We start from the raw sequence: 72,089 nt of genomic DNA, 5'->3' as shown, positions 1-72,089 counted from the left end.
CCTGGTACATAGCAGAGTGCTCAATTCATATTTCATGAATGAAAGAATCAATGGAAGAAATTATATTTTTGAATTTCAGTGTTTTTTTTATTACAACATTCTATCTTCCTTTAAAATTACACACAAATAGAGGTCTACGATTACTTAAAGAGAAGATATCTAATGTAATTTGTTTTTCTTCTTCCTGATGACTTAGTGTCATCATTAAGCATAGTATGGTGCTTTCATGTAATGATGCCTTTAGGGACTCTGAAGACAGGTATTACTATTTTCCTTGGCACTCAAAGGTCCCAAACAACTGAAGTTTTTTCCATTCTTGGGTCTTTTAGTTATCAGTTTCCACTTGTATGTCATTCCTTGCAGCTGTCAGCATGACTGACACTAATAACCTAGCCCTAGGAATGGGGGAGTCCTATTCTCTGGTCCCTTTCTATTTTGCTGCTTCTAATCTACTATAGACAGGGAAATAAAATGTTCAATTCTGCTAGAACTGTATAAAGAATAAAACTATATTGGCATAGTGTAAGGATGAAGACGTATTCTTCCTGTGTAAAGAGTATGAGTATTAGGGTATGTAGCAGCTGTTTTGACCACTAGTAGCCCTTTGTACAGCTTCCTTGCTTTTCAGCTATGATCCTGGCAGGACAAGTGGCCTGAAAGGCAACTCTCTAATCACCTCCATTACCTCCCTAGCTGGGAGCCCATACCCTGTTTGTTGGAGTCAGAATAGGTCTCTCAGGATTACATTTCAGGGCTGGCCAAAGTCACCTCAGACCAGACTTCCAGCCTTGCCATTTGACACTTCGGGTCCTCAACCAAGGAAGAAAGACTTGTCATTTTTATTCTGTCCCTATCAGGTACACAAGGAAAAAAATTATAGGTATTATTTGTGAATGCTGCAAATGCAAACAAATTTGAAGTTTGCACAAGTTTATGGAGTGCGGATACAAAGAAAAGGGAGGGTAGCCTTCAAAAGAATAATTTGGCAGGCATAGGCACATGAAGAATGTGTGTCAGACAGCCTCAGAAGGCAGCCTGGCATATTGATGAAAAAAGCCACTGAACAAACAGTTAACTCTGGAGAGCAGAATAGCTGTCCGGATGAAAAAGCTTAATTACGTGAGTGCATATCCTGCTGCAAACTCCAGGATCACACCTCATCTTTCCCTCAGAGGCGGCTGCTGGGCAGGGAGAGGCCTGGATGTGTTCAGAGCTTGTAAGAAGCCACCTGCCAATGCATGTACCTGAGTGTGTGATCTGTATTGCCTATGTCAGGTCTGTATATGGTGATGATGATGGTGGTGATTATATAATTATTACCTCACCTTTTCTGAATATTTTATTTTTCAGAGTACTGTCATATCCATTATTTCTTTTTCAAGAGGAAACCAAGACACAGAAAAATAAATAAGTGACTTACTCAAGATCCCACAGCCAGGGCAGAGAAGAGTTGAACTAAGACTCAGGTCTGCTGACGCTCATTTGCTTTCTATTCAATTATATCGCCTCAACGGTCATAACTTATTTAAATAAGATTATTTAACGGCCAAATGAAAGAAGGCTTTCTGGCTCCTCCAGAAAGTTGAAAATGCCTGTGGATTACTGCAAACCACAGCTCAAAGCAGAATCTCAGTTTCCAGGACAGCATCAGAGGTGAAGGAAAGAAGGAGGGTCTTTAATTCAGTAGGTTCTCTGCACCAGAGGAGACAGAACCTTCCTGAACAACCAGAGGAGCTTAGCCAGGAGTACAGACTGGAATCAGAAGAGGCATCTGGCTTGAATAAACAGGGAAGGAGGACTTTAACTTGGGTTCAAAGACAGTCATAACTGAGAGGACAGAGTAAGTCATTTTCCCGAGTTGGATGAAGCTGGGCCTAATGCCTATGTGGTTGTAGTTTGTGCCTTCCTACTATCTTTACACTTAGGTAGGTAGCCGGGGGTGACAGAAAGAGCATAGAGGTGAAAGGCAGAAGATCTAAGCCAAAAATCATGGGCACTCAGGCTTCCCTGGTGGCGCAGTGGTTGAGAGTCCGCCTGCCGATGCAGGGGACACGGGTTCGTGACCCGGTCCGGGAAGATCCCACATGCCGCGGAGCGGCTGGGCCCGTGAGCCATGGCCGCTGGGCCTGCGCGTCCGGAGCCTGTGCTCCGCAACGGGAGAGGCCACAACAGTGAGAGGCCCGCGTAACGCCAAAAAAAAAAAAAAAAAAAAAAAAAAACCATGGGCACTTAAGTCAGAAGGGACATTAGAGGTCAAATTGTCCTAATTGTGGGTCAGACAGATCACTGATATCAGTATTAAACTCACTGGGTAATTCTTTCTACCTTGAGTCAGGTGATCTTCCCAGGGAGTCTATAAACTTCTCATATTATCTTGAACAGGTACCAAAAAGTATTTCACATTGGTGGTTTGAAGACTTTAACCCATGATGGCTAAACCTCTACACAACTGAGTGTCTCCTAGCCAGGGGAATGATAACCGGCAGAAATAAGCTGGAAGGGTCTGACCCCAGTATATCGGCCTGGGAAGGCTGATGTGAAATAACTTCTATAGTTCTTCAGATAGAGCATAAATAAATTAACATGATCTGACCCCAGCCTATTTCTTTTTTTTTTTTTAAATATAGGATATTTGCTTTGAGTCTTTTTTAAAAAATAAATTTATTTATTTATTTTTGGCTGCATTGGGTCTTGGTTGATGCGTGCAGGCTTTCTCTAGTTGCAGCGAGCAGGGGCTACTCTTCGCTGCAGTGCGCAGGCCTCTCGTTGTGGTGGCTTCTCTTGTTGCAGAGCATGGGCTCTAGGCACGCGGGCTTCAGTAGTTTTGGCACACAGGCTCAGTAGTTGTGGTTTGCGGGCTCTAGAGCGTAGGCTCAGTAGCTGTGGCGCACGGGCTTACTTGCTCCCATGAGATCTTCCCAGAGCAGGGTTCAAACCCATGTCCCCTGCTTTAGCAGGCAGATTCTTATCCACTGCGTCACCAGGGAAGTCCCCCCAGCCTATTTCTCCAACCTAATCTCTCATCTCCCTCCACCTGCCCTGTGTATTCCAACCAGGCTATTATTCTTTTCAGTTCCTTGAAATATAAACCTTTTGCCTCTGGACTTGTGTGTATGCTATTTCTTCTGCCTGTAACTCTCTTCCCACCTCCACCATATCCCCTTGGCATGCTTCTACTGATCCTTCAGGCATCAATTTAAAAGTTTTTTCCTCTAAGCTTTCCCTGCCTCTACCCAAGACTGGATTAGGCACCTACCCCATACTCCTTTACACAATGACCTACCCACTATCTTATATCCCATACACTGATTGCAAGTACAGGTAACCTTTACCAGACTGGAAGCTCCATGAGGGTCTCTGTCACTGCTGTATACCTAGCGCAGTGCATGACATAAAGTATACAATAAAATTTTTAATTGAATTAATATCAACACCAATTCAGTCTCAGAAAATGTGTCGTGTCATAAAGCATTCGTGGCAGTAGGATACTAGTCCATTCTGGTAAATCATCCAGACTTTGCGTAACCCAGTTCATTCTCTTTTCCCCATCTGCTGGCTCTTTCATCATTTATATTTCTTCTTCATGCTCTTACCTCTCTTCTTATATCACTTTCTCCTCTCTACTGCGTCCCAACCTCTGGTCCCATAGCTGCTCAGAGATGCCTCTGTCATTCCTCCTGCCCTCCCCCACAATCCATGCTCTGAGACTGACCTTTACCCATTGTACTCACACTACCATCCTCCCTAATCAAAAAACAGATCCATCTTCTTCCCCAGATCTCAGATAGATTTATATTCAGCTATATACTGGAAATCAGTTCAAAGTTATAAAGTCATGCCAAGATGCTGAAGCCCAACACAACAGCTGCTCTAAGTTTTAGGATTTCCAAAGTGATTATATATAAACGGTCCCTTTCTGAAGCCCCAGTGCCATAAACCAGAGAGAGAAATCTGTGATATTGGAATTTCCGTTAGGCCTCATGTTTGTGAATGGATGCTGGTGGGGACTGGTGGGTATGTTGAAGAGGGAGTGCCATCCCAGCCACACAGTGACCTAAGCAATGACCAACATGGTCTCACTGTGATTACGGTCTTGGGCTGGGGACACCATGAAAGAGAACATTCAAGTCAACCACATTTACTTCTTTGGGAGGAGCTTAAAAACTCTGCTAAAAGTAACTTTGCAACTATTGGGTAAAGTGGATTTCTATTACCCATGTTCTTCCTGTTCCATTCAATTCAATCAGTTCTACTGTCTGCCTGTAATGTCCGTGGTACTGAGTGAGTTGATCAAGTATTTCCAAAACAACAAATGTTCATGTTTCTCTAATGGTTAACTATAGCAAAACCCCTCACTAATCAGAAATGATTTTGCGCCCCTCCCTCCTCACTTACCTCCCCCCAAAATATCCCCCATCAGTGCCTCTGGCTTCCCGTCTAGCTGTGTATCTCGCTGTGGTCACCTCCTGAATGCCCTGCTTATGGGTCAGTCCTCACTCTGCTGAACAGATTGTGTTTAATATGGAGAGTGCATCATATTTATGTCAATGGTGCTGAAGGTTAATGGTGCTTCAGATAATGAGCTTTATTTTTTTTAAAAAAATGCAGCAGCAAAAACAGGAGCATTTGAAATTAAAGGGCATTTCACAAAGTGCAATTGAACAGGGAGCAGGTGTCTATTTTTACAGTGAAATTGTGATTCAACTTCTATCTTTTGCTTGTTTATCTTCTGAATGATTACACTTAGGATGCAAATATCAGAGGCTTGCTACTTATTGGTCCTACTCTGGCATAAGTGTGAGTATAGGGCTTCCTGCATCCACGGTCAATTGGCAAACTGCTGTGTACTCCTGGAGATGACACCATAATAAGCAGGGAGTTTATCTCACAGGTGACCCCACCATTTCCCAATTCATTCCCCTCTTGCCCTTGATTTAAAAGCAGCTGTCCTCTTGGGACTCATTTCAATACAGCTAGCACCTTCCCCTGGAGACCCTCCAAGCATTTAATAGGAAGAAATAATGATGTATCTCTTGGTTTCCTTGCAGATAGGAAGGGTCACAGAATTTTGCAAAGCTGGTTCATTTCCAAGTCATGCTGTCTGGCATCGACTGGGTCTTTGCTGCCAATCTGCAAGTCTTTCATTGTTTTCCTTGACTTCCAAGTGTTTCCATCACAAAGTCTGTTTCAGAGCTTATCTCTCCTTAAGTCTCAAACTCATTTCTCTCCCACCTCCACCCTTCCCGGAACAGATAACTTTGCCTCTTCCTTGGGGGGAGAGAAAAGAATGGGAACTGAAGTTTGAGATAAAAGAACGTAGGAAGGATGGGTTGCAGAGTACACTTTGTGTGACTGTCATGTAACCTTGGTAGAGACACAGATCAGGCCTTGGGAAGGTATTTCTGCATGTTTGAGACAAGAGACCTGAGATGTGATAGGATGATTAACCATCCTGATTTGCCTGAGATGAAGGTGTTTCCTTGGACATGAACTTTCAGTGCTAAAACCAGGACAGTCCCAGGAAAACCAGGATGCTTAGTTATCCTTAGATGTGGGTAAGAGGCTGAGAGAGCCTACTGGGGAAGGCACCGTAAAAGCAACCCTGGTCTGCCTGGACCCTTAAGCTATGTGTATTATAATAAAGCTTATCCAAAGCTTTCCTTAGCAGAAGCTTCCCTTGTCTATCTCTGTGATCTCATTTCTTACCACTCTCCCCTTTGCTCATTCTGTTCCAGCCATACTGACCTTCTTTCTGTTTCTCGAACACCTCAAACTTCGCCCATGCTGGGGATGTTCTCTCTGCCTGAAAACAGTCTTTCTCCAGATCGTCACATGGCTTGTTCCTTCTCATCTTTCAGGTCTTGCCTCAATTTTTACATCATCAAAGAGACCTTCCTGGGCTTCCCTGGTGGCGCAGTGGTTGAGAGTCCGCCTGCCGATGCAGGGGACACGGGTTCGTGCCCCGGTCCGGGAGGATCCCACATGCCGCGGAGCGGCTGGGCCCGTGAGCCGTGGCCGCTGAGCCTGTGTGTCCAGAGCCTGTGCTCCACAACGGGAGAGGCCACAACAGTGAGAGGCCCACGTACCGCAAAAAAAAAAAAAAAAAAAAAAAAAAAAATAAGAGAGCTTCCTCAACCATTCACTGAAAAGTAGCTCTCTACTTCTGCCCAGTCTCTTGTATGTTATCCTCTTTTCTCTTCATCATAATGTTTAGCACTACTGCAAATGATCTTATTAATCTGTTCACTTGTCTATTGTGTGTGTCCACCACTAAATGAAGGCTCCATTGATGGCAGGAACCATGCCCTTTCTTGTTCACTTTTCTATCACCACCACCCAGAAGAGTAGCAACGGCTCACTTTCTATCTCCTGAGTGAATGAACAAATCCAAGTGCTTGTGTACTGCAAGATCCACATCTCTGCTGGGGACATTACAGAATTACTAGCTAAGCTATCATATCTCTAGTTTCAGGGTCATACATGGGTAACTTCCTAGAGGGACATTTACACAAAGGGGATCTGAATATATATGTCTTGCAAGTATTCTCTGCATCTTTGAGAGTAGGTATGGAGGATAAAAAAGGAATCTATCTATCTATCTATATATATAGATTCCTTTTATATATATAAAAGGAATCTATAGTTAAATCTGGGAAATAGAGAAAGTGAATTTAGCCTCCTTGGAGTGAATGGTTCAGCAAAAACACTGGCCCTTCGATTGGAATTGGTAGTTGCCATGAAGGAATGTAAATTCATCAGAATTAAGGATAGAACTTCCTGATATTAACCAAAATGAGAATATAATTAAAGTAGAGAGAGATCAAGAGAGAGAAATCAGGAACTTAACAAGAGTGTTAAGTACATTCAAGAGGCCAGAACTCTTATCATGGAAGATATTCCATGAGACTGCCTAGATTTAGCAGAGGAACCTCTCCTCTGGATGGAGAAGGTAGAGTGTAAAGGTTGGATTACAAGGCAGGATCAGGAGAAAGCCAAAGGCACTGTGGGGTTGCTTATAGAAGAAGACTCTTGGAGCTGCCTCTGAAGAGGGATCTATTCGATTGGGATAATAACGCAGTCCAGAGCACTCAGTAAAAAGGATAAAAAGCAAATTATAAAGTTGGGTTTTTAACTTTTTGGAGATTGAAACCAACAAGTAAACTGTAAAAGTTATCTATCTCCATGAGTAAGATGGGGGCGGGGGACAGTGAGAGAGAAAGAAGCAGGGAATGGCTAAAAACAGGGACCCTAGAGACAAGAAGAGGAGCGGGGAGACTATTAGGTGATCTTCTAAACCTATAAACTAAAACGGTTGTTAATTGTGTGTGTGTGTGTGTGTGTGTGTGTATCTGTGTTAGTGTATACCACATGTGTTATTTTTCTCCAATTGAAATAGCAGCTTATCTGGGGGAAAATTTTGTCCTTAGAGAAAGAGACAGCTATGCAATTGGGAAAATAAGCTCTCAGGCAACTTTTGGAGTCAGTTTTTGTGTGAGATTATATGTGTGTATGTGTTTAAGTGTTGTGAATATTTTCTCCCTTTGTTATGTGCCGGCTAATTCAAAGTTAATTTGATTTAGAACAACTAAAGGTTTTCTTTCTTTCCTTTTTTGTTTCTCCTCTGGAACACAGAAAGTACTCTGCCTCCCTAGGCCATAAATAACTCCAGGGACATTGGAATAAGACATACTATTATGAATTGGGTTTCGTAACTATCTTAAATGACTCATTGTGCCTATCAGATTTAAAGAAATGCTTCTTCTCCATTTTTTTTAATAAGCATAGAGTAGGAAAAATGCCACAAAATTACCAGGAGAGGAATGGAATGGGGGAACTCATCATAATATTCTTGTGAACAAAAGTCCAAAGACAAGTGTTGAAATGAATTTAGGAAAGGAAATCAAAGAAGTCAGATATATATAGTACTATAGTATGAGGATGGAGGAAGGAGGACAAAAAGTTCAAAGACCTGTCAAATGAATATAAAAAAAGAGTCAAAGTAAAAACTTAAACTGGAGATTTTATGCTCTGCAAGATTTCCTATTAGCACTATTCTGATCTAGGTCCTTTGGTTAAAAAAATCAAAAACAATGGTTGATTGGAGCAACAATGGTTGCTGTAGGGTTTCTAAAGTTTCTTCTCTATGTTTTGTTATCTTACACTTTAAACCCAAAAGAACATACCCTTTGTGTGAATCCTTATACTATGGATTTGGGTCTTGATACTGGGTCCGTAAATGCAATTTAACACTAGAGACCTGAGGCAGGGAAGGAGGACTGGGTCTGAAATTTAAGAGCATCCTTGTGTTAACAATCCACAACTTGATTAAAATGGACCTGGAAGTGGAAAGGGTGGAGTCAGTATTGAAAGAAAACAAAAGACGGAGAGAATCAGTAATAGAGCTGTATCTGCAAAAGGCTGAGCAGTGAGTAAGGGATGGGAAATATGAGAGAAGAGAGAATGAGATTCAGACAGTGAGGCTTAGACAGAAGAAGCTTATGTGTACAACTCATGTGAAAAAGGGCTAAAACAGGGTGCTTACATAAATATTTCTTTCTCGCAATCGCTATTGTGATTATTCTGCATTAACTGTGCATAAGACCCTCTGGACTTTTCCATGTTCCTGTAAGAACTTCACTCTGATTTAGTAAACTACTGCTCCCATTTGAAAAATGTGCATTAGTTCTGGTCAGGGAGAGCACGCATTGCTTGCATCAGGAAACTATGCAATGTTACGGCATCTAGGAAAGTAGCTTCAGAGAACCCAAAAACATGCTTCATTATAGAGCCTGAATTTCAAAGCCTGTCACAATGGCCAATCAGTGTTAGTCAAGAGAGAACCCTCTTTCTAACTGCATATCCTTGGGCTAGGGAGAGGGAGAACACAGGAAACTGAAGTTTCACTTTACATTGGTTAGATTTTTATTAACTAAAATAAGTCTAAATGTTCAAAATGAAGTTGTCTGTATAACTGAAAGTACCTGAAAATCTATATACTCTTCCCAAGGATCATTGTGGGGCAAGAAAGGGAAAATCTCAATAGCATAATTTAAGAAAATAAGGAGTGAAAAGATAAAGCTATTTCCTGTTCAGACCTCTTCCAGTCCTGGTAATTGTTTACTAATGAGCTGGTTAGAGAATCTAATTATCTTCATAGAAAAATAAGCTATTTCTAATATTTGACTAAAAGGTATACTTCTGTAGGTTTGATATTATTGTGGACCTACTATTTTCATTACCTAAAAATAGACATTTGTTGTTTCATCTCCGGCAGCCATACTCCATTCTTTCAGCAGTGATACACTGATTGCCCTTCAAGGAATTCACTCTTACTTGATTTTCAGTTAATATAGCTTAGGTGGGGTTGATTCCACTCCTAAAACCAGAGATGGGTACGGATTGGCCCAAACAAATCAGCAAATAGCCCCTTGGCCAAAGTGATTCATTTAAAGATGAGTACTTGACTTAATACATACGAAGTATGCAGAATGAATAGGACTAGTGTAGAAACCACTGGAAGAAATTCTGACTTCCCTCTATGTAGTACAAGAATAGTGAGAGGTCTGGAATTGCAGTAGCCGTTTTGCTACCATGAGGTAGGAGAGATTAGAGCTGCCAAGTATCTACCAAGTGGAATATGAGGATGAATCCACTCATGCAGAAATTAGAGTAGAAAGATGTAAGGACACTGGGTTGTGAGTGACATTGCTTGAGCTACTGGATTGAGCTTTGTTTACCTCTAGAGTTTTAAGTTATATGAGTCCCCTCCACATATCCCTTTACTATATAAATTACTTTGTGCTGGGTTTCAGTCACCTAAAACGTTAAGGGTTCTAATGGATAAATTAGTTTTGTTCTGGTTTCTTTCTACAAAATGGGCCAGTTGTCTTTGACCATGTTATATCTGCCATGTAAGTGTGATCAACTGTTTCAGAGATGTATCCTAGAATTGGATGAAAATGAGTTTGGATGACTCAGTGGAAACCCATTTCTATAACTACAAAGAAAAACTTAAAGCACAAGGCCCATGTTCAAGACATATGAATAGTATTGATAGTATAACACAAGATCTAATTACTTTCTATTATCTTGGGTCCCTGGACGTGAGGATCTGTTCCTGTTTAAACGCTTACCTAAGAGTCTTCCTGGTCGTTGCTGTCTGAGCACCTGAAGTTAAGTTTTATGTCAGCGTTTGAAAGGTTCTTGGCAAGCTCGTCTAGTATAAGCACCTTAATTTGCACATGGATAAACTGAAGTCCACAGAGAAGATGATTATCACACAGAATTAATAGCTGAATACCACACTCTGATTACGTAGTATGGTTTATATATCAACGTACAACCTCAATGTTGTCTGTATAGCCACATATAAGCGCCTTGCGTATATAGGCAGTTTACTAGGAAATTTGCCATCAGTGCAGCATGCTTGATGTTTTAACCTACATGCTGCCCTTGAAGCTAGGTGGCTATTGAATTGAGCAGAATGCAGATGAGGTTAAGGGCATCCTTTTTAATCCTGTATGTGCCCGTGAGGTAGGCATGCTATTTTCACTTGTCTAACATCTTTATTTGTTTTTTCTAGTTAAAGAGCGCACCTCTTCCTTTTGGCTTAATCACCCCTCCCAGGTCTAGAAATGGTCAAATAACCTGGGATTAGCCAATAAAAGGACAACATCCTCCTGGCCACAGTGATTAGCTTAGGAGTGAGTGGATATCCAAATCAGTTGAATCAGAGAAAATCTTGGGACACTTGTGGAAATTATTAGAGATGAGGAGCTTGCTGTTTTGTTTGATTTTGCTGAAGTTTTTACGCTAGTAGAATGCAAGTTTAGAGATGCTGAAGCTCTTCTTTATCACTTTGTTGGGAATAGCTTCCAGCACAAGGGAAGTAGATCTGAGAGACGATAGAGATTTCTAAAGATATCGTTTGAATTTCCTGCTGCAGTCAGCCTTACTCCTGAAACTTTCAGATACATAACCTGATGTGTTCCCCTTTCTTGATTAAACTAGTTTGAACTGTGTGTTCTGTTACCAAAAGAACCGTGACTACTGCAGACTTTTATCTTTCACACATCCACAGATAGCACATATAGTAGATGTGAGTTGTCACCTAGCCAAAGCCTCCTTCTTTGAAACTGTCCACGTAGTCTTAGTCCCTGATAAAAGGTCATGTTTTAGATTGGGGTGAACACCTGACCCAGGAGTTATCAATCCATAAGCTATGCTGAGACAATCATTTGGACACAGTGACTGAATGAATTAGCTAAGGTCATCTTGAGTTGGGTCAGAGTTGGTGCCATGGCAAGACAAAGTCACTTACAAGCCATAGTTATGGGAAAACATAGAAAATATGAATCAATAGAGAAAGCTAATCTGCAAAGATAAAATGGAAGAATAGAGCAAATACACACAAAGAAGAAACCATATGGCACAAAGAAAAAAAAAGGAAGATAGAGCTGCCTGACGATTTCCTACAAACAACATGGTGTTTTCTTCATGTCACTCCTCCTAGAACCATGCCCCACATTTATCCTTCTAATATAATGGACCTTTGTGATTTAAACTAGCCTGAGCGGGCTTCTATTCTATACAGCCAACCGGACCTTTCAATCACAGATCCCAGCACTATGCCAAAGGATGAGGAAAGTTTATTACAAAGTTTATTACCTGGACTAGAGGAATTATAGCTAAAAGCAGAAGACTATGGTTTGCTCTGGAGCATGAATTTTGAACATGAAGAAGACTGTCTGCTAGGTCTCAATTCCCTGACTCAATTTAAAGCCTGAAATCTGTGGACTGGCTTCCCTGTGCATGGAGCTAGGGAAGATCTCCCCCACAAGTGTTTATAACAATGTTTAAATTATCATCTCAATTACTCTCTGTGTACACATCAGTGAGCACTCTGCATATCAATAAATGAACTCTGTGTGTGTCCAGAAGGCTACTGTGGTAACAGCAACACGTAGATCCAGTTCTCATTTGATGGGCACCTTCCCAGCTAGTTTTAAATGGTTTAGGGGATTATACTGGAGATTTAAGGGAGAACAGATGATTCTCATTGTCCCGCATGATGTAAATTTAAACTTGAAAATGAATGCCCTAAAACATGGTATTATTCTGTTCCTAGTCTGTTCTCCAGCTGTATAGAATATAAGCAGGCCAAAATGCTCCTGGGGATTAAAAAAAAAAAAAGACCTAGAGATACCTGGCAGGATGGGATCACAAAGTTTTGGCAAAGCAGGCAGTCACCTTCTATGGAATTCTGGTTCCCCAACTAGTTCAAGGTCATCCTCCAGGCTACCACACAAGTACCCACCATACTGGGGTAGAATAATTCCACCCCAGTGCAGAAAAAAACTAAACATAATGGGGTCCTGGCTGCATCTTGCTCACTGTTTCTCTTAAATTCTTTTCTGAAGTGGCCCATGGGGCCAGTGAGAGACTGTTTGGAAATAATGAGAGGGTTTAGTGTTGTCAAAAAAAATTCAACTGAGTAAATTTTAAAGATCTTATTGCTTTTTTCAGTGATTCATGAATTGGGCAGCATCCCGTCTAGCAGACAGAAGGGACCTTCAAAGAGCTGTACAAAATGAAAGACTTTTATAGGCAGAAGGGGGCAGGACAAGGAAGTTACATTAGCAAAGAGCTGATTATTTGTGGCAGGGTCACCTTCCTTTAGGAGATGGCAGGGGTTTATCAGGCAGATTACCTCACTAGTACTGACCAGGTCATTCCAGATTGACTGGTTTAAGATTCATTCCATTCCTAGGGGAGGCTGAAACTGTAATTAAGTTAGGTATTAAGTCTTGGTCGGTGATGTGGGGCTTAGCATAAGTGACTATTTTGAGCCTGTTGTCTCTTTTTTAACAGTGTATATAAGATTCCCCAGAAGCTCAGTTCTTGGAGAAGTAGCAAGAACCTTAAAAGGGTGACTTTCTCTCCCTCTCTCTCTCTCTCTCTCTCTCTCTCTTTCCCCCTACGTACCTCCCTGCCTCTCTCTCTTCATGACTCAAAATGAGGAGAGAGAGAAAGAGAGACAGAAAGTATAGATGTCCTATATATTGGTGATATTATTTTCTAGCCTGTGATTCTAATCATTTGGGTGCAGGGTTGTCTTCTCTTCCTCACCACTCCTTCCTCCCTCCTTTCCTTTTGTTCTCTCCCTTCTTTGAGCATCCCTTCCTTTTCTTTGAGGACGGTGCTTTTCCTTTGTCATTAAGATAAGTTTGTTGTCCTTAAAAATGCCTGCTCTAACAAGGTTACATAAGGAATTAATAATTCAAAGCGCTGTTAAAAACAACTTAGAGGCAGAGAAGGAGGAAGTGAATATTTTTCCCCTCATTGTCAGAAAAATAAAACCCAACTTGATTTCCTCTTGTGAAGTCTTAGTTGTTTCCTTCTAGGTGAAGAAAAGGAATAAACCAGTTCTCAGAGACACAACGGCAGAAGCAGTAGCACCAAGAAGCATTTACATGAAATACTGCATGTGATACATTAGCATGGTTCCTGGCACACTGTGAGGACTGTTGATGAAAAATTAATCAGTTGATCTAAAAAAGAAATGGAAAATGTTATTCAAGCCAAATTTGAGGATTATAACCTGGAAGATCATCTCAGAAAGCTCTGAGAACTCTTCCTCCTGTTAGAAGTCAAGGCACAGTTATAGAAGTTTTTGGAGACAGAAGGCTGTACATTAAATGATGTATTATTGACAGTTTATATGATCCAGATCTAAGCGTCATCCTGGAGGGACATGTGACCCCTTACAAGATCAAGAAGAAACGCTATATTTTAAGGAGTTGTTTTGTTGATGCTAGGAGAATGTTGTTCTTTATGGTTAAGCAGGTATTTCTGCTAATGGGCGAGGTTTGGTCAATACATAATGCAGATACATAATGCGCAGTAGGGGGGAGAGAGGAGGCCAAGTGGCAGAGAAAAAGTTTTATGTTTAAATTTGTCTTGTCTTGCCATAAAATATGAATTTTATTTCACAACACTCGTGTCATTAGTATTGTCATTAGTCTTAAGTGCTCAAATTTTATTTCTGGACAAGATACCCTTGAAAACTGGTCATCCCAAAGAGTCAATCTCAAAGAGGCTTTAGCACAGAATCTCAGGCCCTCTTAACTTTTTAAAGTGCTTTCACATTTATTATCTCACTTTTGTTCTGACACAAGTTTGGATTTATAAATGGAAGTTTAAAACAAAAGACAGTTTTCTAGCTAGAACAGTTGCCAGAGTAAAATGCTATTGTATCCAAGTCACTCATTACCATTGCAGGAAGAAAATGCCGAGAAAAAGGTTTCCCTCCTTAAAAGCACTAAACAGCACCCATCATTTGCAATGTCAGAGAGACACAAAGATTTTCACTTTTATCAGTGAAGAAAGACAACTCTTTAAGTACCAAACAAAAATTGAGTAATAAGCAAGTGTAGAAACCAACTTTATGGGGCCCTATGTCTATTTTAATAAACACATGGCACTAATTGTGTGACAGGCATATAAAAATTGTACAACTATTAATCCATTTATCTTCAAAACAAAGCAGTGCGGTAGGTTAGGTACTATTATGCGGCCATCACCATTTTACTGTTGAGAAACTCAAGGCAAATTTGGGCTATGCAAAGAGCCCACCACGATGAAGCCACTATGTAGTAGAGTCTGGTTTCAAACCTAAGCAACCTGACTCCAGTCTAAGCTTCACAGCATAATGCTTGCTGCCTCCCCAATGCAACTGCATCCTCTTGAGAGGCCACGAGCCAAAACTTTCTCAAGTTAACTCCCCTCTCAGTACCACCTTGTCAGCATCTGTAGACTTCTGGAAAGAAAGCTTCAGGTAGCAAGCTATGTATACCTTAGTCTACTGCCCTATCTAAGAGATAAAACTGCTGGCCTAAGAGAGGTGTGGAACAATTCCACAGTTGCCCATGGTGCTGCAAAGGTAGTAGCCAGAGCAATGGGAATGAGTTTAGCTTGAACTCTAAGCCACTATCTTCTATCCCTTTAACTGATGAATTTTTTAAAAATCACCTGTCTTCCCTTTCCTGGACATCTATTCCACAACACAACAAAGTTCTCCTTGATTAGCCAGTCACTTTCTTTGCTTGAATTAAAAAAAATAGAAGGGGGGAGCTCTTTCTTTCTAAAGGCTGTAAGCTCCATTTTTAACAGGTTAAGCCACTTGATTATGAATACTGAAGCAGAAAGAGGGCATCCTTATGAAGTTAGAGAGCGGCTAGAGTAATGTCAGGCACACAGAACAGATGAAGTCACACCCCTTCTCTAGAGAAGGAAAACTACAAGTTGATATCAAAACCCATTATACATCCTTTATAGTTCATTGTATCTAAACGTTTAAACTGAATGTAATTTCTTTTTGTAAAAAAATAGTGTAGTATTTAAGCACATGGACTCTGGAGCCAGACTTCCTGTGTTCAGCTCTAATCCCTTTAATTAATCTCAGTGTTGCTACCTGTGCTTTGCTCAGCTGTTACTTTGAGCCAGTCATTCAACCATCTTATGCCTCTGTCTCCTCATTTCTAAAATGGGGACAACAATAGTACTTACTAATAGGATTGCTGTGAGGATTAAACAAGTAAATGTATTTAAAGATATTATAGAAGTGTCTGGCAGTAATAAGCATTATATATTAGCTATTGTTATCAAAAATAATAGCATTTAAAAACAACACAGGGAGTTTTTAACTGTCCTTATATTCCCAAACTCTCCACCATACTATTTATTCAGGACACTAACTTCACTTCTAATTGCCTTTACCCACTTGTTCCTTGGTTTCTGTCTGTGACCAAACAGAAAAAAGGCAACAGCTCATACAGTCAGATTCTGGCACGTGTGGAGACGGGATTTTGCCATATGGGACATTAAGACACAGTCTCTAGGAACACAGTACATTCAAATTCAGGGTCTGTCTGAAGAGGGGAAAAGTACCACTTTCTGATGGCAACACTCCAGTCATGATAGGTTTATTTTACTATGAGGAGAGATAAAGCTATGTGGTCTGTTCTTTCTCTGAGTCTTTTTGGATTGTCTGCTTGTTTGCTTGTCGATTTTTGCTTTTTGTCTTGTGGGAAAAACAGGGAAAAGGAGACTAAAGGAATAGCAGGGACCACCTAACTGATCTGGAACACTAAAGACACAAACTAAAGTCATCCCTTTCATTAATTTTAACAACCAAAGCATGATAATTATATTACTCATCAAGGAGAGAGGAAGAGAAGTCCTAACTGCTAAAGGAATCAATCACGAGTCAACCAACAAAATCCTAGCTCCTGAACTAACTGTGGAACCATGTCCAATGAGACATGGAGCATTTTAATAAAAACATAAGACTAGGACTTAACAACAACAACAAAAAACAGCTTAATATCAACTAGTGGGAGACATACCAAAGTGTCCCTACATGTTGATTGTTTGTTTATGCCTGCTCTGTAAGATTATATTTAGAATGCAGGTAAGTTATATATTGATCAAAAAGTAAACGTCTCAAAACATCTCCTGGTTCCTATCTGTATATCATATAAAGCATATGCTTTAGAATTTAGTTCATGAGACCATATGAATCAAGGAGTATGCTACAAAATTACCCTAATTACAGGAGAATAATTAGAGGAGAAAAGAGCCTTACATGCCAAACCTGTAAACTCAAAAGTACAATATCATGACAGATATTACAACCATAGTTCGCACTTGAGGAAACAGCTTGAAGATTGGCTAAGAAGCTGTCCATAAGTCCCACAGCTGCTTAGCAGCAAAGCTGAGAGTTAGACGAACCCTGTGACCCCACCACACCATTAGGGTGAAAACATCTCAAAGGAGGTCAGATTCTACGGCTTTTTATTTAGTGAGTAATGAACCACTCAGTTACATAGCACAGAATTTTACTTTCAGATCTGCCTAAATAGTCCAATTGGTCCTAGAGACAATTTCCAGTCAAAGGAATAGAAGGTCTCAGAGTTCCTGTTCCCCATCTCACCTCAACTACAGATTTGCCCAGGATTTTGTCTTGACTGTATCTAGATCTATCAGGACTATGTGGTCTGCTTTTCCCCAGGCCTAGACCTTGGAACAGTTAGGGAGTAGGTGAAGTTTGACTTCTACTCTCTTCTTGTGCATCTTCTCTTAGCCCTACCTGGTCAAATCTTTCTTATCTTTTCAAGGCTCAGTTCAAGTTGCATCTTCCTGGTGAAGAGTTCCTTGACCATTCTGGAAAGAAGTGATCTCTCCCCTCTTCCAATACCTATAGCATATAGTATCTTTGCCACCTTTTAACATTTACCGTACACCTTAACAGTGGTGATAGTGGTGGTTGGTCGTGGGAGCTAAAATTTTTTGATTGCTTCCTTGTACTAGCAGCTTTTCATGAATGATTGCACTCCTCTCTGGCACTCTATGAAGTAGGGTCTTGTCATCTGTATTTGAAGATGAAGAAACAGGCTCAGAGTTTTTAGGTAACTTGCCCATGGTCACACAGCTAGTAAATGGCAGAGCCACAATTCAAATAGGTTTTTTTCTGTCTCTGGCTTCCAGGTTCTTAACCACTATACCACGCTTTCTCAGGGTGCAGTCCATAGACAACAGGCAAAAAAATCACACAAACATAGGTTTCTGGGCTCTACCTTAAACCTTCTGAAGGACAATCTCTGAGAAGGAAGTCTGGGAACCTGAATGTTTTCTAGCCCATTGGAGGTTCAGATCCCCACTGAAGTTTGTGAGAACCACTGCACTAAAAAGTCTACTGGTAGCAACTCCCTTGAGTTTATATAGGTTTTCATGCTCACAAAGCTCCCTGATATTAATTATTACTTACTGGCTATTTCTATATATGACCCCTAATATGGGTTTACATCTTGTGTCTCCTGACTATAGTTTAAGAGACACAGTTTCACTCTGTATCACCTGCTCACTGCATACCTCAGAATTTTGTACACATTACTAGTTTTCAGTAAGCCTACTCTTCCACTGTGATTGCCAAATGGTCTCTGCTGCTTCACAGAAGACATCAATCTATGTTTCATACTAAAAGGGGTATTTTCACCCCTAAACCCCTCCACAGCAGCCACAAAGAGGGGCTCGAATTTCAAGCACTTTTATGTCATGCCCATCCCATTAAAACAGAGGACATCACAACGGTGTGACCTTTCTGTCTGCACAGGAGGAAAAGCATTTGAGTCCACTGCTAAGATTTCTCTTCCCTTCCTGGATGTCCTTCCCTCATCACTGGCTCCTTGCCACCATCTCCCTGGGAGAAATGTGCTTATAGAAGAAGTTGAAGACAGTGGTAGCCTGATACATGCTGGGCCACACAAGGAATACCATGTAAGATTACAGGTGGGAGGAGCATGCCTTTGGCCACAGTGATCAAACATTAAGATGATAACTATAGTTTTAACACTTTTGTTAGAAAATTTTGTTTAAAAATAATGTATTTTTTAAGTACAAAAATACAAAATGCTCATTATAGATTACTTGGAAAATAGAGAAAAAGGCAAAAAAACATGTATTGGTTACCCTATCATTCAAACAAAACCACGGTCGACATTTTTATATATAGCCTTTCAGTCTCTCTTCTATGAAAGCATTCATGGGTATGTGTGTGTACGTGACACATGCATTAAAAAAATATGGAATGATACTATATACAAGGTTTTAGATCATGACTTTTATAATATCAATAATATATCATGAACATTTTTCCTATTTCATTAAATATCCTTATGTAAAATATAATGTTGGAAAACTTTATAAAGTGGTTAAATTATTGTCTTGCTTTTCAAAAAAGTCTAATGACTGCCATGCCTGGGTCAAGGATTATTGAAAAATAAGACAATCAAAGAAGAACCAGAACTAGGGATCAAGTTGGACTGGTGAGTCTGTGGCCAATAGTCTGAGTAGAGGCCCGATGGGGCCTTGGTTCACACATCAAAGTAAATCATAAGGATGAAGCTGGGAATAGTATCCAAGGGATCAGAAGAAACAGAAAGAGCATAAGCAAAGTTCTAAATTACAGGATGTGGGTTGACAGGAATAATCAGAGAGATCCAGATGAGTTGGAGGCCCAGCATAGGTAAGAGTCTGGGTCAGGGATCACGCCCAGAAAACTTAACTGTAATCAGGAGAGCAGCATAGAGTCTGAGTGTACAAAGACAGGTCTGGATTGGGGATTCAAGACAGAGATGAACAAACAGTTGCGGAACAGCAGGGAACTGAACACAGGAACTCAGGATCTGGATCAGAAGCAGATCAACACAATAACGTGACAACCAGTCCTTGGAGAGGGGCTGTCCGGATATTAGTAGTCTTGGTGAGGGAAAATAAGAGCACAGTAAGAACCCTACACAGTCCAGAGTGCCCTTAGAGTTGTAGCACTGACTTCCATAGAAGCTCTACTTGTTGATTGAGGGTGAGAGGATTCAGATAATCACTGGGACCATCAGCAATCACTAGCCAGCAATGGACAGAAGAGAAGGGTAGGAGGCAGGGCTGAGAATGCAGGATACTTTTCCATGGTTACTTAAAAAAAAATGAAAATAGAAATTTCCATTTTTTGTGGCCAAAAATCATCAAACAGTGCTTTTGTACAGTTCAAATCATATAAATCCTTGGTATAAGAGGTTGGTTTCAGGGTGAGGGGAGGTGGGGTTGGTAGAGTGGTGGAATGTGGATTAATTGAGGAGTTTGGTTGTGTGGATGACAATGAAATACAGTTTTAAGGTACAAAAAAACACTAACTTTCAAGCATGGCATATTGGAGATGTTCAGTAAACATCAGTTTAAATAATTTAAGAACTGTTAAGGCCAGCATTGGGCTAATCACAGCGGAACACACGAAAGAAGAATGTGCCGTTGTTCTCTAAAAGAGCTTATCTTTTTTTTTAAGAAAAATAAAACAAGGGAGACCTTCAAGATGGCAGAGGAGTAAGACGTGGAGATCAACTTCCTCCCCACAAATACATCAGAAATACATCTACGTGTAGAACAACTCCTACAGAACACCTACTGAATGCTGGCAGAAGACCTCAGACTTCCCGAAAGGCAAGAAACTCCCCAGGTACCTGGGTAGGGCAAAAGAAAAAAGAAAAAACAGAGAAAAAAGAATAGGGATGGGACCTGCATCTCTGGGAGGGAGCTGTGAAGGAGTAAAAGTTTCCACACATTAGGAAGCCCCTTCACTGGCGGAGATGCGGGGTGGCGGGGGGAGAGCTTTGGAGTTATGGAGGAGAGCGAGAGGCTTGTCTGCTCACCCGCCGGGGTGGGCGGGGGCTGGGAGCTGAGGCTCCGGCTTCGGAGGTCAGATCTCAGGGAGAGGAATAGGGTTGGCGGCGAGAACACAGCCTGAAGGGGGCTAGTGCACCACAGCTGGCAGGGAGGGAGTCTGGGAAAAAGTCTGGAGCTGCCGAAGAGGCAAGAGACCATTGTTTTGGGGTGCACGAGGAGAGGGGATTCAGAGCACCACCTAAATGAGCTCCAGAGACAGTGCGAGCCGTGGACTATCATCACGGACCCCGAAGACGGGCATGAGACGCTAAGGCTGCTGCTGCAGCCACCAAGAAGCCTGTGTGCAAGCACAGGTCACTATCCACACCTCCCCTCCCGGGAGCCTGTGCAGCCCGCCACTGCCAGGGTCCCGGGATCCAGGGACAACTTCCCCAGGAGAACACACGGCGCACCTCAGGCTGGTGCGACGTCACGCTGGCCTCTGCCACCGCAGGCTCGCCCCCACATCCGCGACCCTCCCTCCCCCAGGCCTGAGGGAGCCAGAGCCCCCGAATCAGCTGCTCCTTTAACCCCGTCCTGTCTGAGCGAAGAACAGACGCCCTCAGGCGACCTACATGCAGAGGTGGGCCAAATCCAAAAATGAACCCCAGGAGCTGTGTGAACAAAGAAGAGAAAGGGAAATCTCTCCCAGCAGCCTCAGAAGCAGCGGATTAAATCTCCACAATCAATATGATGTACCCTGCATCTCTGGAATACCTGAATAGACAACGAATCATCCCAAAATTGAGGCGGTGGACTCCGGGAGCAGATGTAGACTTGGGGTTTGCTTTCTGCATTTGTTTCTGGTTTTATGTTTATCGTAGTTTAGTATTTACAGTTTATTATCCTTGGCAGATTTTTTCACTGATTTGGATGCTTTCTTCCCTTTTATATATATATGTATTTTTTCCCCTTTTTCTCTTTTTGTGACTGTTTACGTGTATGCTTCTTTGTGTGATTTTGTCTGTATAGCTTTGCTTTTAGCATCTTCCCTAGGGTTCTGTCTGTCCATTTTTTGGGGGGGGGGGGTATAGTATTTAGTGCATGTTATCCTTGGTGCATTTCTTTACTGCTTTGGCTGCTATCTTTCATTTTTTATGACTTTTCAGTTTTTTATTTTTAATAATTTTTTTATTTTAATTATTTTATTTTATTATTTTTTTCTTTCTTTCTTTTTTTCTCTCCCTTTTCTTCTGAGCCTTGTAGCTGACAGGGCCTTAGTGCTCCGGCCAGGTGTCAGGCCTGTGCCTCTGAGGTGGGAGAACTGAGTACAGGACATTAGTCCACCAGAGACCTCCCTGCTCCACATGATATCAAACGGCAAAAGCTCACTCAGAGATCTCCATCTCAATGCTAAGACCCAGCTCCACTCAATGACTGGCAAGCTACAGTGCTGGACACCCTATACCAAACATCTAGCAAGACAGGAACACAACCCCACCCATTAGCAGAGAGGCTGCCTAAAATCATAAAAAGTTCAGACACCCTAAAACACACCACTGGATGCTGTCTGGCCCACCAGAAAGACAAGATCCAGCCTCATCCACCAGAACACAGGCACCAGTCCCCTCCACCAGGAAGCCTACACAACACACTGAACCAACCTTAGCCCCTGGGGGCAGACACCAAAAACAACGGGAACTACGAACCTGCAGCCTGCAAAAAGGAGACCCCAAACACAGTTAAGTTAAGCAAAATGACAGGACAGAGAAACACACAGCAGATGAAGGAGCAAGGTAAAAACTCACCAGGCCAAACAAATGAAGAGGAAATAGGCAGTCTACCTGAAAAAGAAATAAGAGTATTGATAGTAAAGGTGATCCAAAATCCTGGAAATAGAATGGAGGAAAAACAAGAAACATTTAACAAGCACCAAGAAGAACTAAACAGCAAACAAACAATGATGAACAAAGCAATAAATGAAATTTAAAATTCTCTAGAAGGAATTAATAGCAGAATAACTGAGGCAGAAGAACGAATAAGTGACCTGGAAGATAAAACAGTGGAAATAACTACCACAGAGCAGAAAAGATAAAAAAGAATGAAAAGAATTGAGGACAGTCTCAGAGACTCCTGGGACAACATTAAAGGCACCAACATTCTAATTATACGGGTCCCAGAAGAAGAAGAGAAAAAGGAAGGGACTGAGAAAATATTTGAAGAGATTATAGTTGAAAACGTCCCTAATAAGGGAAAGGAAATAGTCAATCAAGTCCAGGAAGCACAGAGAGTCCCATACAGGATAAACCCAAGGAGAAACATGTCAAGACAAATATTAATCAAACTACCAAAAATTAAATACAAGGAAAAAATATTAAAAGCAGCAAGGGAAAAACAACAAATAACATACAAGGGAAGCCCCATAAGGTTAAGAGCTGATCTTTCAACAGAAACTCTGCAAGCCAGAAGACAGCGGCAGGACATATTTACAGTGATGAAAGGGAAAATCCTACAACCAAGATTACTCTACCCAGCAAGGATCTCATTCAGATTTGACGGAGAAATTAAAACCTTTATAGACAAGCAAAAGCTAAGAGAATTCAGCACCACCAAACTACCTTTACAACAAATGCTAAAGGAACTTCTCTAGGCAGGAAAAACAAGAGAAGGAAAAGACCTAGAAAAACAAACACAAAACAATTAAGAAAATGGTAATAGGAACATACATATCAATAATTACCTTAAATGTAAATGGATTAAATGCTACAACCAAAAGTCAAAGACTGGCTGAATGGATACAAAAACGAGACCTGTATATATGCTGTCTACAAGAGACCCACTTCACACCTAGGGACACATACAGACTGAAAGTGAGGAGATGGAAAAAGATATTCCATGCAAATTGTTATCAAAAGAAAGGTGGAGTAGTAATTCTCATATCAGACAAAATAGACTTTAAAATAAAGACTTCCACAAGAGACAAAGAAGGACACTACATAATGATCAAGGGATTAATACAAGAAGAAGATATAACAATTGTAAATATTTATGCCCAACATATTACCCAACATAGGAGCACCTAAATACATAAGGCAAATGCTAACAGCCATAAAAGGGGAAATTGACAGTAACACAATCACAGTATGGGACTTTAACAACCCACTTTCACCAATGGACAGATGATCCAAAATGAAAATAAATAAGGAAACACAAGCTTTAAATGATACATTAAACAAGATGGAGTTAATTGATATTTATAGGACATTCCATCCAAAAACAACAGAATAAACTTTCTTCTCAAGTGCTCATGGAACGTTTTCCAGGGTAGATCATATCTTGGGTCACAAATCAAGCCCTGGTACATTTAAGAAAGTTGAAATCATATCAGGTAACTTTTCCACCCACAACACTATGAGACTAGATATCAATTACAGGTAAAAACCTATAAAAAATACAAACACATGGAAGCTAAACAATACACTACGAAATAACAAAGAGATCACTGAAGAAATCAAAGAGGAAATAAAAAAACACCTAGAAATAAATGACAATGAAAACACGACGACCCAAAACCTACGGGATGTGGCAAAAGCAGTTCTAAGAGGGAGATTTATAACAATACCACCCTACCTCAAGAAACAAGAAACAGGGCTTCCCTGGTGGCGCAGTGATTGAGAGTCCACCTGCCAAAGCAGGGGACATGGGCTTGGGCCCCGGTCTGGGAAGATACCACACGCTGCGCAGCGGCTGGGCCTGTGAGCCATGGCCGCTGAGCCTGCACATCCAGAGCCTGTGCTCCGCAACGGGAGAGGCCACAACAGTAAGAGGCCCACGTATCGCAAACCAAACAAAACAAAACAAAAAAGAAACAAGAAACAACTCAAATAAACAACCTAACCTTACACCTAAAGCACTTAGAGAAAGAAGAGTCAAAAAGCCCCAAAGTTAGTAGAAGGAAAGAAATCATAAAGATCAGATCAGAAATAAATGAAAAAGCAATGAAGGAAACAATAGCAAAGATCAATAAAACTAAAAGCTGGTGCTTTGAGAATATAAACATAATTGAGAAACCATTAGCCAGACTCATCAATAAAAAAAGGTAGAAGACTCAAATCAATAGACTGAGAAATGAAAAAGGAGAAGTAACAACTGACACTGCAGAAATACAAAGGACCATGAGAGATTACTCCAAGCAACTCTATGCCAATAAAATGGAAAACCTGGAAGAAATGGACAGATTCTTAGAAAACACAACCTTCCGAGACTGAACCAGGAAGAAATAGATAATATAAACAGACCAATCACTAGCACTGAAATTGAAACCATGTTTTAAAATCTTCCAACAAACAAAAGCCCAGGACCTGATGGCTTCACAGGCGAATTCTATCAAATATTTAGAGAAGAGTCAACACCTATCCTTCTCAAACTCTTCCAAAATATAGCAGAGGGAGGAACACTCCCAAACTCATTCTACGAGGCCACCATCACCCTGATACCAAAACCAGACAAAGATGTCACAAAAAAAGAAAACTACAGGCCAATATCACTGATGAACATAGATTCAAAAATCCTCAACAAAATACTAACAAACAGAATCCAACAGCACGTTAAAAGGATCATACACCATGATCAAGTGGGGTTTATGCCAGGAATGCAAGTATTCTTTAATATATGCAAATCAATCAATGTGATACACCATATTAACAAACTGAAGGATAAAAACCACATGATAATCTCAATAGATGCAGAAAAAGCTTTTGACAAAATCAAAACCCAGTTATAATAAAAACCCTCCAGAAAATAGGCAAAGAGGGAACCTACTCAACATAATAAATAATATATGACAAACCCACAGCCAACATTGTTCTCAGTGGTGAAAAACTGAAACCATTTCCTCTAATATCAGGAACAGGACAAGGTTGTCCACTCTCACCACTATTATTCAACATAGTTTTGGAAGTTTTAGCCACAGCAATCAAAGAAGAAAAAGAAAAAAAAAAGGAATCCAAATTGGAAAAGAAGAAGTAAATCTGTCACTGTTTTCAGATGACATGACACTATACATAGAGAATCCTAAAGAGGCTACCAGAAAACTACTAGAGGCAATCAATTAATTTGGTAAAGTAGCAGGATACAAAATTAATGCACAGAAATCTCTTGCATTCCTATACACTAATGATGAAAAATCTGAAAGAGAAATTAAGGAAACACTCCCATTTACCATTGCAAAAATAAGAATAAAATACCTAGGAATAAACCTACCTAAGGAGACAAAAACTTGTATGCAGAAAACTATAAGACACTGATGAAAGAAATTAAAGACAATACAAATAGATGGAGACATATACCATGTTCTTGGATTGGAAGAATCAGCATTGTGAAAATGACTATACTACCCAAAGCAATCTACAGATTCAGTGCAATCCTTATCAAACTACCAATGGCATTTTTCACAGAACTAGAACAAAAAATTTCACAATCTGTATGGAAACACAAAAGACCCTGAATAGCCAAAGCAATCTTGAGAAAGAAAAACGGAGCTGGAGGAATGAGACTCCCTGACTTCAGACTATACTACAAAGCTACAGTAATCAAACAGCATGGTACTGGCAGAAAACCAGAAATATAGATAAATGGAACAGGATAGAAAGCCCAGAGATAAACCCATGCACATATGGTCACCTTATTTTTGATAAAAGAGGCAAGAATATACAATGGAGAAAAGACAGCCTGTTCAATAAGTGGTGCTGGGAAAACTGGATGGCTACATGTAAAAGAATGAAATTAGAACACTCCCTAACACCATACACAAAAATAAAATCAAAATTAATTAAAGACCTAAAGTAAGGCCAGAAGCTAGAAAACTCTTAGAGGAAAACAGGCAGAACACTCTATGACATAAATCAGAGCAAGATCCTTTTGGACCCACCTCCTAGAGAGATGGAAATAAAACCAAAAATAAACAAATGGGACCTAATGAAACTTCAAAGCTTTTGCACAGCAAAGGAAACCATAAACAAGACAAAAAGACAACCCTCAGAATGGAAGAAAATATTTGCAAATGAAGCAATTGAAAAAGGATTAGTCTCCAAAATTTACGAGCAGCTCATGAAGCTCAATATCAAAAAACAAACAACCCAATCAAAAAATGGGCAGAAGACCTAAATAGACATTTCTCCAAAGAAGATATACAGATTGCTAACAAACACATGAAAGGATGCTCAAAATCACTAATCATTAGAGAAATGCAAATCAAAATTACAATGAGGTATCACCTCATACCAGTCAGAATGGCCATCATCAAAAAATCTACAAACAATAAATGCTGAGAGAGTGTGGAGAAAAGGGAACCCTCTTGCACTGTTGGTGGGAATGTAAATTGATACGGCCACTATGGAGAACAGTATGGAGGTTCCTTAAAAAACTATAAAGAGAACTACCATACGACCCAGCAATCCCACTACTGGGCATATACCCTTAAAAAACTATAATTCAAAAAGAGTCATGTACCACAGTGTTCATTGCAGCACTATTTACAATAGCCAGGACATGGAAGCAACCTAAGTGTCCATCAACAGATGAATGGATAAAGAAGATGCGGCACATATATACAATGGAATATTACTTGGCCATAAAAAGAAATGAAATTGAGTTATTTGTAGTGAGGTGTATGGACCTAGAAACTGTCATACAGATTGAAGTAAGTCAGAAAGAGAAAAACAAATACCGTATGCTAACACGTATATATGGAATCTAAACAAAAGAAAAGAAATGGTTCTGAAGAACCTAGGGGCAGGACAAGAATAAAGACGTAGATATAGAGAATGGAATTGAGGACATGGGGATAGGGAAGGGTAAGCTGGGACGAAGTGAGAGAGTGGCATGGACATATATACACTACCAAATGGAAAATAGATAGCTAGTGGGAAGCAGTCACATAGCACAGGGAGATCAGCTCGGTGCTTTGTGACCACCTAGAGGGGTGGGATAGGGAGGGTGGGAGGGAGACACAAGAGGGAGGAGATATGGGGATATATGTATATGTATAGCTGATTCACTTTGTTATGAAGCAGAAACTAACACACAATTGTAAAGCAATTATACTCCAATAAAGGTGTTAAAAAAAAAAGAAAAATGAAACAACTTGAGAGGAAAGGATACTCATTTTCTTAATACTGAGGACTAGATTACCATAATAGGTAAACGTGTAGGAGTTCAAGGAAGAAAAGTTAGAAATCAGTATTGGCTAGAGGGGCTGAAGAAGGTTTCCAGTTAGAGGGAAAAATTGAAAATAGGGAAGGTTTGGATACAAAACATAAGCAAAGGAACAAGGTACCTCTCATCACCAATTTTCCTACCACTTCTGACCATGCTTTCCAAACTAGTATTCCTCGGCCTAGATTTCAATGATGACCACTTCATCTGTCCTAAAGATTGTTCTGCAATACACTAGTCCTGAGATTCTTCACTTTAAAAGATTCTCATGGTCAAATTTGGGAAGTGCTACAATTTCCTCTCAGAGATTCATAATGCATATGAGCATAATAAATTCTCTGAAAAGTGCTGCAATAGGAAATCAGTTTTAACTTTGTTGAATCCAGCATTTCTTAATACAATTTGACTATGGAAACTTTTGTTTCAATAAATGCTTGTAAACGTTCCATGGTGCTAGTGTGCTACAGAATACACTGTAAAAGATACCACTATAGAAGAGTAAACAATTTAAATTCTCTATCAAAATCTCCAGAAATGAGGGATAATAAGAAAGGAAAACAGGCTACGGGTATCAAAAGTTAAGCACCAACTGCTGCCATTAAAGAAGGAAAGGGAGAAGAAATGGGCACAAAGCATTTTAAAAAATGGTTTGTCAGGCTTCCCTGGTGGCGCAGTGGTTGAGAGTCCGCCTGCCGATGCAGGGGACACGGGTTCGTGCCCCGGTCCGGGAGGATCCCACATGCCACGGAGCAGCTGGGCCCGTGAGCCATGGCCGCTGAGCCTGCACATCTGGAGTCTGTGCTCTGCAACGGGAGAGGCCACAACAGTGAGAGGCCCGCGTACCGCAAAAATATAAATAAATTAAAAATTTTTAAAAAAATTGTTTGTCTACAGATGGTTTGGAAGACACTGTTCTAAGCCACTACCCATTTTTAATCCTTTTAATAACCATTTCCCCTGCAGGGTGAGAATAGGCAGACACGAAAGTACTTTTTTCATTGGACCTCCTGATGTTAAAGCACTCTCTCTGTCTTTTCTGGTAACTGTGCTTTTGTTATGGGATTAGTTTTGAATTTGTTTGAGTCCTGGTTACAAAGGATTGGGGTATGTCATTGGCCTTAGAGAACAGAGAGACATTTCCAAAGTTTCTCTTGCTTCCCAGAAGAGTATCTTGGCTGTAGCTGATGGGGAAATCATGTTCAGAGATGGGTAACGTCTTGGAGGAATTCTTTCCCTGGAGATGTGCAAGCAGAAGTTAGTAGTCATTTGACAAGATTGTCAAGAGGTAGAGATTGGTCTTTATGACTTATAAGGGCTCTTCCAACTCTAACAGTATAGGATTGGGTGGAAGGTTTTTTAAATACTTTGCACATAAAAATTTCCTGGGAAGTTTTTTGAAAATACCAATGGCTAGGCTTCACTCCAGAGCAATAAAATCACAATCTGTGGACATGGGTTCCAGATATTTTATTGTTTAAAGACCCCCAAATGATTCTAGTATGCACCCAGAGTTGAGAATAGCTGGATTAGATATTTTTAACCCATATTGCTAACTCTAATATGGTAGGTCCTATGATTCCATTATTCCATTCCATTATTGTATTCAGTAAGAGTAGGTGTCTGCCAACATGGGATAATTTGAGGGGCACTAGGTATATTTACCCCCCATGAGTCCCCAAATTCCCTTCAGGCTAACCACTATGCTAGACATTTTTCCTATTAGAGATGTGTCCTTTTATATTGGGCCTCCAGGGTCCCCTCTTAAAATGCAAATACTCTCTGGAGAAGAAGTACATTAAAGCTATTATTAGTCACTGGCACCGAGTCATTTAATGGATCAGTGGTGATAGCATACTTGGTATCCTATAAGGAACTGGTATAAGGGAGCTCCTTTTTTATGTTAACAATTTCTTCCAGTCTTTTCCTCCTCTAAACAACGCAGTCAGAATAGCAAGTAATGCAGGTTGTGTCTATATAGGCCACCAAATTACCCAATTACCAAACTGATTGCATGGTCAGCCAATTTAATGAAATCAACCTGGTGAATTTTAGCAAAAACAACAAAAAGTTGCAGTTTCATCCCTCAGCCCCACTCACAAAAAGACAAGCAATTTGAGGGACCTGACCAAACTGACCAGAAATTCTAGTACCACGATGGTATAATTTCATTGACATTTCCTTAACCTTTTGCCTGACCACTGACTAAACCACTGGATGGGGATTTGACATTCTAACTTCTTAGCAGACAGTTTTAGATTTCCAGGGGATACAGGTTAGATAGAGATGATCAGTAAACTTCTTTTATTGCCAGAGTCTACTGTGTCACCCCTTCCTCCTACCCCTAACTCTATCAGCTACACGTGGCTGTCATTGGACAATTGCATTTTTTGCACACAATCACATCTCAATAATAGTGTCTCTTTCTGCTCTCTAAATGCCCACATCAAGTATTTAAGAAATCAGTGTGTACTTTATTTCAATTCATATAACACAATGCTCAATTAAGGCCATTTAAAATGTTCTTATTTGCTTCTTTACTAATATCCTAAAAGTTTTCTGTCCCCCTCAAGAAGACTGAATTACTATTCCCCTGAGTCTTTGTTTCAAAGGTGCTCTAGCGTCTCAGTTCTTTCTTCCATCTTCTCTGGCTAATTTTTAGTACTTGATAATCCCTCAACATATGATTCATTCGGTTTGTAGCTATCTCTTCATAATCTTCAGTGGATTCATAATGCAGTTTAGTGAAAATTTTAGTCAAACTTGGGATATGGCATCTGTTTAAGTGAGTTCGTTGGTTGCTTTTATTCATTCAATCCCTTTGGTATGTGAATAGGCACATACTTTCTGAGGGTTAGGACTATGTTCATGGACAGAAAGCAAAGGGAAGAAGTGATCTGGATAATACAGGTAAAAACACTTTATCCTGAATTATTTGGCTCTTTCAGACTGCTAAAGATGGATTTTTACCTAAATTATCCAGATAACTATAACTATTTAATATTTTTTGATTTTGTATATGTATATATTTTTAATTTTGATTCCCTCTATTACAACCCTAGCCCAGGCTAAGGGCCTGAGATATTGCAACTGTCATTTAACCAGTCTCTCTACCTACAGTTCACAGGTTGGCAAACTACAGCCCACAGACAAGATCCATCCTGCTCTCCATCTCTGTAAATGAAATTTTATTCACATACAGCCACACTTATTTGTTTACGTATGAACTAATGCTGATTTCAGACTACAATGACAGAGTTGAATAGTTGCAACAGAGATCATATGGTCTAAAAGATATACTACCTGGCCATTCACAAAACACATTTGCTGGTCCCTGCTCTCTTCCTCATTGATCCTGCACATCACTGTCACATTCATTTTTCTGAGACCCCAACTTCATCATGTCACTCTCTTGCCTCCACATCTTAAATGCACAACTGCTATTCCGCTGGTATGCACTGCTATGTCCTTACTCTTCTCATCGTTAGGGCCCATGCCATGCTGATTGTTAAATATTTTGAAAATTGCCTTTGCTTAAACGGTTCTTATTTTCATGGAATAAACTCAAGCTCCTAAGCCTAGCATTCAAGGCCCTTTTCAATCTTCTTTCTTACTTGTGCCTTATACGAACTTTTTTTTTTATCTAGAACACACCCAGTTCATCCTTATCTTTGCCTTTTCCTTTAAACTATCCCCTTCATTTAGAATGCCCTGAACTCCCCTTTCTCCTTTTATGAATATGGAGAACGTTTGTTCACATTTACCTCAGCCAATCTCAGTTTATACATATTATCCTGCTATAATAATTAAAGGTGACTTCTTTCACCCTCAAGGTGTCCTGGTTTTTTCAACATATTATATAGTTATCCTAGCTATGAATCATATTCTTCCTTCGAAGATGACTTCAAAGTCTATTGCTCCCATGAAGCCTTTGATGTCTTCAACCCACAGAGGTCTTTCTTTCAAGATTTCTTAGTATCTAGAATACTCATATGTTACTTAGTATGAAGTCTTACACTAGATATATTTTTTTCTTTCATAATATTGACCCTCAATTCGAATATAAACTCTCTTAAGAGCCATGCCATATATATATATATTTTTTTTTTCATTACACACATGTTCACTGAATACTTTCTATGTGTCCACAGGTGGGACCTGCTTCCAGGGAAAATCAGGAATTAAATCCCATTTATGCATTCGACAGACATTTGTTGAGCACCCCTTATATTCCTGTCACTGGAGCTGTACAGATAAGACCAGCCCTGTCCCCAAAGAGCCAGGAAGATAAGGTGAGTACACACGCCCATAGCTGATGGGGGAGGCGGTGATAAGCCATATGGGACACCAGAAGATCTCACTGCTTACTTCTAGCAGAAGCAAATCAAAGAGAGCTTCATGGAAGAAGGGTCAGCTGGGCACAGATCCAGCTTCTAGGCTCCACCAATATTTTATCCCTTTGCCTCACTGTAGTTGTTTGGCTGCCTGGTGGTTATGTTGTATATTTTGTACCTGTTCAGCTCCTAGACCGTCTCTCATATACATAAATTGGTTTATATTTATATATTGATTTATTGATTGATTTATAGATAATTATCTACAATCATGACATAGGAAACATATCTCGGCAGAAGGAGCTATATTCTTTAAAATCTAAAATGATAATAGAATAGACAGTCCTATTAACCCTTCCCTGCCATTACCAGGATCACTCTATTGAAAAATCTTTAATTTTCAAATGATTTTGAGGCTCACTCATTTAGCTAAAACAGCTCGAAAGTTTTCATTCTCAGAGGGATATAATATAAAGGACATTACAATAGGAACCGTGGGATTGAGGTTTATATTCTTGGCTCCATCACAATCACTTAAACTCTTCAGGTCTCAGTTTCCTCATCTGCCAAAGAAATAAGACTGGACTAGATGACTTCTAATAGCTAACATTCTATTATATTCAAAAAATTAATTAATGAAATCAACAGATGAGTTGTACAATATGGATTAGGATGTTAAGTAATATATTTCATAGGACATCTGAATTCATCTTCAATTTAGTTATCAACATAAATTGACTTTCTGTTAGCCATGTTTAATTTAATTACTTCAAATTGTGTTCCTGAGACAGAGAAAAATTGCATTTAGAGTGTAGTGACTGTGTTACAGTAAAACACATATGTTCTGATAACAAACTGATCTGCTTAATTAATTTTTAGAAGGGGGGATTCTGGAAACAGGGTGAACTGAATATATAGCACCTTTCTCCTCAATTCCTAACTACAAGTTATATGCTTCTTCTGAGCAAAACAGGTACTATATGGGTACTTAGCAAAATGGGTACCATGGGCAGCTGGGTATTAGCAAGGCCTTGTTAGGTCCTAGTGAGAAAGTTGATACAGGACTTTCTCCCTCCCCTGAATACTGTATAAGTGTATGAAGACCAGCATCATGGATCCCCTAAGGTGAAGGCTGTAAATTGCTAGATCTTGATTTTGCAAAGCTATGAATCCTTGTGGAGAGGGTTGATATTGATATTGGCCTTACATGAGATTGGCAGGTCACCCTGCCTCCTAAAAATCCAAGAAGAAACTGAAGAAGTGATCCAAGTCCTTCCTTTCCTCCTGAGTCTAGGAGAGTATGAAGAAAAGAGAGCAAAGAGAATTCTTCCATGTGCCTCAGTAAGCACTTCCATACTCCCTACCTACTTCTCTATTCCTGGCTTACAGGGTTAAAGAGCACGTTGCATTCACCACAGGACTGCTGACCTATAGGACATGCTGCCTACCAGAATCCCAAAGAGATGACAGTAAAAAAGTAACAACCTCATCGCAGGTACCCAGCAGCTAGAGAGAGGAAGATCAAGCGGAACAAACTGAATATATGCTCAGTGAAATAGAGTTGCTGGAAGGGACAGATAAAAACTTAAATAAAAAATAACAGCACTGAAGAATGTTCAAGTGCAGTACAGAAAACATTTTCTGGAATAAAAAAGAATAATTTCCCATCTATCCAATTCTGTAAATAAGTTGAAACAGAAGATGGTCATTATTAAGAGACGAATTGGTATACATACATTAGGATAGATAGCCTGGGAATGTTTCAGATGTTTAATAAGGACTCGACCTAAAAGGGACATACTTTAAGAGAAACTCTATAAGAGTCTAGAGCAGGGGCTGGCAAACTACCGCCCACATGTCAAATCTGACCTGCCACCTATTTTTGTATAGCCTGTGAGCTAAGAATGATTTTACATTCTTAGATTGTTGAAAAATATCAAAAGAAGAATATTTCATGACGTAAAAATTATAGGAAATTAAGTTTTAGTATCCATAGAAAAAAGTTTTATTGGAACACAGCCATACACATTCATTTATGTATTATCTCTGATTTACATGAAAAGCAGAGCTGGACAGCTGCAATAAAGACACCAAGGCCTGCCAAGCCTAACATGTTTACTACCTTGCCCTTTACAGAAAGTTTGCTAATCCCTGGTCTAGAGCAGCGCTATCCAATAGAACTTCCTGTGATGAGAGAAATGCTCCATATATGTGCTGTTCAATGCAGTAACCATTAGCCATGTGTGGCTATTGAGCAGTTGGTATGTGACTAGAACAACTGAGTTACTGAATTTTTATTTTGATTTACTTTTATTATGTTAAATTTAAATAGTCACATGCGGCTTGTGGCTAGTGGCTACTATATTGTGCGACACAAGTTTAGAACAAAAAGTACTAAATAATTTAAGCAAAACCTAGGAGCGATGATGGTAGTGGTGGTAGTGATAAAATGAAAAAGCAGAACTGGCAATCATGATACCAAAGTGAATGTAAGGTTTAAAGCACAAAAGAGAGTAAGAGGGACATTAAAGTAATGCTAAAAATCACATCACATGCTTGTCGGGACTTGCCTGGCTGTCTAGCGGTTAAAACTTCATGCTTCCACTGCAGGGGGCATGGCTTTGATCCCTGGTCATGGAACTAAGATCCCGCATGCAGCACGGTGCGGCCAAAAATAAATAAATAAAGAAACAAACAAGTTCTATGTAAGATTTTTAAAAAATCACATGCTTGTATATACAAAACTACACAAAACAATAACTATTAGAAATAAAAGGAAAACTTTATAAAATTAAATTGTAGTTGGAGAGCATATACACTTTCTCAGATCAGACTGCTCCAGTAAACAAAAAATAATATAGAGGAATAGAAGAAAACAATCAACCAAACTTGATTAACTATATATAGGAGCCTACACTCCTCAAACAGAGGACATACACTCTTTGTTATGTCCATAGAACATTAATAAAATTAATCAGGTACTTGGCCACAAGCAAAACCATAAAACAATGAAAAACTAAGGATTTTATTGGTTGAAGTCTCTGATCATAATCCAAAAATATTAGAGATAAAATTTGGGGCATAAAAATCTTAATGACTTGGAAACTAAATTAAGAAACATTCCTAGATAACCCCTGGATCAAAGATGATATAAAAGGAAATTTTAAAATACCTAAAAGGCATGGAAAGGAGAACACTTTATACTAAAATTTATAAGACACTGAAAACTATAGTCACAGGAAAATATGTAGCATTAAATGTCTTCATCATAGAAGAAGAAAAAAATAAATTTAATCGTCTTCAAGACATAGAAAAATAAAGTTTAAGAAAACAGGAAGAAATGAATGAACCTTTTTAAATTGAAAGGGCAAATAAATCCAAAGGTGTTTTTTGGGGAGTGGGGGAAATGAATTTTTGATGTTTCTGTTTCAGGAAAAGAGAGAGAGAGAAAACCAAAATAGACATGTGTAGGAATAAGAAATAAACATAATCATGAGAAGAGAAATGATGAAACTCTATGACACAACATTGAAAACCTTTCCAAAATTGACCCAAAAAGAAGTGAGAAACTTGACTAGACCAACTATCAGAGAGGAATATCAGAAAGGTAAATGTGTTACCATTGAAAATAACTTCATCCAGGAAACAGGGGTTACAACCAAGTTTTATATGACCTTTAAAGATTAAATAGTCCTATGTTACGTAAATGATTCCAGGCCATAGAAAACAATGGGAGGCTCTCCAATTCATTTTATAATATCAGCAAAACTTTAATTTTAAAATCTGATAAAAATGGTATTCAAAAAGATTTTGCATACAATTGAAACTAAGTTGGCATTAATCCAAACAAAATTCTTGTGAATTAAGAAAACTGGGGAATCTCTAAGATAATAACTTAAAAAATATGCTAAAACAAATGACAAGGGAATTAAACTAATATATTAGAAAATATCAATTTAACATAAAAATGGGTATTCATAGAGGAAATAGGAACAAAAAAGATATGTCATATAGAAAACAAATCACAAAATGGCAAATGTGAATTCTGCTTTATTAATAATTACATCAAATGTTAATGGATTAAACACTCAAATTAGAGGCAGAAATTGGCATAATGGATAAAAATATCCAATTATATGCTATCATAAGAGATACTTTAGATTTTAGGACACAAACAGTTTGTGAGTGAAAGGATGGAAAAAGGATATGCCATTAAAACAGTAATTAAAGAGAGGGAAAGTGGCTATAAAATATCAAACAGGCTTTAAGGCAAAAATGGTTACTATAGACAAAGAAATACATTTTATAATAATAACAGGATTAATCCATCGAAAAACATAACAATTGTAAACATATACACACTTAACAAAGTGCCAAAAACTCATGAAGCAAAACCTGACAGAACTGAAGGAAGAAACAAACAACTGAGCAATAATTAGTAGAAGCCTTCAATAACCTATTTTCAATAATGTATAGCAACTAGACAGAAGATCAACAAGGAAAGAGTATTTGAACAACACAGTAAATCAACTACAGTAGAACTAACAGACATCTATAGAACACTCTACCTAACAACAGCAGAATTCACAGTCTTCTCAAGTGCACATGGAACATCCTCCAAGCTAGACCAAATGTTAGGCTATGAAACTAATCTCAATAAAATTTAAAGGAGTGAAATCATACAAAGTACATTTTCTGACCACAACAGGGAAAACCACAAAGAAGATCAGAAGCTAATTTGAGATGAATGAAAATGAAAGCACAACATGCCAAAACTTTTGGTATAGAACTAAAGGTGTTCAGAGGGAAATTTATAGCTATCAATGCCTATATTAAAAAAGAAAATGTAAGATCACAAATCAATAACCTAACCTTCTACCTTAGAAAACTAGGAAAACAAGAACTAATTAAACCCAACACAAGCAGAGAGAAGTTAACTCTAAACAAAACATAAAAAAAAGGAATAGAGAATAGAAAAACAATAGCAATAATCAACAAAACCAAAAGTTGGTTCTTTGAAAAGATGAAATATTGAAAAACCTTTAGCTAGATTGACCAAGACAAAAAGAGAGAAGACTCAGGTTACTAAAATCAGGAATTAAACAGAAGACATTATTACCAACTGTAAAGAAATAAGAGAATTATAAGGGAAATCTACAAACAACTGTACAACAAAAAATTAGATAACCTAGATGAAATGAACAAATTCCTAGAAAGACACAACTACTGAAACTGTCTATAAAGAAGAAATGGAATATCTGGATATACCAATAACAAGTAAAGAGATAGAAATAGTAATCAATAAATTTCCCTCAAAGTAAAACCTAGGACTGGATGGTTTCACTTTTGAATTCTATCAGAGATTTAACGAATTAAAACAAGCTCTTCCCTGCCCCCTCCAAAAAAAGAACGTAAAAAAAAAAACACATCGTAACTTATTCTGTTAGGCCAGTATTATTCTGATACATCATGACCAAGCTGCATTTATCTCAAATATGGAAGGTTGGTCCAACATATGAAAATCAATCAATGTAATATACTTTGTTAATACAATAAAGGTAAAAGCTCACATGATCATTTCAAAAGGCACACACAAAAAAAAATTTGAAAAAAATCCAACATCTCTTCATGATAACAACACTCAACAAACTAGAAATAGAAGGGAACTTCTTCAACCTAAAAAAATGCCAGCTACAAAAACCCCACAGCTTACATCCTACTTAATGGTGAAAGACTGAAAACTTTCCTCCTAAGAACAGGACTAAGACAAGGATGTCCACTATCACTTCTATTCTACATTGTACTGGAAGTTCTAGTCAGAATAATAAGACAAGTAAAAAAAAAAATAAAAGGTATCCAGATTGGAAAGGAAGAAGTGAAACTATTTATTTCTATTTGCAGATGATATCATCTTGTATGTAGAAAATCCTAAAGAATCCACAAATATTAAAGCTAATAATGAATTCAGCAAAATTGCAAGATACAAGATCAACACACAAAAATCAATTGTTTTTTATACACTAGAAACAGGCAACACAAAAATGGAATTAAGAAAACGATTCCATTTACAATGGCATCAAAAATAATAAAATATTTAGTAATAAATTTAACCAAAGAAGTACAAGATTTGTACACTGAAAATTACAAAACACTGTTCAAGGAAATTAAAGAAGATATAAATAAATGGGAAGATAGTCTATGTTCATGGATTGGAACACTATATTAATAAGATGGCAATACTACCAAATTTATCTACAGATTTAACTCAGTCCCTCTCAAAGCCTTTTTGTTTGTTTTTGTAGAAATGGACAAGCTGATCTTAAAATTCATATGAGACCCAGAATAGCCAAAACAATCTTGAAAAAGGACAAAGTTGGAGAACTCACTATAAAGCTACTTCTGTATATGAAAGCTTACTACAAATCTATAGTGATTAAGACTTTGTGTTTTGACATAGGATAGATATACAAATAAAAGGAATATATTTGAAAAGTCTAGAAGTAAACCCTAACATTTATCATCAATTGATTTTGGCATGGATACCAAGACTACTCAGTGGAAGAAAGATTAGTCTTTTCAACAAATGGTGCTGAGACAACTGGATATCCACATGTAGCAGAATGAACTTAGATTAGCTACTCTGTACCATATACTGAGATTAACTGAAAATGATTCAAAGACCTAAATGCAAGCACTAAAATGATAAAACTCTTAGAAGGAAATATAGGTGTAAATTTTTGTGCCTTGGATTTGGCAATGGTTTCTTAGCTATGATACCAAAAGTATGCAAAAACAACAAAAAAACTAGATAAATTGGACTTCATCAAAATTAAAGCTTACTATCAAGAAAGTAAAAAAACCACCTATAGAATGGGAAAAATATTTACAAATCATGTATCTAACAAGATTCTAGTATACAGAATATACAGAGAGCTCTTAAAACACAATAATAATAAAAAAGACATACAAATGGCTATTAGGTACATGAAAAGGTGCTCAGCATCACTAATCATCAGTGAAATGCAAATCAAAACAACAACGAGATATCATCTCCTACCTGTTAGAAAGGCTATCATCAAAAAGACAAGAGATAAATGCTGGTGAGGATGTGGAGAAAAGAGGAGCCTTGTACGTTGTTAGTGGGACTGCAGACCGGTGCAGCCACTATGAAAAACAATGTGGAGGTTTCTCAAGAAATTAAAAATAGAACTACCATGTGATCCAGTAATCCCACTTCTGCATATATTTCCAAAGGAAATGAATACAGTACAGGATATCAAAGAGATATCTGCACCCCCATGTTCACTGCAGCATTATTTACAATAGTCAAGATATAGAAACAACCTGTGTCCATCAACAGATGAATGGATAAATAAAATGTGATGTATGTATACACACACACACACACACACACACACACACACACACACACACATACATACAATGGTATATTATTCATCCATAAGAAGGCACTCCTGCCATTTGTGACAACCTGGATGGACCTTGAGGGCATTATGCTAATTGAAATGAGCCAGATAGAGAAAGAAAAATACTGCATGGTATCACTTATATGTAGAATCTAAAAAAAAAATAAGTTAAACTCATAGAAATGGAGTAGAAAAGTAGTTACCAGGGGCTGGGGGAGGGGGTAAAAAAACTCAATAATAAAAGGACAAATAACAGAATTAAAAATCGTCAAATGATTTGAACAGACATTTATCCAAAGAAGATATAGAAATGGCCAACAAATACATGAAAAGATGCTCAACATCATTTGTCTTCAGGGAAATGCAAATCAAAATTGTAATGAGATTCCACTTCACATCCACTAGGTGTGCCTATCAAAAAGACAGACAATAACAAGTGTTGACAAAGATGTGAAGAAACTGGAACCCTTCCTTATACACTGCTGGTGGGTGGTGACACATACCCTGCTTCTCTGGAAAACAGTTTTGCGATTCCTCAAAACATTAAACACAGAGTTACCATATGACCCAGCAATTCTACTTCTAGGTATATACCCACAAAAATTGAAAACATGTTCACAGAAAAACTTGTATACATATATTAACAAAATCCATGCAATGGAATATTAATTAATTCAGCCATGAAAAGAAATGAACTACAATAGAGATGAACTTTGAAATCATTATATATGTGCAGTTTGAAAGAATTTTATGGAATGTGAATTATATCTCAATAAAATATTAATAACAACAATAATACTGCAAATGGTAATCTGGATGATCAGCATGTATCCCTTGGGCCTGGATTTCCACTATGGTAGTGAGTGTAGGAAAATACTGGTTTTTTTATGGATGAAAATTCAATGTATGCTGTGAATTTGTTGGTTTGAAACACTGAAAATTTTTCATTAGACAATGTTTACATACCTCAGCTGAAGAACCTTTGAGAGTATATATATGAAATTTAAAATATATTAAGTTGCTTTAAAACAATATGTATAGCTATAAAAGTTGGAGTTATTTTAACTTTGAGTTTGTACCAAGTCTCTTAAATATTGACATCTTGTGGACTTTTTGTGCTTCTGTGTTTTACTTTCCTGTTAGACCATGTAGGAAACTGTGTTCTTGTTATTGGTAAAGGGGCCCTCACTGAAATCCAAGCTTGGAAGGATTTCCTTTGTTGTTTCAGATTTCCTGGTTTGGTTTTGAGGGATGGGGTGTGGAGCTAAATGACGTGTGGGAGGGATTTCTCTAACATTGACGTCTATTCCATGAGCTTTTCCTGGGCACTTATTTTATTGCAGCATATTAAACTTCTTTGATATTAAAAAAATAATAATACAATTAAAATCTTGTGAGAAATCTAGGGTACTGTATGTTATAATCTATAGAGTATATGAGAAATCTAAAAATTTTAGATCAAAAGATAGACATATTTGATCATTTAAAATTAAAACTTCTATATAGTAAAATATAAACAAAAATACCATAAACTAAAACTCCTGATGCAAGACAGAAGATTACTATCCATAAACAAAGAGCTCTTTTAAACTGGAAGAAAAATGCCAAATAGAAAAATGGGCAAAGGTAATGAATAATCAATTCATAGAAGAATGAAGACAAAAAAGTTCGCTAGCATTCAGGGACATGCAAATTAAAGTAAAAATGAGGTAGTACTTTAAATCCATCATACTGGCAAAGTTTAAAGACCAATAATACTCATATATTGCTGGTGGAAATGTGAAGTGTTACAACTATTTTGGAAAGCAATCTGGAGACATCTATTAAAAGAAAACGTTACTGAACTCAGCAGTCAGTCCCATGCCTTATAGCTTATTCCGTTGTAATAAATGCGTATGCACAAGCATGTTTATTGCAGCATTGTTCAAACTGACAAAAATAAAAACAAATTAGAGAATTCCTCCTACTATAGGGAAGGCTGAATAAATGATCACATATCCACTCCATAGAATAATATATAGCGATTAAAACTAATGTGGTAATGTTATCCCAGATGACTGGGAGAGAATTCCAAAAAGTATTCTTGATTTACAAAAGCAAGATGCAAAGAAGTGTGTACAATATGATCCCATTAAATAGTGACAAAGTCCTGTGTGTGTGTGTGTGTGTGTGTGTGTGTGTGTGTGTTTGTGTATGAGCATAAGAAAACACGGAACAATATATTCTAAGGGTAACATGGGTTATGTGATGGAAAGGAAACAACAGGAGAAGGCAGAACTAAGCAAAAAGAAACAGGGAAAAATAAACCTGCAAATTATGATCACATTAATATAAAATTATATATTGCATCTATATGTATAACATATAAAACTATATAAAGACATTAACAAATCAAATTAAAAATTAATTTTGAAAATCAAACCAGGCAATGAGAAAATCTTACTAAAATGTTTAATTATACCTTTCTGTCTTAGTAAGCATTCAGTGTGTCAGGGGTATAGCTGCAGATGCTGGTTAAGAGTTTGGGTCACCCTGGGTTGAAATCCAACTCAGTCACCCTGGGTTGAAATCCAACCACTGCTGCTCGTCTGCTCTGTGATCATAATTAAGTTACCCATCCTCTCTGTGCCTTAGTTGTTACCTCTAAAACAAGGAAGATGAAAGTACCTCATATTTGAGGATTAAATGAGATACCACACATAAATTGCTAAGAAAAAAGTGCCAAGTATATAGTGAGCCCTCAACATATACCCACTAACATTACCTGTAGAGTCTTCATCTTCTGATATGTGGTAGGAGAACTATACCAAGAGACTGAGAATCAGGGGACCTGACTGTTACCTCGGATAAATCAACTTTTCACCACAGCTAGCTTAAGGGTCAAATGAGAAAGCTTATTTGAATGTGCTTTGCTTTGTGAACTGAAAAGATCATAAGAATAAAAATAAATTATATAAGACTATAAGACTCTAGTAATAGGAAATAGGAATACATATGTAATCATTCTTAGAAACTCCCTACAACAAAAAACTGAAAACAGCTTAACTTCAGGCAAGTCATTAGTGAAAATGTTATGTCCTTATTTTACTTTGATGTATGATATTGAAATCGGTTGGGGAAGAATGACTTTGATTAGGTGGGATTATAGAGACAATAAGAAACTTCATATAGAGTTCACCTAGCAAATTTAGACTTATTTAGTCACTACAAATGCCACAAAGCTATTAGGTGGAAAAAGCTATACGTTCAAGATCTTCTGATTTCAAACTACTGGCCGTACCTCAGAATCCTGTGTATGCCCATAAAATTAAGGGTTGGAAGAAGTATTATAATCTAACCTGGAAGATAAAACATGGTTGGATTAAATAGTCATTGATAATTTGATACACTTTCTGATTGTGGCTGGGAGCTTTTATTCATTTAAATAATATTTCAAAGGTTCACTCTTATTGAAACATATGGTTAGCAAGGGAGTGTATAAGAAAACCAATATGTGGGATTTAGACTGAAAATACTTGGATTCACTCCCAATTCTGATGTTACCTACATGTTTGACTTTGAGCAAGTTTACTAGTCTCTCTGTCCATGAGTTTCCTCTTTCCAAAATGGGCCTAATAGTAACTCCTAGAGTTACTGGAGAATTCAATAAGATACCATATATAAAAGTAGTTAGCCCAATGCCTTTCTCTTTGTAGGCATTCAGTAAATGTTAGTTTCCTTTAATATTTTAATAAAATGCTATATGGAGGCAAGAGGTTCAGAAGAAATAGGTGAGTGGCAAATCATACAGATCATTTTTATTTTTTTCATTATATCTAGGGAAGCTTCCCTATTCAATTTGTGAGTCCATAACCCCAGAAAATACCATCCAGCAAATGGTCATCATGGTACATAGAGAGAAGCAATAGCTCCTTGAAAATAGGTCTTAAGAAACTCGGACAATGAGGTGAATGTTGTTTTGATAGAAACTTCAGTCTTCCTCTATTGTTTAATGTATCTAATAACCATTACCTTTCCTGGGCTGTACTAATGCCACTACTTCGCACTCTCTTTTAGGAACAATGGTAAATTCCTTCCTATGCAATTAAATACTTGGAGATGTTTAAAGACAAGTACATGTGAGAAGATTTGATTTTCATTGATACTAGTTTAGGGGGTGGGTAAGAAAACTGAAATTTAAGACAATTGTGTTAATGTAAGCTTGATGCCATAAGCTGAAGCTTATAGTTAATAAACATACTAGCTATAGTTAGAGTCATTTATTTACCTTCCTTAAACTCCAATTCCAGATACATTCCAGCTAACAGCTTTTGGTCACTTCTACGCCCCTAATCACCTCACTATTTCTTTTTCTCTACCTTCACCATTAATCACATCTGCTGTTTATCTCTCTAAGATACCATTTTGTTCCCCAGAAAGCAAATTACTTAATGCTTTTCCTAAAGTTTTGCTGCCTAACCTTTCTATCACCATGGAGAATATTCTACACATGAAGGAAAGGGCACAGTGTACAGCTACTTCAGTACGTCCATTGACCTTGTCTATGCTGTTGAAACTTTGAATTGTCTTTCAACTGAAGACAAGGAAGAAAAGTTGAAGTAAAAGCGAGGGAGAGAACGAGGAAGGGAATCCATTATCTGACTAAACAGCAGGTACTTGGTCACGTATGAAGAGGGCAGAGAACTAGAATTTACAAAGTCTAGGACTTTCGATATTCCTCACTACTGGGGCCGGAAGAGACATTCAAAGATTAGGTATCCTTACAATAAACTGTTAGTCTGTGAAGGTTGAATCTGGCTGCAAAATCTGACTCTTAGATCCTTGCCCTCACAACAAAGGCCCTACACAGAGGTCCTGGGCCTGCCTAGCTCAGACCAAGCCTGCAGTAGGTCTTTCCTGAGCTCCCACGTAGGAAATCTCACTGTTGGTCTATGGTGCTGACCTTTGGAAGAACCAAGAAGACTTTAGAATCTTCTCTCCCTCTCCCTCCCCTCTCATTTTTTGTTCTTGGGCTGATTATAACTGTATTAAGTTCATTCAGGTCCCTATTTATAGGTTGTTATGAAATCTGGCTGTCAGTAATCAATAACTCAGGGCTCGAAAGTTTCTGAAAGAGAAATATCTTTTGTAGATATTAAAAGGTGAGCTTTTATAAAGAGTAATTAAGGTAACATTGCCTGAGTTGGGGGGAGATGTTGAGATCCCATCAGCTATAATGAGTATACCATGTAATTCAAGTGTCTTACTTTGAGAAGCTGGTAAATGAGAAGCCATATAAAGAATAAGTAGAAACTGGAGGATAGGTACTTCAGTAAGGAAAAAATAGCTCTTAACAAAAGCAATCTGACATTATTATTACTAATTTTATGTAATAACCCAATCATACATATTTTGTTTCACTCATCAAAATGATGATGGCATAATGAACATAGGTACATGTAATCTCCTTTAACCGTGGAAATTATTTCCTCATTCATTCAACAAATACTGAACACCTACTATGTGCCAGGGATTGTTCTAGATAGCTGGGAGTACATGTTGAACAAAACAGACATTAAACAAATCTGATGGTGATAAGCGCAATGAAGAAAAACAAAGAAGGATAGGACACAGGGAGCGACAGGGACTTCTGTATTGGATCAGGTGGTTAAGGAAGGGCTCTATGATGAGGTGACATTTGGCCTGAGGGGGAGAATATTCCAGAGAGAATAAGAGCATGTTCCAAGTCTCTGATATACAGGATTGAGAAAGATTGTGATAGGTTCTGGCATACATGGCAGAAGGCAACCTGGGGGGTAGGGGTAAAGTGACACCCAAGTCAAAAAGCTATTTGTAAATGAGGGTTGCTTGTAGAAGTGTTGGTGGTGGTGCTTTGTTTGACATACACAGATGCTCAATAAATACTTGTAAGATAAGAGCTGAATGTAATTACAATGGGCACCGATGATGGTCAGCTGATTCAGGTACAAGGGCTCTCGCCTTTTAGTAACTTCCTATGTCGTTGTTGAAGCACTGTTCACAAATAAAGTTGTTAGAAATTATTCAAGACCATGATAAAAAGCAAAATGAAACATCGAAGAGAGTATAAGCTTTGGAATCAGACAAACCTGAGTATGAGCCTCCATGCTCCCTCTTACTAGCTGTGTGACCTTTAGCAAGTTATTTAACCTCTGTGCCTGAACCTCCTCATTTATACAATGGATATAAAAGTGATTTTCTCGGGCATTTGTTAAGATTAGAATAGATGGTGTATGTGAAATGCTGAGTACCATGTCTGACACATACTGAACAAATAGCAGTTCCTCCCAAATCCTTGACATGCCTGGTGCTTTAAAACTAGATAAACAAATGAACTTATTTACAAAACAGAAACAGACTCACAGACATAGAAAACAAACTTACAGTTGCCAAAGGGAAAGAGGAGGGGGAGGGATAAATTAGGAGTTTGGGATTAAAAGATACACACTGCTATATATAAAACAGGTAAACAACAAGGTCCTACTGTATAACACAGGAAACTATACTCAATATTTTCTAATAACTTATAATGGAAAAGAATCTGAAAAAGAATACACATATATATGTATAGCTGAATCACTTTGCCGTACACTTGAAACTAGCACAACATTGTAAATTAACTATACTTCAATTTTAAAAAACTAGATAAACAAATTTACCTGAGACAACAAGCCCTGGGGGCAGGACTACAGTGAGTGACATGGACAGCAAATACTCAAAATATTCTAGGAAAGGGAGAGCCCATGGTCTAGCTGGAAGAAGGGTGACTTTTCTTCTCCCCTACAGTCTTTCAACATCAAGAAAGCAACAGTTTGCTCTGTTTATGCCCTGTCTGTGAGTCAAAGAATATATGTTGGTCTTACTTAGAAAAGGATGAGGGTAGTATTAATGAAGTCATTGATAATGACCCCTCCAGAATTTTTAAGAGGCATTTTGACTATTCCACACCTACTAGGTTGAACCATATGAATTTGCTGATACTTAACTGGGTTTTACCTACAAAATGTGCAGTGTCATATGCTTCAACCCAATATTTCATTACTGAATTTTTGAGAGACTTTTTGTTTAGTTTTTTAAAATTTATTTTCTTTCCCCGAATCAGGGAAGGTTTAGAAATGACTTGTTCCTCCTCACCCCCTTGCAAAATAGGGGCATAAATAGCATTTATTTCGTGCCAAGAATGATGAGTACCATGTGACTGTCAGACTATAATGTCATATTATTAGCCCCCTTTGCATTTCATATTTACAGCGGCATGTGGCTGAGCTCAAGTCTATCTTTTAACCTTCCCCTTGTTCTGACTGGGGGCAGCCAAGTTTGGTAGGTCTGCAACTTGGGCAAATGCCGTGCAGGGGACTGAAGAATAGCAGGAACAAATTGGCATGATTCTGTTCGCATGCTAGTGAGAGAATGTAAAGAGGCAGTTTACTTCCCTTGTTGGGAGAAGTGCGAGAGAAAGAAATGGACAGTTAGTGGAGAGTAGGTTGCTACTGCAGAGAGAAAAATGAACTGAATGGATGTTTTTGGTTGAGGGAGCATTTAATACAGAAGGGGTAATGCAGTGTTTGGCGGTTCAAGATGACATCACTTGAATCACAAAATGTTAGACCTTGAAGGGCTCTGTGCGATTATCTAGTCCACTCTTCCTTTATAGAAGAGGAAACGGAGATCCAGAGAAAGAAGGCAGCTTTCTCAAGATCACACAGCTAGTAACTGTACTCCCCCAAATGATATATGCCTAACCCAGGGAGCAGATCCTGGGTATGTGAGGGGAACTGGAAACAACAAGATCGACTTGACCCTTCTTGATTCTTGGTGCATCAGCTTTACCATGGATTGGTCATTTAATATAAACATGAATCGTTCATAGTCAGAAATACGCAAATTAAAATATTCACTGGACTATCACTTTACACCCTTGAGGCTGACAAAAATCAGAAATTTGGATACTGCTAAAAGGTTGGAAGGGATGAAGGAAAAGAGGAACAACCTCTCCTCCAGTGCTGGTGAGAGTCAAAGCTGGTGCAGCCGTTCTGGAGCACAATCTGGCAGAACTTAGTCTAATGGAGAAAACACATATACTCTATGGGCCAGCAATTCTCTTCTTGGTATATACCCCAAATAAATTTTCATATGGGTCCATATGGGGACATGTACAAAGATGTTCCCTGCATCTCTGCCCGGGGAGGTAGGGAGTTGACAGCTATCTGAGTGTTCACCTCTGGGTAAGTAGACAGGTAAAATGTGGTGGATATACACACTGGAGTGTAATGCCTCAGTGAGTAGCATCAGGTTAGACGTATACAAAGAGCATGGGAAGATCTCACATACACAGTGCTGAGAAATAAAAATGTAAGAACTGAAAAGAGATATATAATAAATACCATTTACATGAATTAAAATGCATGCACGTAAAACAATACATTTTGGAATAATTCAAATAAAAAGATACACTAAAACACATGAGCATGGTTCCTATGTTGGGGGAAGCAAATGGGAAGGGGGGTAGGAGGCTAAAGGGTAATAAAATTAAAGTGAAATAAACAAGAGATAGAGTACCAGATTCACATAAATTTTTAAAAGAAAACAGCAGACTTCAAATACGTTTTCTACGTGAGACTGGCTTTGTACTTTGTCCCCAGTCTTGTAGACTGTAGTAGTGGGGGAGGGCTGGAGGGAGGGGGGAGGAAGGTTACTGGTTCTGCCCTTTAGGGTACCATGGTGGAAGAATTTGAGAGGCCCTGAACCACTCAGGGAAACCATGGACTTCATTTATGGATCAAACTGCTCCACGTTGGCCCCTTCACTAGTAACCTTCTCTTCAGCACTCCCTGAAGAGATATCTAGGCCAAAGGAGCCTGCTGGACCTACTGTGCACCATTTTCATTTTCGACTCCTAGTCAGTTGGTTCCTGAAGTGAGAGCTCCCTGACTTGATCACCTCTGCCCCCACTCCTGCCCTGTCTTCTGGAGCTTTCTCACCTCAGCAGAAGGAAGTCTTCTGTTTTCCTGCTGGCTTCTCCCCAGGAGGCTTTGCTGTAAGGGCTGCCACTCCACATTTACTTCCCATGTAACAGGAAAACATTTATCACAGCCAATGACAGTCCACGATTATTTTACAACTTCCAAGTTTCACGATAAAAAGAAATGTTCTTAAAGCTGCAGAGCCCAGAATCTTGGGGACATGGAATTAAGAGTCTGAAGGTGCACAAGGAAGATAGAAGAAACAAGGATTCCTCTCCTTCAAGATCACCCTAAGGATCTTGGTCAGAAATGGAGTGTGCATGGAACAGGAGAAAAACTTGGGAAGGCCTGAAAATTTGTAGGAAAGTGTGAGAAAAACTGGGCCGGTGGGACAGGTTCCTCAGTAATAATGCCCTATATTTATAAAGAGCACATTGATGAGGAAAACAAAAGAACAATTTGTGAGGCTCCAATGAAAGAGCACATATGGAAAGAGTAATAAGTTTTAAACTAACTGTATCATTTTAAATATTTTCACATTTACAATCTGTCCAGTTGCCAAAGCTCATAAAATTTCCAACATACACAACCTACCAATTTCTCAGTAACACAAGAATCTCAGAAGTCCCTTATATACTCTTCACCCGGATCACCTTCCTCATCACTACTGAATCATCTACTTCTTCGTCCCTTTTGCCCACTTTATAGGTGTCAGCATCTCTGTTGTTCCACAGTATTTATCCTAACCACCAACAAAACAGTGAAAGGAGATGAGCTCCTGCCAACCAGGGCCTAAAAGTCCTCACACTAGGATTAAATATGGTGTTAGGGAGTTCTATATAACTTCAGGAAAATTAGTGCTGGGAATTGCCTGATTAGTTTTACCTTATTTTCTCAACTTCGAAAATTCCCAGTGTGGTGTTGGAAAGTGGGTTTTAGCACTACTTCGACTTGGGTTCAAGGCTCTACCAGGGATTTACAAGGTACCTAATCTCTCCAAATCTCAGTTTCTTTACCCTAGCCAGTGATTGGCATTTGTATGTCTGGAGAGTTGAATGCAAATCTGTAAAATGATGATAAATTTCTTTCTCACAGGACTGTCGTGAGATAAGCAATATGTAGATAAGCTATTAGTATAATGTAAGCTTTACTTAAGTATATTATAGTGCTTGGTGTATGGAAGGCGTTCAAAACTTGCTCACTTTCCTTTTGGTATCTCTTTCCTTTCTAAATTCAATGCTGAGAATATTCACCTACTACTGGGCCTCGCTGCCCTTTCTCTTTGGTACTTTCAAATTTCCCGTTGGCAGCCATCTTTTTCTTGGGGGGAGGGGAATGATTAAAAAAGACAAATTCAATATAGTTTTTATTCCTAAAATGGCAGTAGGGTTACACAGGGATTTCAAATGTATTGTTAATGTTTAACTTCTTGCACTAGGTGGTGGATACATAAACGACTGTTATTGTGGCATCCATCTTTATGACTTTGTCATTTGGATGACCTTTGCTAGTTCCTACATACCTTAATCAATCTCCTCTTCCTCCAATTCTTGCCAGACTTATGTCATCTGCAAGCTTTATAACTGGGTTTGGCCTTCATATTACCATACCTATTTTCAGCCTACTCCTCTCAGATTGGATATACGTTTTCTTTTTCTTTTTTAACATCTTTATTGGGGCGGGGAATGGAGATAGAGAGAAAAGTGTGGGTTTGAGGGTGAAGGAACTATATGGGCAACTTTGCTTTATTCCTCTTGCCACTTTGGAGTCATACAGCTCTGGGACCAAGCCCCAACTTCATTGCTTGTAAACTGAGTGACATTAGGCAGCATACTTCATTTCTTTCCATAAGTCTCAGTTTCTTCACCTGCAGAATGGAAATAACGGCGTTCACCTCACAGGGTGCTGTGAAGACTACATGAGATCATGTGTATGGTGGGGAGCACCAAATCAGAGGTTTCCAAACTTGTCACCACTCAAAGCCCATCTTATCATCTTCCCCAACCACCACGACTGGGTTTTGAGATTAGTTTTTACTAAAATATATATATTCTTTTCTAAAAAACATAAATAGCTACCAACGAGAATAGTCCCAAAGGTTGGTATTATATCTGTTAATTGCTAAATTCCTATCCAAAAGAGAAAAAAGGTACTTTTTAGTCTAGGGAGCCATATCTTAAGTAGTACGTGTAAAATTTCAATTGACTTAAATTGCTACAAATCTAGAAGCCATTAAATGGTAAGGTTTGCAATCTACCTCCTAATCTACACTCTCCTCCATCCCCTACCCACATACAAACTCACATTCCCTGGCAGTGGTCAGGCCACTGAGTGCATCTTCTAAGCTCTCCTTGTGGATGTAGAATCTAGGTAAGTGGAACTACAAAATAAAGAGCTGATCTAGGGAAGAGGCTTGGGGGTCGGGAGAAAGACGTGTGTCTCCTTGGGCTACATTTGTAAGAAAGGTTTAGGGAGACACAGCTGGGGAGAGATGGGACCTGGACGCAGCTGTGGTGTGTGGAAAAAACTGGGAGTACAGGAAATGGCAAAGGGGATTTTTGAAGAACTCTTTCTGTTCCTTATGAATGTACTCTGTCTTTGGCACTTTAGAAAGAGCTTGCTGTGAAGATTTTAACTGTACTTTGATTAGTTTGGACGTGGGACTTGTTTTCCTTTGATCATAACACTGTGATAGATGGGGCCATGACACAGCTGGGCTTTATTCAAATCATAGAGCAAGACCTCTTAAACCAGGTCAAATTGTTTTCTAAATATAGTGCCTCATTCCTTAAGGGAAAGAACACAGTCTTTAACTGTGAAATCTTTCCAAAGTTCTCCCAGGAATTCTGAGGTATTTTCTCCAAAATACATTAACTTCTTTAACAGCTGGAAGTCAAGCTCTACTCCTTATTTGGCAGGATCTGTATTATTTCCAATCTGAATCTTAGATTTTTAATGACAGGCTGTCATTTATAGAACTTACTCTGTTAGTACTTTATGGATACCATCTCACTGAGTTCTTATAATAACTCTATTACATGGGAATTATTGTCCCTGTTTTACAGAAAAAGAAATAGATCAAGAGAGATAAAGTGACTTTTCCAAAGTCACCCAGCAGAGCCATAATTCAAACCCAAATCTGTCCAATGCCATGACCTGTGCTTTCAATGATGACATTTTGCTGCCTGGAAGGAGGCTAATGGGTTACCTATCCCAGGAATATAAATATTTTAGTTACATACCCAAGGGATGGCACTGTACCAAGTCAGCAGCAGAGGTGTTTTTGAATAGGGGACTATTTCTAGCAGAAACCTTGGGCAAATTTCTTCTGAGCCTCAGTTTCCTCAACTCTAAAATGAGAACACTAATACCTGCCACATAAGGTTGTTTGCAAGATTAAATGTGAAAAGAAATATAACACAGGCGCTCGCTGAATGGTGGCTAACATTGCTATTGTTAATATTATTGCTAAGAGAATGAGATGGATTTTTATAAAGGAAGCAGTTCTTTCAAGTGACCTAAAGCAGCCTCGGTTGTGGACAGGATACCATAGGTCTTGTGTCAATTACTTTTAGTGAATGAAATTAATAAGAAACAGTGGTTTAACTTGGAAAAGTCAGAGCAAACACTTTGAGGGGAGCAAGAGGCCTTTCTAAGTGCACGGCGGTACCAAAGGGGAAGGTGTCTGTGAAAGTAGAGGATGGGGTAAAGGGACTGAAAGGAAGTAAACGTGAAAACTATACAAATCAAGGAAGTAGCATGAGTTAGGCAGGCCAGAGCACCTACGAGGAAGATTTTAAAGCAAAACTCAGGAAATCCTAAATACACTAATAAGTGGAGGACACCATTTAATAAGTTGCATTTAATTCTGACTTGCATGGAGTAAAGGAAGAAATATGTGCTTATTGGATACTGCTTACTGAATATGGGTGGGGGTGGGAGTCTCAGTGATCTTGGCCACATGTGCTTTGTAGAAAGTTTAAAGACTATTGCATTGGGATTCTTGTCCAATACCCCTCCTTCCCAGCCCCAGAAACAAAACCTGTTGGGATCTAGTGATTAACCTGTTTCCCTAGGACTCATCGGAGGGCCATCTTAGAAGTACAGCTGACATCCTATGAAATTATCAGGGAATTAGATGGGAAAGAGGTCCCAGGAAGGCCAGCCCTCCCCCAAACAAATTAAAACAGGGGAAGATAATGATCAAGGGCCACGGCTTCTCAGTTCTTCCCCTTCTTTTCCCTCAGTGTTCTCCTGTTCTCAGCCTTATCACATCTGCTTCTACTCATGGTCATCAAAATTTCCTCTCAGATATTTCGTTCATATCCAGGTATGAACTATTCCTAACAGCTTCATAGGGCTTAAGGCTTCTTCCAAGCACAACTCCAAGTGGCATCATTCATACTGGAGCAGCTTATGCAACCCTGACAGTTCTTAAACTTCACCTCAAGCACCCCTGGGCAGAGGAGAAGGAAAAAATATCCCCCAGGACATCAGAGGTATAGCCCGAAGTGATTTTTTGCAAGATTGGAATTATTTTGATGTCTCCTGTTTTACTGTAAAACAGAAGAAAAATATATGAATTTAACAGTCTGTTCTACTAGACATTGCTATGGACTGAATTGTGCCCACCCTCCAAATTCATAAGTTGAAGCCCTAACCGCCCAATGTGGTGATATTTGGACATGGGGTTGGATGAGTTCATGAGGGTGGGGCCCTTACAGTGGGATTAGCACCCTTCTAAGAAGAGAGCTTGCTTTCTTTCTCTGCCACGTGAGGACATATGTGGCCATCTGTGAGCCTTGAAGAGGTTCCTCACTGGGGAACCAAACTGGCCAGCACATTGATCTTGCACTTCTCAGCCTCCGTAGCTGTGAGAAATAAATTTCTGTTGTTGAAGCCACCCAGTCTATAGTATTTTGTTATGGCAGTCCTAGCTGACTAATACAGATACTAATGCTTGCTTCAATATATAAATGATGGTTTAAATAATCTAAAGTTACCTAACTTCCCTTCCCTCAAATCTTGGAGTAAAAATTGACACTCCAGGAAGATATGCCTTATTTAGCCTATTGCTTTGAGTCTCCCTGCTTCTGAAGTCAATTTGAGAGGCACAGGCAGGGAAGGCTCTCTCGCCCACACTTCGCGTCTCGTCCACGAGCATTTGCATTTCAACAGGAAGCCAAGTCCTTATTTGAAAGGTACTCAGTAATAGGAGGAAGTTTTATTTTTTGTTTATTAGAATCACCCTAAACCTCCTGCCTTTCCATACCATGTGAAGTGGTTTACTGTGTCTAGGGTTTGGGCAATATGGGCTCTATGGTGTCCCTGATAAGGACAGCACAGGCTAGCACATTGAATGATTATCCAGAACAAGCAAGCAACATACAACAGCTGCTCAAATCCACTCATCCACCTAGACAGCCATTGTTTACCAAACATCTACTACCTGCCAAGCAATAGGACAAGTATGTATACAGAGAATTCCAATAAAATCTTAAATGGAGAAATCTGACCAGGAAGGTCAGATGAAAATGAAAGATGCTCTTTTTTCTCCTAGGCCCGACCTGTTCTCAGATTTCCTACTTACTAGCCCTTTATCTACTCGGAGAACTAAAATTGCTACTTCTAGAATATTGTGAAGCTAAGTACTGAGAAAAAGGTGGGGTCTTACCCAAAGCAGCTCATTCTTCATAGCACCAACGTCTATGTTTGTTAGCCTTGTGTTTTCCTTTGCATTCGTTAGGGTATCCGGATGATCCAGCTCAGGAATAAGAAGATCATTGTTTTAAAAAACTACCAAGTCTCATCCTGGCTTTGTCTCACAGTGGCAGGCGATTTACTTTGCTATATTTGAATGATGCCTAAAGTATCAAACTCACCTTCACTCAGTTGAATAGCAGATTTGCGGCCCGTTAGAGGCCTCTAACCCAGCTTATCCCATTCTAGTCCTGGTGCTTTAGCGAAAACACCCAGAAAATGGTGTGATTTTAAGTCAGATTTATGTTTTAGAAGCCCCCCATATATCTCAGGCACTCTCAACCCCTACTTTTGCTTATACCTCATAGTACTAGGGGAAGACCTTCCAACTGGAGCAAGTCACTTAAGCCACTTGAGCCTCAGTTTTCCCATCTATCAAATGGGGCCAATATCAATAGTACTGCCTGCCTCACAAGAATAGCATGACAGCAAATGAATCCCACCTGTGAGTGAGTGGCGACGACGAAAAGCCAGTAAGAGAATTATGAGGGCAGATGCCGGGCAGTTCTTGTTGAGAGAAAAAAAAAATATGAAAGAGCAACAGAAAGAATCTCAGGGCAAGATTAAGAAAACTTAGCAGTACTCAAAGTTTGAATTAACCAAGCTAGGGCACAGTAAGTATCACACGTGAGTGTAAACTCTGGAGGCAAATGGAAAAATGTGTTAAGTTTGGATCAAATGAGTTGAAGGAATGAATGGAGAAAAAATGAGGGTTTTTTTTTTTTCAATCTTGAGGAATTGTATCATGTATATCCTGTATAGGAAAGTAACATCCAACCAGGCAGACAGTATTCTGGTTATTGACAGGACTTCTGAGGTAATATAGACTAACAGACATGGACACGACATGGGTTTTGGTGTTAGAAAGACCTGGGTGTGAGTCTTTCTCCACCACTTACTGATTGGTTGACCTTGGACAAGTAACCTCTCTGAACTCGAGTGACTTCCACCGTCAAATGGACACAATAAGACTGCCTGCCCATAGGATTATAAGAATTAAATTAGATACTGCGTGGAAATGCCTAAAGCAGAGCCCCACACATAGAAAATGATTAATAAATGTTAGCCACTGCTATCATCACCTTAGTCAATGACAGATGTAGGATCAGGAGATTTTTAACTGGAGGAATTAGGATGGAAAGATCTGGAGCACAGGGAACTACTGAGGATGGCACGTTGATGGGTTGAGTGCCAGCATGAAGGGACCTGGGATCCCAGAGGGGGCATACGCACACAAGGTTCCCGACAGATGCTGAGCAGAGAGGGACAAGGGCCCTGAAAGGAGGATAGGAAGTGCCAAGGACAAGCTCGTTATCTTTCAGGGTTTAGCTCTTGGCCAGTCATGTGTACAGACAGCACTGGGAAAGCTTCCTGATGTGGCCACCGCAGAGCCCTTCCACTCTGCTCCCACCAGCCTCCCAGAGAACAGAGTTTCCGATAGAGGTGGCAGACCACTGCATCCAATGCTTCTACATAAAGCCAGTTTGTGACAGAGAACGTTTGCCAGCCCGGGGCTCCCTCAGCCTGGGCTGTGTTTCTCCCCTTCCATCCCTCCCCTCTCCATAACTGATTACTTTCCAGGGCACCTGTTTTATCCAGTTAAAAGAAAAGCATACTAGTTAAGAGCTCTGGAGTCAGCCTGGCTAGGTTTGAAAGCTGGCTCCTCCAGTTACCTGTGTGACTTTGGGCAGGTCATGGAATCTTTCCAAGGCTTGGTTTTCTTACTTGTAAAATGGGGATAATTCGAATTGACATTCATTACAGGATTGTTGTGAGGCTTAAAGTGAGATAATACATGTTAGGTTCTCCTGGAGCTCTGCCTATGTCTAAATTCTAGGTAAGTGATTGCTATGGTTATTCGACTGTTACACATCGTTCTCTTTGTGATCATGGTATCTCCCGTGCCAGGTAAATATCACACGTTGTTCTCTTGACTAGTACACCATAGCTTACTCTCAGAATGTAAATGGCATATGAACAAATGTGCTTTAAAATCAATATTGATTGCACGAAGCAGTGCTGGAGTTTGGGGGAGGGGAACAAGATATGGAGATGGACACACAAACACCCACCAGCAATTGGCTCCCACTTACAAATCTGTCAGTCTCCCCCCTCACAAGAGACATTTGGGAAGGCACTTTTCAAAACCAGAAATAGGTTTTGGGAGGAAGTATCTCCTCTTCACCTCCCACCTCACCCCAAGCCACCACCAAGGGACAGCAATTCCGTCAGACCAATCACAGAATATCAGACCAGGAAGGGAAGGGCCACTCCCAGCTCATCTAATGAAACCTCCCCTGAGGCCCAGAGAGGCCAAGTGGCTTGCTCCAGGTCCCACAGCAAGTCCGCGGCTGAGCTGGCATTAGAAACCAAACCTCCTAATTCTTGTGTAGCTTCTCAAGGGAGGCAGCATGTGGCAGAATCTGAAAATTGCACAATGTCCCTCTGAGAATACAGCACTGGCTGTACGATGGCATATATTATACAGCGAAAAACAACTGTTTCTTCTCTCCCTGCTGAGCTGTGTTTGGCAAGTTGTTGGTACTGATGAAGGTGTAGCTGTAATTCACTATGATTACTCCCATCCCCTCCGTGAACATGCCATGTGTTCAGCCATTTGCTCACGTGTAGATTACTTACGTTATAAGAAGCTGCATATTCACCCAGCCCAGATCTATGAGCTACTGACAGCTCCTGAGTGGAAGGGGCAGAGGGTACTTTGTTTTTCACCTTTTGACAGCCCTCAGCATTGTATCAATGCAAAGGGGACTACTGAAATGCTTTTGGTGATGATCGGATCTCTTAATATTGTGTCAATAAACGTGGAAGGGAAGAGAAGAAAGATAGGAATGGAGAGAAGAATGGGGTGGGAGGAGAGAAACATAAGGAAAGATGGGACAGGAGGGAGTGGGAAGATAATGGGTGGGTCAGGAAGTGCATTAGCATTTGTTATACCGCATTCTACAACAATATACAAGAGGGTTTCTCAAAACACGTGTTGTGGAATAGTGTTCAGCGGGCTGCCACACAGAAAAGATTTCTGTGAGCCAAGAAAAAGCGTGTGGGAAAATCCTGGTATGCAAAGAGTAATCGGTTTCTTTACTGTAGGACTACTTGGAGCCTTTTATATGTTGACCACATCCCCAGGAGATACTGCAGACAGTGTTCCCCTAAACTCTTTCAACTAAGGAACATGCTCTTGGTCCTTTCACCAGGAACAGGTCCTTTAAAAACATTTTCAATCAGTAATAAAACTAGAATTCTGTTCTATATCTACCCATTCAGGTACTTATCAATACCTGCCAAAACAACCGTGTGCCTTTGCAATACCCCAGGGGACAACATGCTTAGACAAACACACGTGCATACACACACAGCAGGCAGTGGCTGGTGCCCTGGAGAAGGTCATCCTAGCCACCTTTCCATGTGAAGTCTCCTTCCTCATTGCCAACAGCCTTGGCTCTGGGGATCACTGCCTTCCTGGCTTGGCTTCAGAGCCACAAAAAGATGTGACTGAAGTTGTACGCTTTACCCTTAGGCAGTCTTCCTTGGACATCAGCCACAACAAGGTCAACAAGGTTCCGGCCTTTTACTTTGAGGACGAGGCCCCACCCCCAACCACATGACCATACTCAAATAAAGAAGGAAAAGGGCAACATTAGCTTCTGTAAAGACTGGAAATGTAATGTAGAGGTCAGTAGCTGGTGGAAGTCAGTAGATAGAGATTCTTAGTTCGCAAGCACTAGGTAGTGAGTGGAAGTAATACTGTAGTAGTGGTTCTAGTACTGGTGCCTCTGCATATTGAAATATAAAACATTACTGAGAATATGTTATATAGTGAATTAACATAAAATGGAACCCTATGTTCCACTATTTTGAATGGGAAAATAACAAAACATCCACAAACCCCAACCAATTTTCCTAAATATTACTAAAACACTCTTAAAACAACTATACACATCCATCCATGAAGTATGTGTTAGTAACATAAAACATTTAAAACGTTGATATCTAATTATTTAACACTTAAGAAACTCATAAGTAGGTATTTTTATGTTTGGGATGCAATAATTCACAACCTCAGAAACAAAGTATATTTTCTTCCTAAACTCCAATGAACACAAACTGTAATATAAATAAACAATGAAATAATAAGAAGTTAGAGATTCTCAAGATGTGGTCCACGTGGACCTTGGTTGATAGTGCCCCCAGGTACTTGAAATAAGCAAATACTGGGACTCATGAAAGGCCAAACTCTTAGGAAAATGGTGGGGGAGATGATAGTGATGATATACAATGCTTTTAATCAGTTGGAACTCAAGATGCTGTCCTATCCAGAGAGGGGTACGTTCTATGTCCTCCGGATGGGACTCCCATGCAACTCAAACGTTTTCACCTGAGGGCTTTCAATTTGAATAGTGAATTTGGGATAAACATGTTTTTTAAGTTATTGTAATGAATATCTAGATAGTGAGACTTTAGATAGTGAGGAATATCTGTACAGCAGTAATGGCAGCCATAATGGTAGTTCTCATTTACTGAAAACTTTACTGAAAAGCAAGGTCCCCATTTGTCTCATTCACCAATATATTCCCAGTGCCCAAGCACAAAGCTCAGCACACTGTAAGTGCTCTACAAACATTTGTTCAATGAATGAACCGAGCACAAATTGAGCACCAAGCGCTAAGCGATTCACCCGTGTTATCTCATTGAATCCTAATATTAACAACCCTAGGGGTAGACAGTGTCATTACTCCCATTTTTCAGATGAGGAAACTGAGGCCTAGAATTAAAGCAGAACTTGGCCAACATTACACAGTGCATATGTCAGAGTCAGAAACATGAACCTCTGTCTTCCTGAGTCCAAAGCCAATATTTTTAACCACCATCCTATATACGATTCTCTTCCCTCACTTAGAAATTCAGACACCTGCTTGGGTTCTATATGCTATAGAATTTTCTGCCACCTCACCTCAGAGACCTTCAGAAAATCCATCTACTTCTAAGAATTATGAATCTCTTTCACATGAGTTCATTATTATTAAGTCAAATCTTTAAATACTATGACATACTTTGTTTTCTTTATTTGGATTAATAATAATTACAGCTACCGTACGTTAAGCCTTTCCTATGTGCCAGTCAGGCAGTGTGCTATGTCATATTATATCCATTATTTCACTCAACCTTCACAGTAACCTGATGAGGTAGGTACTGTTATAATTCCCATTTTAGAGACAAGGAAACCGGGGTTTGGAAAAGTTAACTTCCCTAGGCAAATATCCAGTAAATGACAGAGCTGAAATTTAAACTCGTGTCAGATTGCAAAGCAAATGATCTCAGTCACTCACCACACCTCTTTGGTGACCAGTTGACCAATCAGCTGATGTGACAAATACTGTCAGGGCCTGAAGGAATCGCACCCTCCTCCTCTTAACCTTTGCAAATCCTACTGTTCTTCCAGTTTCTACTTCCTCTGTGAAGCCTGCCCTGACTACTGTTGTTTCACTCCTTAGGGACTGCTCCCTCTGCTTGGTCCCCCTCAGCACTCCATGTGCGAGCCTCAAAGAGTGGTCAGTTCCCACTTCCCCACACTAGTCTCAGGCTTCTCTGGTGTAGCTGCCTTCCCTGCTCTCACTGGTTGGACTGGGAGCTCACACAGTGCAAGGCCCAGGTTCGTTGTGAAGGGGAGCAGAATATGTCACCTGAAAATGTGCGTCTTTGGCATAAGGATTATCTTAAGCTGACTATTTTTAGGAAACAGCAGACACAGGAAAAGCTTTGAAAACGAATAGAAGTTACCCTTTTGTGAGGGACATTTACATTTATAAAGGAAATCTCCATTTGTAAGGGTATCTCCCTCTTTGCACCAGGAAGAGGATGACCCAACCTCTAGAAACTCTTACCCACGAAGAAGGCAATGACAGCTGGAGATACTATTTAAGGAGATGGCTTAGGCCATTTTGAAGAGTTACTCAGTTTTCCTGGGTCTCTCTCATATATACAGGAGGTATACATGTTATTAAACTTCTGTTTGTTTTTCTCCCATCAATGTCTTCTATTAGAGGAGCGATCTCAGCCGAGAACCTAGAAAGTTCTTGGAGTCACTGCCTGGCTGGATCCTCAGTGTGACGAGTGTGCTGCTGATAACTGTGTGTGAAGCTGTTCACCTGTGTCCCACCTCCATCCCCAACATGTCTTCCCAGGAGGGTAGAGGGAAAATTACTTTTCCTCCCCTACAGCTATTTCCCCACCATAAGTAGAATGCCATAAGCACGGTAGGGACAGGAGAGTGTGGCTGCCGTGGCACAGGGTGCACGTGAACTTGTTTTAAAGAAAGTAACCATTATTGTAGTATTTCTCCTATTATTGAAGCAATATACATTTATTTTCGAGAATTTAGAAAATATGCAGAAGCAAAATGGAGAAAACGACTTAAAACCCTATTATGCAACCACCCAGAGAGAAGCTTTGTTAACAGTTTAGCGCACATCCTTTCATACCTAGTTTATGCATGCCTGCTCCTATTTTTTTACGCATCAGAAGTCAACTATTCAATTTGTACAAAGTCAACTATTCAATTTGTACAAATTTGTAATTTGTAACTCGTTTTTCCTGTAAAAAGACATAGGGGACACTTGTTATAGCATTGAATGTGCTTTTACATCATTTTTAAAAGACTACACTATAATATATCATACACTAGAGTTGATTTAATGAATTCCTTGAACATTTAGATTGTTTCAAATTCTTTGCTCTTCAGACACACTGGAAGCAACCTAAATATTATCATTAGAGGAGTAATTAAATAAAGTATGGTACAACCAGTCAATGGAATTAAAGCTTGATCTAGGATGCTAAGTGATGATATGGAGTAATTACCAAGATATCCTATTAAGTAAAACGAGAAAAGTGTAAAATTACACGTGTAAAATGGCCTGTTTATATTACAGATAGATGGTTTTGTGTGCAAAGATTTTTCTGGAAGGATACACAGACACAAAAAATACAAAATTTGCTCACCATCACCAATCATCAGAGACATGCAAATCAAAACCACAATGAGATATCACCTCACACCTGCCAGAATGGCCATCATCAAAAAGACCACAAATAACAAATGCTGGTGAGGGCGTGGAGAAAAGGGGACCCTTGTGCACTGTTGGTGGGAATGTAAATTGGTGCAGCCAGTATGGAGAACAGTATGGACGTTCCTTAAAAAACTAAAAATAGAACTACCATATGCCCAGCAATTCCACGCCTGGGTATATATTCACAGAAAGCAAAAACACTAATTCAAAAAGGTACCTGCACCCCAATGTTCATAGCAGCATTATTTACGATAGCTGAGATATAGAAGCAACCTAAGTGTCCATCGACAAATGAATGGATAAAGAAGATGTGGCACATATATACAATGGAATACTCTTCAGCCATAGGAAAGAATGAAATTTTGCCATTTGCAGCAACATGCATGGACCTGGAGGGTATTATGCTTAGTGAAAGAAGTCAGAGAAAGACAAACACTGTATGTTATGTTATCACTTATATGTGGAATCTAAAAAATAAAACGAATGTATATAGCAAAATAGAAACATACTCACAGATATAGAAAACAAACTAGTGGTTACCAGGGAGCAGGGGCAAGTTAGGGGGTATGGGATTAAGAGATACGAACTACTATGTATAAAATAAATAAGCTACAATGATATTGTACAGCACAGGGAATGTAGCCAATATTTTATAATAAATTTAAATACGGTATAATCTATAAAAATTTTGAATCACTATGTTGTACACCTGAAACTAATATAATAATGTAAATCAACTATACCTCATTAAAAAAATACGTAACTGTCAGCGATGGTTTTACCTGGGGAGATGTGGGACTAAAAATGGGCAGGAAGAGGTTTTCTTTTTATTTTACACCCTTCAAAAGGACTGAATATTTTAGCTAGGTGATACATATACATATATAGAGTAGGGTGATGAAAAACCTTCTCAGTACATATTTATATATGTTTATGACAGGTGACTTTTCAATGTGCTGGGAAAGCGAAAGGCAGGGACGAGTTATATTGGCACTGAGTGCCCGAGGTAGTTAACAGAGGACACACTGTTAGGAAGAGTCAACACGTCCCGTTGGAAGGCCTAGGAGGCCCTCTGCCCCGTTGCAGAGTTGCTGAAGGCTGGCTTTCACAGAGCTATGCACTAACTGCAGACATCAGAGCCCAAGGGGAGAGTGAGGCTTCCAATTCCTGCTCCAAAGCAGCGTTTTCTCAGCTGTGTTCCCTGAAGCCCTCAGAGTCTGCTGAAAGGGATGCCAAGGTTTCAGGGCCTAGCTGTCACTTTACTCAAAGCAGATTCGTTAAAAAAAATTTTTTTTAATTGTAGTAGAATACACATACCATAAAATTCACCATCTTAAACATTACAGCATACAGTTGAGTGGTATTAAGAAACCAGATTCACTTTTAACCTGATTCATATACCGTGGCTCCATAGTTAAAAGACATTGGATAACGAATGCTCTAAACATAATACTTCTTGATTTTTCCAGGGTACAACACGGGTGAGAAATGACAACATTTACATGGCACATCAAAGTGGAATGACAAGTTTATTCATGGCCAGAGGCAAAAACTGCCCATGGACTCTGGCTGCCTATCTAGCAGACCACCCGGAAGGATCAATAGCTCAGCGCAACTGTAACTCACTCAGGGCACATCAGTATGCCTCAGCTTAGCAGCTGGAAAGCATTGTTCAAAGGACTGAAGGAATCAACCCTCAAAACTCAGAGTTAAAGCTAAATGCCAGTGTTGATCGGCCTTTAGCAAGAACAGCCTGCAAAGGGGAAAAGGACACAAGGGTCTTGGGAGCTAACTGGCTCCGAGACAGCTGAGCCCACTTACATGACTCAATCAGAAAGAGTGCCAGGGCATCAGTCAGTTTTACAGAGGGTTGGTTAAGCCAGCAAGTCAGTTTAAATAAAGGTCAGTTAAAGAGCTTCTTCTGTCATTGGCACCATGCACCTGAGCAAAAGTTAAAGCTCATCTTGTTTCTGGGATCAGCAGAGAAATGGGTCTTTGAAGAATCCCAATCCCCCACAGGAGGGGTCTGTACTCAGTCACTGGGGCCACAGTGGCTGGACTCATCCAAGTCAGGCAAAATCTGGGGACAGGAACGCTAAGCCAACCATTAAGCAGAGGAGTAATTATTAAGACCCAGATCATACATCCTTCTGCCCCAACAGAAGGCTCAAGTTCCTGGGGAATAAGGAATATAGGGGGACCCTGTAGAAAGGAAACTCAAGAATAGGAACCTACGACCTGTGTTTTAGAGGCAGAATTTCATAGCTATACCCAGGCTGTTTCTCTTTTATAATAACTAACATTTATGAGCATTTACTATATGCTATACAGTTTACATGATTTATTTCATTTAATCCTCACAGGGAGGTTTAAATGAGCTAATCCACGTAAAGCAGTGATGACACTCTCTAGCATATAACAGATGCTCAATAAATCTGAGCTAAAACAAAAAGTGCTCTGAGGTGGATATATTATCCATGCTTAATGCTTGGGGCAACTCACACCCAGAGAGGTAAGATAACTTGCCTAAGGTCAAGTCAAAAGTGTAACTGCAAATCTGGGATGCAGGCATTCTCACTATATGGTACTCATATAGTATCAATACTATACTATGTTATCTCATCTACCCAACCAGCCAAGCAGCCAACCAACCAACCAATCAACCAAGCGACATGTTTCTAGATACCTACTCAGTCTCAAGTACTTTGGATACAGATTAAGGCCCAGGCCTGGTCCTAAAGAAATCCTAAGTCTGTGGGCTTCCCTGGTGGCGCAGTGGTTAAGAATCTGCCTGCCAATGCAGGGGACACGGTTTTGAGCCCTGGTCCAGGAAGATCCCACATGCTGTGGAGCCACTAAGCCCGCATGCCACAACTACTGAAGCCCACATGCCTAGAGCCCGTGCTCTGCAACAAGAGAAGCCACCGCAATGAGAAGCCCGTGCACCATAAGGAAGAGTAGCCCCAGCTCACCACAACTAGATAAAGCCCGCACACAGCAACGAAGACCCAATGTAGCCAAAAATAAATAAATTTATTTTAAAAAAAGAAAAGAAATCCTAAGTCTAATATATTATAGCAATTTTCAGCCAGCTCTCGTGAGAAGAGACAGCATTACAGCTAGAGCTTCCCTGACATGAGTGTCCCAGAACCCACAGTCTATCTTTTCTATATTGTCCAAGTGAAGTAGACCCATGGGAAATCTAAGGTAAATGAACAAATGTATCACATTTTTTAAAAGCTGGTATCCACTGTCTGGTGGGGAGACAGACCTAAAAACCAGTAACTGCAATCTGGCCTCTGTAATATGCTGCAGGCACACACAGGAGGGAACCATTAATTCCACTTGTTGCTGAGAAAAGATAGAAAATGGGGATGGGTGGCATGGAGAGCATTATCTTCTCTTCTTGAATCTTATGGTAGGTGAGATAGAGCTCCCTGGAACACAGGAAAAGGCAGTCAGCAGCGGAAAAGGGACAAAGATGGACACAATCGGTCTTCCCATTTCTCCCGACTTTTATCTTTTAGACCTAAGAATAACTTAGGAAGAAAAGAGGCCAAGAAAGAGATGGCCAGGAAAAGGGATTCTTAAGAGAGGAAAACTCAGAAGGAAGGGAAAACAAGAGACTGGAACAGGATACTCTGAAGTCATACTGAGAGCTGGGGAAGAGGGGGGTTCTAGGAGGAGGTCACAGGATCTCTATGAGTTTGCGGGAGGCAGTGAGATACAGAGTGTAGTACAGCTAAAGGAGACATTTAATTCTGTAATAACTCCTAAGATTCACCCAGGAATTCTAGAGTAGAACCAATATTTGGGCTGAGTCTTAAAATATCTGTAGGAATTAGCCAGGTAAAGAGGGGAAAGGGGACAATAGCATGAACTAAGGCACTAAGGCAACCCAGAGAACAGTAGGGTTGCTGAACTCCAGGTCCTTTGGTGTGGCCAGGGTTTTAGGGGAAAGTGATGAAAGAGGAAGCTGGACAGAGAGGAAGTCCCAAGGGCAAGTGATAAAGGGTCTTATGTACTTTAAGGCGGACCTTGGCATCTGTCCCCACAGAGCCTTGACTTCTCTGGAGGAAAAGCACTTTTGATCCTTCCCCCTCTCTGTAATGTGGTAAAGGACATGCGAAGAAATGGCCAGAGGGTTCATTCCGGTATCAAGGAATACATTTCAGCAATATTTTTCAGTAATATATTTCAGCAACATAAAATACAACTGATTATTGTCACTAACCTGATTTTTTTTGGAATTGGGACATTTGGGTACAATCTTCATGTACTTCAATATAAAAACACACTATACAAATTGCACAGTAATTCCAATGGGGGAAAAAAAGGGAAATGCAAACTTAATGAGTGGTACTTAGAGTGTTTGACGAAGTTGGCATTATACATGATGGGGGCAGGAATGGAAAGAGACCCATTAACCTCACTTCTTTCCAGGATCCCTCCCATCAGCTATAGCTGAAAATGATTGGCTATAACATCCTAGAGGCTCAAGGTACTGAATTTGGCTCTGAGGCTTAAAGTCTCAGAAGGGCAAGAGGAGAAGGGGGAAAAGCTCTGGTACGGTTTGGCCCTTTGAGGACAATGGCTTACAGGAACCACTTGAGGACAATAAGTGAAGAGAAGAGAAGCAGTGGAATTTCTACACTTCAAGTGGACATGAAGAAAGGAAGCTCATGGGAAATACCCAAAAGCATAATGTCCTGGAAGCCAGGGAGAAAGGGGGATGGAGAAGGCAACAATAACAAATGGAGAGCAGAAGGTCTCAGTGGCAGGAGACTGTGAGAAGTGAGATGGAGGAACACACCAGCTGTTGCCTGGAGACGTTTCATTCAAGGTCTCTATGAGGCCAAAACTTATTTTGGGTGCACTTAGACGTAATAAAATCATTTTCGAAAAGCAAGTAGCTCTTATGTTACTTCCATAAAACCTTCCAGAGAGGAGTATAAACATACTGAAACTCATGGACATGCTATGAGTCAAAAGCCCTTAGCTTTTGGGAGCAACCCTTGGAGACAAAGAGAAAGTGTGTTGTAAAGTTAAATTATAAGCAAATATATTTGTAGCAATATCTAATTACAGTAGGCAAACCAAGGCCTGCTCAGAGATTGGTCTTTCCTGTCCTTGAATGGTACCTTGATAGGAATATTGGAATGTACACAGAGCATTAAAAAGAGGTCATCTATTATTCAGCAGTCAGATGATCAGGTACTGAGCTTACTAGTTACTAATGAAATGAACTTCCTAGGGTGTTAGCCATGTAAAAACACCAGAGAAATTACAAAGAACATGCTATATATTCCCCAAAGACTAAGGCTGACTCAAAATATTAGGGTTAAAAGTAGTGTGAGATGACAAACTCTGTAACAGATACAGAAGCGTTCTGAGGGAAAAATGGTTATTATTTCAAGTAGCCCTAGGACACACTGAAAACATTTGATCCACTGCCCTCATCAACCAAAGCTCTGCCTATGTCGTGGGTCCAAAGACGGCTTAGGCTTACCCACTCAGCACTTTAGTATAAGAGTTACCTAGACCAGAATTTGTAAGATCACCGTACCTCCCATAATTATCGACAAAATATGTGCATATAGGTATTTCTCTGGAGAGAATAAATGGCTTTCATCTGATTCCCAACATGGTCAAAGACCCCCCAGAAATGAAAGACCACTTCTAGACAAGTTTTATTTATAAAGAATAGTCCCAGTGAGGTTTCCTGAGTATTAGCACTTGCTATTTTATATCTATCATTCAGTTCTAGACACTGGCCAATCAAGCAACACATCTGGAAACCTAGTTTAGAGTGTGCAAACCCCCAAACTGCTCAGACTGTTGGAGTTACGGAATTTGCCCGTCACAATTTTGCTTGTTGTCTAATATTCTGAACAACCACCAACTTCACTGTGGGTACTACTTCCATGTCCCAAAACTGGGAGGCTATCTTGTAAACAATGTAACCCTAGCAACAGTTTTGTGACCATGAACTATTATAATATATTGTGTGTGTGTGTGTATATACATATGTGCGCGCGCACACACACACACACACACACACACACTCACACAATACAATAGCTATTGCAATTTTAGTTAGATTTATTTTAGCGCCAGAGAGGGAATTAATTTTAGCCAAGAACCGTCTCAACTCCCTTTGTTCTGTCCCAGGCGACTGCATGGAGACTGTTACCCCATTCTTATTGATTAAGATCATCAAAGTTATTAGCAGATAATCTTCAGGTAATATTAGCAGATAATCATAGCATTCCAAAATTCTCATTGGAAGTGTATGATTCATTTTAAAAACTGAACGGACAATAGATACTGTGTTCTACAGAGTCGGCAGCTAAAGGGCAAGAATAATGCGAAATAAAAAAAATTGGGGAAGATGCGTCTATCACTGGGATGCAGGCTTTCAGAATTGGGTATATGTCCATAGATGGGGGCACTGAATGCAGGCCCTCTCTGACTCAGCCAGAAGGAAGATAAAAGTTCTCCTAACAGAGAGGACAGCTTGTCACATCTATCTCTTCAGCCATCTTGCCTACATGGAGAATAATGACCATCCCTGGCATTATCTTTGAGTTAGAGAACGAGCCATAAGAAGAAGATCAAAGAGTAGCTGGAGGTCCAGATTGCCTTGTCCTTTGATTAGCAATTCTTAGGACAGAACCTTTCAAAAGCACAGTAGGAAGAGCAAAGGTGCCCTCTTTACACAGTAGATGTGTTCTTGGAAAGTCAGCTGTAACTTGGGGACTGAAAGTCAACGAGTCAATGAACAGTTGGTTCCATAAAAAGAATGTTTCGATTGCAGCCGCACAGCACAGGGAGATCAGCTCGGTGCTTTGTGACCACCTAGAGGGGTGGGATAGGGAGAGTGGGAGGGAGGGAGACGCAAGAGGGAAGAGATATGGGGATATATGTATATGTACAGTTGACTCACTTTGTTAGAAAGCAGAAACTAACACACTATTGTAAAGCAATTATACTCCAACAAAGATGTTAAAAAAAAAAGAATGTTTCAATTTTCTAGTATGGTCCTTACTTTAAAAAAATACAGGCACACATGCACACGCACACACACATATATATAACATATTTATATATTTTTCTTTAGGTTAGTTCAGTCATATTTTTAAAAAAATACTGAGGTGCGGTTAGGTTCTGAGTTTAGCGAACCAGCATTTTCTAAAATTTTCAGCTTATGGAATTTTTTGTTTAATTGGTTTTGTAAACTAGATCCTATATTAAGTGTCTATTTAAAGGAAACCTCTGCTCAAGGAATCATCTTTTGACAACTGTAGCGCTAGGCACCCAAATTTCATGGCACTGTATATTCAGCTTTTTCCTTATCAGGTGGTCTTGGAAATTGAAGCACATGGGTATTCAATGCGGGGAACAGGATTCAGAGGCCCTTGCGCTGCTAGTCATTCTCTAGCAGCACTGTCAATTCTCCTAATTTGGGGGGAAGGGGCTACAGGGAGATACCTGACTACAGGTAGTGATTCATTCTTAAATAGCAAAGAACAGAAAAGAAACAAAGGACAACTGGGCTTCCCTGGTGGCGCGGTGGTTGAGAGTCCGCCTGCCGATGCAGGGGACGCGGGTTTGTGACCCGGTCCGGGAGGATCCCACATGCCACGGAGCGGCTGGGCCAGTGAGCCATGGCTGCTGAGCCTGAGCGTCCGGAGCCTGTGCTCCGCAACGGGAGAGGCCACAGCAGTGAGAGGCCCGCATACCGCAAAAAAAACAAAAACAAAAACAAAAAAAAAAAAAAAAAGAAAACAACGGAGGACAACTAAAGGTCTTCTGTCTTATATCTCTCCTTGGCTAAGAAAATAATTCTGGTCTGGGCTCCCAGCTGGCTCTCAGCTCTGGAGGGGTGGTCGGGATGAGAGCATCTTAAGTGGCAAACACATTTGGATATTTTCAGAGACTTGAACAGAGGCAAAAAGTGTGGAGAATACAGAAAATGCACATTCACTCCAGAGGTTACTGACAAGATTAATTACCTCATAACTGCTTTAGTAAAATGACTCCAAGCATACTGCAACTATAATTATCCATAAAAATCCTAATGAATTCAATTTCTCCAGAAATCACCTTGCTGCAACTGGTGAGTGTAGGAGAAGTAAGGAGAGGAGGCAATCCAGCTCTTAGGGAGGGAAAGAGGCAGGGAGATAGTTGATGGAACTAGGTGGTGTCTAATCAGGTCAAGTAGATAGGGGCGAATGGTGTTTATTCTGGCTTTTGCCTTGTGGTGTCTCAATTGATCTATGGACCCCCTTTTTAGACGCCAATGTTTCTGTTGAAAACAAACTCAAACATCACTTTTTCCCTTTCCTCCCACCACCCCATCATTGTGTGCCTGTGTACGCATGTGCATACATGTGCCCATATACACATATCTATGTTCATGAATCTGGTTCAATTCTCTTTGCAAAATGCACATTATAAGAGACAGGGCCAATGCTCATCCTGGTCAAACTGGTCCTGGTCAAACTCTGAGGGAAGATATGTCAGTCAGTGGTGCTCTCCACACTTCCTGTATCCTGCTACCAACTTAGGTACCTTATCCCACCCCCAGGACCTTCATGCTGCCTCTGGGCTACTTAGGGCTCTTTTTCAATCTCCTTTTCCCATGCAAGGACTCACTCAGACCTGATCCTGCCTCCCTTTTTCCTACACAGAATGCCCCTATCCTGGGTCCTGTTCCCACAAAATCATGGTGTCACCTAACTGTCTTACTGGACATGTAATGACAAAGGGATGTATCTTAGACTGGAAGTCAGAATGACCCTATATCACTGAATGGCCATGTAGTTTTGGGAACAAATCACTTAATTTCTCTAAACCTCAGTTTCTCTGAATCTCAGTGTCTTTCTCTGAAAAAAAAAGTTTGAGTAATGAAACTTGCACTATCCTCCTCACAGGAGGATCCAATGAGACGTAGGAAAAAAAGAACATTTGCGGAGTCCTTTCACTATTTTCACAGCTACTATATAATTTAATTCCCAAAACAACAACTCTGTGCTAAATATTGTATTCTTATACTCACATTAGAAATGGCAAAATTAAGAATTACAAAAGGTTAGCTATGTGCTCAATGTTATCCAGCTAGTATGTGACAGCAGTGGTGTGTGAACCTAGGTCCACAGACTCCATCCAGTGCTCTTTCTACCACACAGGGCTGAGCTGTACAAAGGGGAATGTGCAATACTCAGGAAAAGTATTAATGCCACCGTCCTTATTTTATTACTGTATTATCAACTTGTATCGTGATTCCTTAAGATAACCCTTCCTCTTCGGTCAGGACTGTCTGTCTTGTTTGTCATCACCTCTCCATATGCCATGCCTCGGTTCATCTTTCTATCTGAAAATTTTAAATCTTCAGATTCTGCTTCTTTCATGAAGCTGTCCCTCATTATTTCACCCTGACTCAACAGCTTCCTTCTTTGAAGGCCTACAACTTTCACATCTCTACCAAGAAATTCAGCCCTTGTTTATGAATACTCTCAAATCATTCTCTGGTTACTCATTACAATTTATAATAGCCCTCGTTTGTCAGTCTCTACTCTATTCCAAGACAATAATTTCAATAATCAAAGTTTGTCTACTTCCAAAACTCCACTTGACCTACTTCCAGCTCTATAACCTACTTCTCTCTGACATATACACTTATGCCATGTATGGTCTTGTCTTAATGTTGTCTGCATGTTCCATGCTTACCTCCAGCACAGCATGGTGATTAAGAGTACAGCCACTAGGACCAGACTGTGTGAGTTCACAAGTCATCTCCCACTTACTAGCTATATACGTTGAGTAAGCTACATAATCTCTCTGTGCCTCGGCTTTCTCATTTATAAAATGGGGATAATAATAGCACCTAACTCACCTACTTCACAGGGTTGTGGTAAAGATTAAAGGAATACATACACACACACACACACACACACACACACACACACACACATCACCTTGGAATGAACATTGGAACATACATACACACAGAGAACTTAGAATTGTACAATCACGTAATAAGTGTTCAGTAAATATTAGGTATTATTTCCTGCCTGCTCACTCTGTGCTAGGTTTGTGACACACATTATCCCATTTAATATACACAACAACCCTGTGACATAGGCTCTGTTATTACCCCCATTTCACTGATGAGTAAAATAAAACTCAGGAAGGTTAAAACACATTTCTAAAATCATACAAAACAAAGTGATAATTCCATGATTCAAATCCAGATTGATCTTGCTCCAAGTCAATGTTCTTTCCATTACACAGTGCTTATTCAAGTTGTTTTGTTTTGGTTTTTTTTTTTTTTTTTTTTTGCGGTACACTGGCCTCTCACTGTTGTGGCCTCTCCCACTGCGGAGCACAGGCTCCGGACGCGCAGGCTCAGCGGCCATGGCTCACGGGCCCAGCCGCTCCGCGGCACGTGGGATCCCCCCGGACCGGGGCACGAACCCGCGTCCCCTGCATCGGCAGGCGGACTCTCAACCACTGCGCCACCAGGGAAGCCCTCAAGTTGTTTTTATTATAATATACCTTGTCTTCCCAATAGAACCATAAACTTCCAAGGGTAGAATCTATGTCTTATAATACTTATAGACAGACCCCCTGCTCTCTCCACTGTAATCCTCAGTTTTTGTTTGCCATGAAGTTGGTTTTTAATAAATATTCACTGACTCGGAGAGCACTTTTGGAGTAAAGTCTAGACACTATAACCCCTCAAGCACAGGGGTATCACTTCTCTTATTGCTGAACTCACAAACAGGGTTTCCTGCCTAAGACTCACCAGGCTCCTTGATCATTACCTACCAATCCTGCCTCTAAGTCTCTTACACCTCTCCCCCTTTGTACTTAGCAGGCTGGATAATCCTTATTTCAAGACATGAAACGAGGAGATGCTAGGGACTCGAATGTGTCTTGCACATTCAGGTTTAAGTTCCATTCATTCATTCAACAAATCTATACAGAGCACCGACTATGTGCCAGGTACCTTTCTAGGTACCAGGGCTACAGACAAGACTGTCCAGACTGGAAATGCATGCTATGTAT

This window comes from Phocoena phocoena, chromosome X, assembly GCF_963924675.1.
Source record: "Phocoena phocoena chromosome X, mPhoPho1.1, whole genome shotgun sequence".
NCBI lineage: Eukaryota > Metazoa > Chordata > Mammalia > Artiodactyla > Phocoenidae > Phocoena > Phocoena phocoena.
The sequence above is the reverse complement of the archived record's forward strand: the minus strand, read 5'-3'. Positions refer to the sequence as shown.